Here is a 70,471-nt window from a genome sequence, read left to right on the forward strand (position 1 = left end):
ACTGCTCTGCATTGCTTAAAAACAAGAAAACAACAGCAGCATACGATATCTAACATTTGATATAACATTCAAATTAAATCTAATAGCCTTCAAAATTAATATGGTTCAACTTAACATATCCAGGTTTCTTTTCCAATTGGTTTCAGGTCAAAACCACTTTTAATGAAGGAGTTATGTAACTTGGAAGTTGAGTAACTTTTTTCAGAATTCTGTTTTAAAAGTCAAGGAACATGTCATCTTCCAAGTCCCATAACTCACTCATTAAAACATGGACAGCCCTAAATTTTAAATCACATATGCTAAACATAACTAATTTTCACCTCCAATTGGTTGCATCTGAATATCCATCCATAATCAGAAGTTATAAACTCTCAAAGTTGTTGATCTAAGAAAACAGAATCTGACTTTTATTGCATAACACATCGTATTTCAAAAATTCATATATTTAAAATCACAAGTCCAACCATTCTGAAATTTTACGAAGTTAAATAATAGGACTAAAGATTTATTTAAAATTGATTTCATTTCAAAATTCATTTTGAAACATTCACAGCAGAGCCAACAAGTTACTAATGTTCTAAAAATTCTGCAGTAAAATCAGATTCCACGGCTACAATTTAAAAATTTACCATAAATCATATATTTAATGAAAAAATCCCAAATTCTTCAGTTCAGTTCCAAATATTCCGAAGTTTAACCAGGACTTAGTTCCACACAATTTCGATCATCACAGAATTAGTTACAACATATGCAATACCACCACAATACAACTCTACATCCTTCCATCATCCATCATACCTCAATTCTAAATAATTCTCATACATAATTCTACAACTATATCATGAAGACCTTCAACAATTCATCATCTATACACATTCAAATTTCCATTCTCAATATTAAACAAGAAATTCATACTCGACTTGGTTCATAGTTATCAACAAGGCACTAAGCAATTTACACCCTCATAAATTCATTCTTATCTTATGATCATCTAGCCTAAGTTTTCGCAGAACATTATATATTAAATATGCGAAACCTAAACCATACCTTGATCGATTTCCGCGTATTTTTAGAGACAACCCACTTACGCAAAGGCAAACCCTCAACACCAAAAATCAGCTCTATCACCAACCAAGATCTCAATCAAGCTTCCAATGGCTCCAAGGGAACTTCATATCATACATACATACACACCTAACATATATATAACACATATATACCCAAAATTCAATACCAAAAATACTTAATCAATGAATTAGTTAGGTTTCTAGGATTCTCACCTTACCAATGAAAAATTAGGACAAGACTCAACAAATCTACCAAGTTACACCGAAATTATATAAAATCTCAAAACCAAAGCGCAATAAATTCAGAACTGGAAATGAAGAAATTGAGGAAGAAAACATGGATTCCTTACCTTACAATATTATGGACTTTGTAGAGCTCGATGCCGCAATCACGTAGCCGCAAACGAATCGTCAATCAAAACTCGGAGCGAGAAGTTACGTGGATTTAATAATTTTGGTGAGGGTTTGGAGTCTCACCTTGGTTCTTCCCCCTTTTCCATTGTTTCCACCGTTTTTGCATGCTGCTAGGGGAGAGAATGAACTTCAGCCCATTTAATTTGATTGTTAGTTGGGCCCACGAGTCTGGTTTGGATTCGATTCGACCAGTTCAATTCATTAAGTCTTATTTTGGATCAAATTTTTTAATATTGGTGTTAAAATTTTCGTTTTGAAGAGCTTTATTCTATTTTAATATTAGATTTACATTTTTAATTTTTCATATTAAAATTTAATTTATTAACTAATTATTCGCTATTTTTACGGAATTTACAGTTGCACCTTCAAAAGTCCCTTTCAAATAATAAATAAGAGTTTAAGTAATATATATTTTAAAGTACATGATAAATCTACTATTAAAAAAATTAAAATTTTTTATTTAATAACATAAAATAAATATATTAAAAATTTAATATTTTATATTTCTAATAAAAAATTTAATATGTGTTCAAAGAGTCCAATAAATAATTATCGATTATATTAAATGTATATTAAAATTAATCACTAAAATTATCCATCATTATAAAATATGTGTTAAAATATAAATATATGTTAAAAAAATTAAACCACGTATCGATAAATAAATTGATAGTTAATTTTAATCAACAAATAAAATTTTTGAATAATTACAAAAAAAATTTACTGGAATAGTAATTACAAGGATGGGACGATGAGGGTACAGAAGAAGGGGCAGCAGCAGCAACCAAGGGAGAGGAAAGAGGGTGGGAGTCTGGTGTTAGAGAAGATGTGAGGTCGGAGCAAGCAGAGAAGAGTGTATCTGTGCCCTCGATCTATGGCTATAAACTTGTTTGATAATGATAACATGAGCAATTTAGCATTTCTTTTGGTCCATCCAATTTCTCTTTTTAGGCCCCACACAGTATGTGAAGTGCGATGCTTTCTCTTGCTCTTGTTCAGTAAGCAGCTCCAACTGCAGGTATGGCGACCCTTTTACCCACCGTGCTTCTGAGGCCACCGTCTCTCTCAGTCGCCCCCAGGTCAAACCATCTTCTTGCTCCCAATGGCCTCCAGAAAGGCTCCTTTTCGCACAATACAGTCATCAAGGGAAAAGGCCAACGCCTCCGCCTCCTCCAAAGGCAAATGGGTGCCTCTCATGGTGATGGAATTCGCAAAAGCCGAGAAATTTCAGCAAAATCAGCTAGCACTGAATCTGGCGGCACTTCCTCTTCCACACTTACCCAAAGTGTCAGTCAGCTTCTCATTTTTATTTGAACCACTACAAACAGGAAAGAGGCAATCATTCCTTATTTTGTTGTTGATCAATGATCAGGTAGTTGGGCTCTTCCATTTGATTGTGTCCCTGGGGCTTATTCTTGCAATGGACAAGTATTTGAAGAAAGCGTTTGTAGCTGCTGCCATTAAGTTCCCCAGCGCATTGTTCGGGATGTTCTGTATATTCTCGCTTCTGATTGTTCTTGACTCCACCCTGCCTTCTGCGGCTACTGCCTTGATGAACTTCTTTGAGCCTGCCTTCATGTTCATACAGAGATATCTCCCTTTGTTCTATGTTCCTTCTTTGGTTGTCCTGCCTCTTTCTGTCAGAGATATTCCGCCTGCTTCTGGCATCAAAATTTGCCTCATTATAGGTCCCTTTTTTCTCTCAACAACTGCTCATCATTCATATTTCTTTATGCACCTTGTTGACTCTCATTTGCAGTTGGAGGATGGCTAGCTACGGTTTGTGTTGCCGGTTTCACGGCTATAGCAGTGAGAAAAGCAGTGAAGACACAAATGGTAGATGCCGAGCCTATGGGAAAAACCTCCCCATTTTCTACCTTTGAAGTGTGGATATGGACTGGGGTTCTCCTTGCTTCGTTCCTCGGTGCATTGTTCTACCCAACAGCATTGGGGACAGCTGCCAGAACTTCCCTTCCATTCTTGCTTGCTGCAACTGTCTTAGGCTACATGGTTGGCTCTGGGTAAATAAACCAAAGCTTGCACACTTGCACTTTCTCTTTTCACTACAACTACTCTTATTCTTGTTTATTTATTTTTTACAGGTTACCATCGACTGTGAAGATGGTCTTCCATCCAATAATTTGCTGTGCACTATCAGCTGATCTCGTAGCATATGCTTTTGGCTATCTATCCAAGTCTGGGTTTGAACCTGTTCTTGGTACAACTTCGAGACAGTCTTTTGATTGCTATAGAACTGTTTAATTACTATGTTCTACAACTCTGTCTATCTTTGGCTTCTAACTTCAATGAGGAAAATAGATTCAGTGCAAAGTTACTAACATGCGTACGGGCCTTAAATCGCATAACAAGCCTCAAGTTCATAACAAATCTATGTTCTAGAGTTTTGTAACTCACATCCAAAGAGTTTGCTAATCATTACTAATCTTTCCAGCAGAGTTGAAATGCTTTTTCATAAATCAAAAGGTACCGGTAAAATTTAGGACATAGTTGGTCTGATAGTAAAATTCTAAGGGTTTGATGATGGAAGGCATTGATTTCGATGAACTATATGTTTTTGACAGAACAGAAAGAAAATTGGAACCATGGAAATGTTTATACTTCAGAATAATCCCCATATTGGTATCATCACACAAGTATTATATTAGACGCTTCATGGACTCCCATTTATGATTTATCCTTCTGATTGCTTTTTTGAAAAAAAAAAAAAATTTGCTTTCAAGCTCATAAATCTATTAAAGACTGTTTGCGAGTCCAGTTTGGTTATTGAGGAAGGATCTTACGGTAACTCAGGTGAGAAATTGTTGCTAGGAAAACAATTTTAAATTACCTATTTTTCTTTGGCTCTCTCATCCACAGCATGGTTTTTCTCTCTGTCAATTCCTTAACTTATGCTGTTCTTTTTATTAATGGCATTTCAATATCAATATTTTTTTTGTGTTTTTTTTTCTCTCCTTATGTTGTTTACAGGGCATTACCTTACAAAGGCAGCCTCTGATCCTGGAGCTGGTGATATTTTAATGGGATTTTTAGGATCTGTTATTCTCTCGTTCGCTTTCTCTATGTTCAAACAAAGAAAGGTATCCATCTTGGTTTCTTAGTTCATTTGTACTATAATGCTGCAATATAAATTATATAGTAAACCAGATGGATACAATATCTTGTTATTACTGTTACTTCAATGGCTTTCCTATCTAGCGGGACAGGCATAGTTGTTGTTTTAGTGCTCGCAATTGGGTTGGATTTTCTTTCACTGTTGGGCAGGTTGTGGTCTACCTTTTATCTGGGCAATATTTCATATGTTGTTATTCAGTTCTGAATAATTAAGAGATGTTAAAGAGCAGTTCAAGAAGTGAAGTATAATTATAATTGTGTAGTAATTCATTGTTTGATTATATACACTTAAAACTGTAGGTTGCGAATCATAAGCAAGATATATGGGCAACTGTATAACATGCTTTGTAACTTTTTCTGAAATCTAATAATGGCTAAACCGTTAAATAATTAACTAATGATTTGTGTACCATATTCAGCTTGTGAAAAGGCATGCAGCTGAGATTTTCACCTCTGTCATAATCTCAACAGTGTTCTCACTGTATTCTACTGCCCTTGTTGGACGTCTCGTTGGATTAGAACAATCTCTAACCGTGTCCATTCTACCCAGATGTATAACAGTGGCACTGGCACTCAGCATTGTATCTTTGTTTGAAGGTAAATGTTATATCTGCACTGCAATAGTTTATCACGTAATTAAATCTTCCTGTACTAGAACACAATGAAAGTTAATTGAGCAAATCAGAGATTAATGATTATCCAGCAAAACTTAGTTTAGATACTGTCACACGACCTATATGAACGCACAAAGAAGGGGAAGCTCTTAAACAATAATTTGCTTGCATAATTTAACACGAATGTTGGATAACCAAACATTTTTCCTTGCATTTGAGCCAACACCAACTGATTTCTCTTTTTTCTTTCCCTCTTAAAGTATTGGTCAGTATTTCTCGTAATTCCACCTCTGAAACTTCCTTTTATGCCTGCAGGTACCAATCCATCTCTTACGGCAGCTGTGGTTGTAGTAACTGGTCTGGTTGGAGCAAATTTTGTACAAGCAACACTTGATAAACTTGGTTTTCGTGATCCAATTGCCCGAGGAATAGCAACTGCATCTAGGTACATTTCCTGAACCATTCATTACTTGTTGTCTGTTGACCAAGAATTCATTTGCATTTTTTCAATGCACTCTTCTTTTAATTACTTGAATAGTTTAATGTGAAGTAATTTCGTTCGTAAATCACTGCACTACCCTTTTTTTTCTTTTTGGGTTTGCTTTTGGAAGGGTTCCTCTTATGATTCCCCGTTTTAGTTTACCAATATTAACACTAAATTATGTATATTAATATGCAACCTACAAGCACCCGAACTATTTTCTTCTTCACATGCTCTTGAATCAAATTTCAGTGCCCATGGGCTTGGAACAGCTGCATTGTCAGCAAAGGAACCGGAGGCTCTCCCATTTTGTGCCATTGCTTATGCTCTGAATGGTATATTTGGATCCATACTCTGCTCAATTCCTGCAGTAAGACAAAGCTTGCTTGCACTTGTGGGCTGAACCCGAACATGTCAACTTCCCTTGCACATCTTATGGCTGCACGAAAAGAATTTTATAGAGCAATGAATTATGTAATATTCTCTGATGGCGAGAATCTCTTCTTGGCTCGAGGGGAGGGTTGCGCTTTTTGAAGTTGTGCTTATTAGTTATTACAGCAAATGTTATTTATTTATTTTATTTATTTTCTTCCAATATATACAACTTGGAACGCCTGATAATGATATATCGTCACTCATTAGTCACTAGTACGTCGCTTGGGTGAATTGTCATATTGAATTTGTTATGGTGTCCTAGCTTAATGGATCTCCTGCCTAATTAAAATGGAATTAGACACAGCAATAATGCAATGTTTTGAACAGGAGATTTTTGTACTTTTTTTCTATAATTATAGATTTGGGAAATGAAAAATAAGAAGGAAAAAGAAAACCGACAAAATCGAATGCAACACTAGCATGACTATATTTATCTTGTGAATTTTAAGAAATGGGATGGGAAATTGAAGATTGTATAGATGCTAGGCGGAGAAACAGCATGCATTGGGTCAACTTTTAGAGCATATTTAGGATTGGGTGAGAGACATGTGGTAGTAAGGTGGGGAGGAAAGTTGTGGTGGAAAAATAATGACATATGTAGTTCCAACACGTGTTTGAATGTCATTTAGTTTAACAGAATGTGGGAGTTTAATGGGAAGGTTGGCATGAGTTGGATGCACAAGAAGGAGGACGCCATCCTGAGTTGTACGTTCCCTTCCTCCTTCATTGCCTTTACGGCAACCCCAATCCCAATCCCAACCCCAATCGTCTTATACCCTCTTCCTTCTTCCTCTCCTCTGCTCCTCCTTATTCATTCATTCCTCTCCCTCTTCCGCCTTCTTCAAGGTTTCATTCTCTTCTTCATTTCCTTCTTTATGCTTTCATTTTCATCGTCATATATTATATATATTGCTCATCTTCCCACCTCTTGATGAGCCATCAACGGATTGTCGAATTTACGTGAAAAAATGACAAACTCCATTTAAAATTTCATGTGTGTGTATACATATGTTTGTGTACCGCCATAAATGTGTGTAAATAGGTCTGCTTGACGTGGCACATTATTGCATGTAAACTAACCGCTTTCTGTGTGGAACCAGGTCCTGTGAGAAATTCGGAGGAGTCACCATCTTCAGAGTCTTCCAATAATGGAGCCACATCCAGAATCCCCAAGGGTAAAATGCTTAGCATATTTGATATTACTTGCCAAGAAAAATTATATTATTAATGGGTACTAATATTGGTAATGCGTGCTCACTGTCACAATCAGGGTTATGATGAATCTGCAACACTTGTTTCCTCTCATAACAAGAATTTCATTGATACGGCATCCCCTTTTGAATCTGTCAAAGATGCTGTATCCAAGTTTGGAGGAAGAGTTGATTGGAAGTCCCGCCGAACCCAGAGTTTGGAGGTAAACATATGTTTTCCTTTCCAGTCTCTGTTTCAGTTTCTCTCTCCCTTGCATGCTTTGGATGGATGTCATTAATTACTATTGGTTTTGTTGTGGCTGAACAGAGAAGCAAACTTGTAGGACAAGAAATTTCAAAGACGGAAACAGTAGAGGAATTGGAGAACACAAAGAAACTTATAGAAGAACTGAAGACTAACTTAGAGAGGATAGAAAAAGAAGAGCTTGAAGCAAAAGAAGAGGCAGATCTCTTGAGTGTTAAGATTGAGGAGATGGAGGAGGATATTGTGAGTGAAGCCAGTGTGGAAGCCAAGGCACAACTCGATGCTGAGAAGGCCAGGCATGCTGCCGCAGTTTCGGACTTGGAATTTGTCAAAAGGGAACTGGACTCACTCAATAAGGAGTACACTTGCATGGTGAGTGAAAGGGATGTGGCTGCCCGAAAGGCAGAAGATGCTGTTGCTGCATCCAAGGAGGCTGAAAAGGCCTTGGAGAATCTGACTAATGAGTTGATTGCAACAAAGGAGTCATTGAGTGCCACCCGAGCTGCACACCTGGAAGCAGAGGAAAAGAGGTCGGGCATCGCTGATGAAGAATTCCACAAGTGTAGGCTGGAACTAGAAGAGGCAGAGGAGGAGCTAGAGAAGCTCAACAAGCAAGTGTTGTCAGCACGGGTTCTGAAATCCAAATTGGATGCATCTTCCTCGTTGCTACTCGATTTGAAGGCTGAATTAGCAGCATATATGGGATCAAAGCTGAAAGAGCAAGGCAATCTAGAGCTGAAGAAGGAACTTGAGGAAGTCAAACTCAACATTGAGAAGGCAGCTGCTGAGGTTGACAGCTTGAGGGAGGCTTCCATGTCACTAAAATCGGAGCTGGAAGATGAGAAGTCGATCCTCTCCGGCCTCAGGCAGAGCGAGGAAATGGCAGCTACTGCAGTGACAACGCTCCAGGAGGAGCTGGAGAAGACTCGGTCCCTGATAGCTTTCCGGCGGATGAAGGAGCAAGAAGACAGAGAGATGATGATAGAGCTGCCCAAGAAGCTTCAGGAAGTGGAAAAAGAGGCTGAGGAGGCCAGAGCACTTCTTAAGGCCGCTCAGGCAGAGCTTATGGAAGCAGAACAGGAGGCTGAACAGGCCAAGGCCCTGGCAACTACATTGGAGAATAAGCTGCTGTCAACAGAGAAGGAGATAGAATCGGCCAAGGTCTCCGAGAAGTTTGCAAGAGATGCAATCAAGGCATTGGAAAAGACAGAAACCGGCAAAAGCGGGAATGAGAGCGACCCTTCCAAGGTGACCCTGACACTGGACGAATACCAGGAGCTGAGCAAGCGAACCTACAAAGCGGAGGAGCAAGCCAATGCTAGGATTGCAGCTGCTAATGCTCAAATTGAGAAGGCAAAGGAGTTGGAGTTGAGGAGCTTGGAGAAGCTGGAAGAACTTAACGAGGAGTTGTCTGTGAGAAGGGAGTCTCTCAAGATTGCCACCGAGAACGCTGATAGGGCCAAAGAAGGAAAGCTAGCTATCGAATATGAGTTGAGAACATGGATTACTGAACAGGAGGAGCAGCAGAGAAAGGCTGATGAACTTAGTCCCGATACTGATACCGAGGCTGAACCTAATGTTGATGCTGCAACTCCTCTTCCCGACCAACATTTGTCAAGCTCCAAGTGTAACGATGCCCCAGTCCTAACTGAATCAGCGCCAGGCACCGCCCCTGCCTCTGCCCCAGAAGCTCCAGAAGCTCCAGCCCCTGCCCCAGATACAAAGACCAAGAAGAAGAAGAAGCTCAAGTCACTATTCCCAACAAAAGTTGTCATGTTCTTTTCTAAGAGGAAGACGCACCCAGCCAAGTGATGAGTTTCTCATCCTTCCAGTCAAACTAGTGAGCTAAGCCTTAACCTAGTCCTTATTGATGAAGGGATTCTGTATTGCCTGCGATTCATTTCTGATCATTTGTATTCATTCTTTGGTTGCAACAACAAATTAATTATCATCATTTACTGTATTTGTATATAAGGTATGACTGTTTCAGGCAACTAGCAGTTATGATCATAACTCATACTGTAACGAAGCATACATAACCTATACCTGCCTCATGCTAACTAGTAACTACTTCCCATTTCCCATATCCATTTGATTTTAAAATGAATTAATTTTTATGTACGAAAAAAATCTAATAAAAAATCTTCAAATTAATATTAAATTTGATTTTTTTTTAAGTTATTTGAAAAAGTTGTATTCAATTAGAATTATTTGTATATATTATTAATTAACAGAAATATTTGGTAAATAATGAAAAATAAGCTCAAATGAATTTATAATTATTTTATTTAATATTTATTATTATTTTTAAAATAAATACATAATATTAAATATAATAAATATATAATTTTAGATGTGATATATATAATTATTATAGATATTAAGTTAAATAAGATAATTTTATATTATTCTTTTTTTAGTATTAAATTAAATAAGATAATTATTATTTATAAGATATTAAATTATTATAAGATATGATATATATAATCAGTGGCGGAGCTTAGTTCAGACAAGGGGGGCCATGACCCCCCAAACTTTTTATAAAAAAATTAGTAGTACCTTTTCAAAAGATAAAAAATAATTTAATTAGTTTAAATACTTTACTATGACTTAAAGTACCCAATAAATTTAATAAGTAACACTCTCTCTACCTTTAAGTTTAAATCTAAAAAATTAGATATTTTTTATTTATTTAATTTAATATTATTTTATATTTTACTATTTATTTAATTTAATTTTTTATATGATAAAAAATAATAAAATATTCAATAAGTATTAATATTATTGTATTTGTATAAATTGATAAAAAATTTAATAAATATTATAAATTTTAATATTTGTCCTTCTAACTTTTTCTTTACATATTCTACAAGATATATATTCAAATTTTTATATAAAATAATAATGAAAAATCAAAGAATTGATGCATTTTTTAAGAGGAAGGCTAATATTTAAGAAGGAGAACATATAATTTTTACAATATTAACACATGTAGATAGTTTTTCTACTTTAATGAATGGCGAAAAAAGTGAGATACAACTTTCAAAAATTCAAAAAGTTACATCTGATGAGTTTGACCTTAATTTTTTGGAACAAGACCCTAAAAAATGGTTTTAAATTTGGCAATATCACCAAAATCAGAAAGATGGGATTAGACGAGCTTATCTTAAATGAGGTCTATATAAAAAATATTTTGACAATTATCTTCTATGTGACCCTCCCAAAATTTTATTTCAAGTTCCGCCACTGTATATAATTATTACAGATATTAAATTAAATAAGATAATTATTATTTATAAGACCTCTCTTTGTTGTTACCGAAAAAATATACATGACATATTCTTCAAAAAGACCTTTAATAATAGTCTGAAAATGATCATTTTCTGGCACTTTATATTCCATAGCAAATAGCAACAATTTTTTTAATTTTGGACAAATAATCAGCAGTGAAACATGTTTTCTTGCACAATTTCAATTAGTTCTTGAAACTTTGAATATGAGCAGTGCGTGAAAGTAATAATTAATATTCGCCATCCTTCAGAAAATTTTGAGAGGTGAATCACTTTGCTCTTAAAAGAATTAGTCACGGAAGCAACTTGTGAGGGTTCTATCTTCCTGGCACTAGATTTTGTATTCTTCAGATTTTGTAACTGTTTTTTTAGTAACATCAGTTGTAAATTGTTTAGAAATTTTGGAAGGGTTAAGATGACTTTTAAAATCAAGATTTTCAATAGTAAGAATTGCAAGATAGTTCCATGTAGAGTAGTTATTTTCATTTAATTTTTCAACAATTGAGGAGACACTTTTTTATTTTTAATATTGGGGGAGAAGTGGTGTATAACAACGATATGGGGCTGCATGGTGCATAACCGGAGTGTGACGGTCAAGATCGAAGAAATCGGACGGTCCGTTTTGAGGAGCTGAAATCGGATGGTCTGATTTTAGGCTGGGCAGGTACGCAAATCGGACCGTCCGATTTGCGCCCCCAGCCACGTGTCGCGCATGCACGTTGGTCCAGCAAAGATGATCAAATCCCAACCACCCGAGCTCCGTTAAGCCAGTTTCACTTTCCCTTTCCCATTTCACTTTCACTTTGTTCCATTTCTCTTCTCCCATATACCCCACCCCCAAGTCACGGTAGTTCATTCCATTGTTGAAGGTTTGAGTTCAAAAAAATTGGACCACACAGAAAGTATGCCTAAAAGAAGAAAAGTAAAAGATGTGAATCGTCCAGAATTCCATATTGCTAATTATCTTGATCATCCTAATTATGTAAGTTTTTAATCCAAAATTTTTTATTTTAGTTAAAATAATAATTATAATGTTAGAGATTAGTAATAGTTTATTATAATGATAATGTTAGGAATTAGTGGAGTAATAATATTTAGATATTTGAGTTCAATTAAAATGATATTAGAGATTATTGGGTATTAATATTGTTCAGATATTACATTATAATAATAAATTAATTATTGTTATTAATAGAATAATTGCAATAATAATATTGTTAATAATAATACGGTTATTATAAAATTTTGGATGTATGATAAATAAATATAATAAGTAATATTAATATTAATTGTTATAACGCTTATTGTAATAATAATAATTATTACTGCTAGTAGCGTTTAATTTAACTATCAGTAGAATAGAATACATATAGTAGTGCTAATGTGCTGTACATGTGAATATAAATAAGTTAAGTAGTTTTAATTGTTAGTAATAAATAATTTTTTTGTAGTTACTTAATATTGTATTAGTAGTCGTTCGTAAATAAATATTATGAATTAAAAATTGTTGAATTAATTATTTATGTTATAAGTTTAATATAAATAATTAATGAAGGGTTAGTGATTGATTTATTATTGTATGTTTGCTGTTAGAATAGAATAAAATAGAGTAGTTAGTTATTTGAGTATTAGTAGATAATATAATAGTTATTTGTATAAAGTATTGTATTGTATTGTTGTTATTAATATATTTATTGATTCTTATGTGTGGCTGATTATTTGATAATGAAAATTCGATTCTTTTAAGTTTAATTTGTTAATTTATTAATATTATTGTTTTTGTTTAGGGATCTAGAATGTTGTAATGTGACCACTACATGCCGCCGGATCGGTACAATCCAATAGTGGAGGGGTTTTTACGGGACACCGGCTTTTATTATGTTTTACAGATTGGAGTTGTCCAATGTCAGGCGGCATTGGTTAATGCTCTGATTGAGAGATGGCGCCCCGAGACTCACAGCTTCTATTTTCCGGTTGGTGAGTGTGCTGTGACACTGGAGGATGTGGCGTTAATTTATGGTCTTCCGACGAATGGTTTGCCAGTTACGGGACCGACACTGAGTAGTTATGAGGCGTTAGAGGCTGAATGCTTGGATCAGTTTGGTGTTGCACCTAGGCAGGCAGACTGTAGGGGAAGTTTCATCAAGTTGACGTGGTTTCGAGCATTGAAGGATCGGTTAGTGTTGGTTGATGATATCCAGATTCAGAGGTACATGAAGTGCCACATAATGTTATTGTTTGGAACCGTTATGTTTGGAGATAAGTCTGGAGCAGGGGTGCACTAGAAGTTTCTCCCATTACTCTGTAACTTTGCCGGGATAATACAGTTCAGTTGGGGTTCGGCATGCCTGGCACACCTGTACAGAGCTTTGTGTAGGGCAACTCGTGTCGACTGTAAGGAGATTGATGGTCCGTTGACACTCTTGCTTGCCTGGGCTTGGATCCGCCTACCGTTCCTTGCGCCGATTCCTAGCAATCCTCGAATCTTTCCGATTGCAAATAGGTAAATTTAATTACTAAACGCTTTATAATAGTGTATCTTAAATTGAGTTGATAAATGTATATTAACGAATTGCATGATGTTAGGTGGCATAACTGGGAACGTGAGAATTGGCCTTACAGATTGAGGGAACTTGAGCACCTTAGGGGAAACCTGGATGCTCTGCAAGAAGGACAGGTCTGTTGTAATAAATATGTAGTTGTTTTCAATTAGCCGTGTTATTATTCATTGTGTAATCCTCAGTTACTTGCATAATGCGTGCAGTTTGTATGGGAGCCTTATGCAATAGGTCGGACCGATCCAGACGTGATTCCTGCTAACATCCATCAGCATTCGGCTATTTGGAATGCCACAGTTCCGCTTATATCTTTTGAATGTATTGAGTGACATGCATCTGATAGGCTGAGGAGGCAATTTGGCTTGACTCAAGGCGTTCCTCAACAAGAGCGTGACCTAGGTGAAGCACACGGCCAAGTTCTAACAGGTCCGAAGAATCAAGATTGGTCTGGAACCCACTCAGTCTGGGTTATGCATTGGATGAACCGGTATAGTCATGTTCTTGTTGAAGACACGGTGCCATCACATCATCAGTCAGATATCTACTTGCATTGGTACCGACGTACATATGGTGACCACTTGCATCTGTCACAGCTCGGACCGGAAGAGAATCAGCATGGTGATCCTATGATTAACCAGGAGAATCAACAAGAACAACCACTGCCACCACCACCGCCCCCCTCACAGACACATGCACAACAAGAGCCTGAGCAGTTCAGTCCATACATCCCTGATATGCATTCTGCGGATTACTTGAGTATTCCAGTTCACCAGCAGTACTGGAATGTCCCGCACCAAGAATCAGGTGAACATGGTTCATTTAGCCAGTTGCTTGGATTCATGGCTCCTGTGTCAGGTTACTCATACCTAGCATACGGAAACATTCCCACCGACCAGATGGCCCAACCGAGTGGGATTGCTCCAGGTAGATTTTCATTGGATGCGAGACCTCGACAGATCACTTCGTCTGGTACTTCCGGAGGTAGAATTTCTGTTGACTCAAGTATGAGTGATGATGCCATGAAGGGGATCATACAGAGTGGAAATTCACACCGTGTTCCGATGAATCTCATTCTAGAAAGCTACCAACCAGTTGATGAGGACAATGATGACTATCTGGTTGACCATCCAGATGGGGATGAGGATGAGGATGAGGATGATGATGAGGACGACGATGAAGATGAGGAGGATGGTGAGGATGAAGATGATGGGGGTGATGGTCTGGATGATGGTTCAGCGCCTACGGCAGGTAAAAGAATTTGTTACCTGATGAGCGGATAATTTATACGCTTTTTGGCATTGTTTTTAGTATGTTTTAGTTAGTTTTTAGTATATTTTTATTAGTTTTAGTTAAAATTCACTTTTCTGGACTTTACTATGATTTTGTGTATTTTTCTATGATTTCAGATATTTTCTGGCTGAAATTGAGGGATCTGAGCAAAAATCTGATTCAGAGGCTGAAAAGGACTGCAGATGCTGTTGGATTCTGACCTCCCTGCACTCAAAGTGGATTTTCTGGAGCTACAGAAGCCCAATTAGCACGCTCTCAATGGAGTTGGAAAGTAGACATTCTGGGCTTTCCAGCAATATATAATAGTCCATACTTTGCCCGAGATTTGATGGCCCAAACCGGCATTCCAAATCAGCTCAAGAATGCCCGATGTTAAACGCCGGAACTGGCACAAGAATGGGAGTTAAACGCCCAAACTGGCACAAAAGCTGGCGTTTAACTCCAAGAAAAGTCTCTACACAAAAATACTTTAATGCTCAGCCCAAGCACACACCAAGTGGGCCCGGAAGTGGATTTTTATGTCATTTACTCATTTCTGTAGACCCTAGGCTACTAGTTCTCTACAAATAGGACTTTTTGCTATTGTATTCTGATCTTTGGACGTCTAGTTCTTAGATTATCTTGGTTCTTCTGGTTCCCTCTCTGGGGCCGAAGCTAATGATCACTATTATCACTTATGTATTTTCAACGGTGGAGTTTCTACACACCATAGATTAAGGTGTGGAGCTCTGCTGTACCTCGAGTATTAATGCAGTTACTATTGTTCTTCTATTCAATTCAGCTTGTTCTTATTCCAAGATATTCATTCGCACTCAAGAACTTGATGAATGTGATGATTATGTGACGCTCATCATCATTCTCAACTATGAACGCGTGCTTGACAACCACTCCCGTTCTACAAGCAAACAAGGCTTGAATGTTTATCTCTTGGATCCCTTAATCAGAATCTTCGTGGTATAAGCTAGAACTGATGGCGGCATTCAAGAGAATCCGGAAGGTCTAAACCTTGTCTGTGGTATTCTGAGTAGGATTCAATGATTGAATAACTATGACGAGCTTCAAACTCCTGAAGGCTGGGTGTTAGTGACAGACGCAAAAGAATCACTGGATTCTATTCCAACCTGATTGAGAACCGACAGATGATTAGCCGTGCCGTGACAGGGTGCGTTGAATATTTTCACTGAGAGGATGGGAGGTAGCCACTGATAACGGTGAAACCCTACATACAGCTTGCCATGGAAAGGAGTAAGAAGGATTGGATGAAGACAGTAGGAAAGCAGAGAGACGGAAGGGACAAAGCATCTCCATACGCTTATCTGAAATTCTTACCAATGAATTACATAAGTATCTCTATCTTTATCTTTATGTTTTATATATCATCCATAACCATTTGAATCTGCCTAACTAAGATTTACAAGATGACCATAGCTTGCTTCATACCAACAATCTCCGTGGGATCGACCCTTACTCGCGTAAGGTTTATTACTTGGACGACCCAGTGCACTTGCTGGTTAGTTGTGCGAAGTTGTGATAAAGAATTGAGATTGCAATTGAGCGTACCATGTTGATGGCGCCATTGATGATCACAGTTTCGTGCACCATTACCTGATTGGATTTGGTTATTGATTATATGAGTTGATTAGTTGACTTGATTAGTTGGTGGTCGAATTTATTGATTTGATTAGTTGTTTATCGGATTAGTTGTATATTGATTATTTGAGTTGATTAGTTGACTTGGTTATTTGGTGGTCGAATTTATTGATTTGATTAGTTGTTACTTTGTATATTGATTAATTGAGTTGGTTAGGTACACCCACTGGTGAAAAAGGAAAAGGATACAACCTTAGAGCTGACCCCCCTCATCGGAGCGCCAATCGGTATACCCCATCCGCTTTTAAAAAGGTTGCAAAGAAATGCAAGAAATTAGTCAAAGATGTAAAATGGACAATGAGAAAATGATGTTGGAGTTATTCACATCTTGGATTTAGTTATTTGTATCGTATGACTTATGTATTTATCAGGTGTTGGACTTATGCATTTAGTGGACTTGTTTAAGTACAATGTGTTGGACTCATTTATGGTTCATGTCTTGGATTTAGTTATTTGTATCGTATTTATTATGTATCTATCAGGTGTTGGACTTGTGCATTTAGTGGACTTGTTTAAGTAGAATGTGTTGGACTCATTTATGGTTCATGTCTTGGATTTTGTTATTTGTATCGTATTTATTATGTATCTATCAGGTGTTGGACTTGTGCATTTAGTGGACTTGTTTAAGTAGAATGTGTTGGACTCGTTTATGGTTCATGTCTTGGATTTAGTTATTTGTATTGTATGACTTATTTATGTTTTAGGTGTTCGACTCACATTAAGGTCACATATGAAAGTCATACAATAAGGTCACATATGAAAGTCATACAATAAAGTCACATATGAAATTCATACCATACATAAAATATTGAAAGTCACACTATAACTGGAGCCCTATTGGGTTGTCGCATCCGGATTACCTGCACCACCACGTTGACGACATCTACTACGACTGTGGCCCTCGGCCCCGTACTGCTTACATCGCCTAGGAGCACGCAACATTCGAGTGTCCATCTCATTTAAGAAACGGGTCATCCTTAGCCGACCTTTAGACACCTGTCTAAGGAATGGATTACCTACGAATCGAGGTCCATGATAAACAGGCCATGTTGTGGGATTCCCGAGGGGCCTAAACCTAACACTATACACTCGTCGAACCTGGTCCATCTTGTAGACATCATGCACATACAGTTGCCAATCCAGCCATTAGTTTGCACAACAAGCAAACACATGTTGACACGGAACCCGGTCCACTTGGAATTCACCACAGTCACACCGTTGACGACGGAGGTCCACTGCATACTCCACACCACTGGGACACTCACGCACTTCGAATACCTCGTTCTGTCGGTCAAAGCAACTAACATGGATGTTAACCGCTGCCCGCTGATTCACATGCAATTTGGAGGTTACAAGCTCAAAGAACACATGTCCTGCGTTAATTCGAGCCTCGGCCTCAGCTCTTTTCCGGGTGAACAACTCATTAAGCCTGTAAAACGTTGCCTTAACAAGTGCCGTGACTGGAAGATTGCGAGCCCCTTTCAGAACCGAGTTGATGCATTCCACTAGATTGGTTGTCATGTGACCCCATCGATATCCCCCATCAAACGCTAACGCATACTGCTCAGGCGGAATCCGATCCAACCAGTTGGTATAAGCCTCACCCCGCTCGCGTAAACGCTGATAACGTGTCTCGTACTCACGAACTGTTCGCGAGTATCCTGTCAAATAAAAAAGACCCACGTTTAAAAAAAGATCATCATAATAACTGAGTTCAGGAGTAAATGTAATCATAACTATCATACCGATGTTGACGATTAGTTTCTGTAGATACGGAGCCTTGAATTTCCTAAGAAAGTTGGACTCTATGTGTCTGATACAGAACATGTGGAACGCTCTTGGAGGAGACCAAGCTCCATTGCTACAAGCAATAGCAGCTCTAATGGAATCGTGCCGATCGGAGATAAGGCCGACACCATCACGTGTCACAACATGCTGTCTCAGGTTACTCAGATAAAAGTGCCAAGCCTCAGATGTCTCTCCCTCAACTATCGCAAATGCAATCGGCACGATGTTGTTGTTGCCATCCTGTGAGACTGCAACCAACAAACAACCCTTATACTTTCCATACAAATGAGTTCCGTCTACTTGCACTATTGGCTTGCAATGTCTGAATGCTCTAATACAAGGGTAATAACTCCAGAAGACTCGGTGTAGTACACGAATATTAGGAACCAAGTCATCTCCCTGATACGCAGGCATCGTTTCAAAATGAACGACCGCGGATGGATCCTTGTGACACATAGCCTCAAACCATATCGGCAAGGCTTCGTACGAAGCTTCCCACCCACCGAAAATTGACCCCACTGCCTTCTGTTTTGCCAACCATGCTTTGCGATAACTTATGGTATAGTTAAACTTTGCCTGGACTTCCGCAATCACTGATTTCACCCTTATAGACGGGTCAACTTCTACCAATGGCTTTATTGCTTCTGCAACTGTGTTGGAATCCAGCTTCGAATGATTTTGAGAAATGGTGGCCCTAGTACAGGTGTGACTTCCATTGTACCTCCTTATCTCCAGCAGAACTTTCTGGACATTTTGGTCACCCTGATCAGCCAATCACATCCTGCACCATACTGGGTGCATTTAGCATAGAATGTCGTTGGTTCTGACTCATACACCCGATAATCTACACCTCTGCGGATTGTATAATCTTTCATCGCCTTAATTACTGCCTCCCTAGAACTGAACTCCATTCCCACAGTAAATTCGCCATCTAGCATAAGGGGAAGCTCTGCTACAATCACATCACAAATTTTAGAGTTGTTAGAAGTAATAATCTAATAAATTAATAATCACAGAGTGATGTCGTTGGTCCGGTTGAACCGGTCGGCCCAGCTGAACCGGTCGGCCCGGCTGAACCGATCGACCCGGCTGAACCCGTTGTTCCGGCTGAACCCGTCGGTCCGGCTGAACTGGTCGGTTATCCTGAACAGGTTGGTCCGGCTGAACCGGTAGGTCCGACTGAACCGCCAGGTCCGGCTGACTTACTAAACAGAAGACTAACTTATTACATGCTATATTTGGCCTATTTACCATTGTCTCTATTGTTTCTCATAAACTCAAACCTCATGCTCAAATCATACTATAACAAATCTTAATTTAAATTGATGGCTCACCTGCATTTGCATATTGAGGAAACTCCGGCTCATGCATAGCCTCCAAATCCAACGACCGCATGAAACTCGGCTCCACAAAAGGCTGCTGGTTTGCTAGTGCATTTGCCACATCCGCCACATCTGCCACCATAGCCTCGTCAGCTTGATCTTCGTCTACACTCGGATCAACAACCTCGTAGTTACTTTCGAACTCTTCTTCACTATCACTGTTGTAATCTTCCAATTCAATGTCTCGGTCCACTGCAGATTGCTCGAACTCGACATACAGTTCGATGAACGATATTTGCGACCGACTTTCAAGATACACTGAAAACATTTCTTGCATACTCGCTTCGTCGGTCACGTATTTCATTTGAAATTGCACGAACCCACCAAAGACAGGTATAGGATATCTGTACAGAACACACGACACTCTGCTAGATATTTGAGAATCTATCTTCTAAAAAATGACACCTTTTAATTCTTCAAATGAAAGTGTGAACGGAATAATAATATCCAACAGATTTTCACATACAAACTTTACTCCTTCTGATGTTTGTAATAAAATTTGGCCATGGTAATACACTTTTAATCTTACTCTATCATCCATGATAATAGAGAAGAGCAGATATACAAACTAAAAGAAGAGATCCGGAGATAAGAAGTTTAGATACTTGTAACACCGGAGAAGAAGAAAATAAAATGAGCTGCTCAGCTGCTTAGCCTGAGAAAGAACATATATATATATATCACATTCAAATCGGACCATCTGACCGCTTGCATCCTCTTTCGAAATTTTTTGATCAAGAAAATCGGACAGTCCGATTAGTAAGAAGCCCGCCCAAAAATTTTGAAACCCAGAAATCGCTGGGTCCGATTTGGTGCTTTTTTTGAATGAGGCCTAAAATCGGTCGGTCCGATTTCCTTGGGCCAAAAAAACTAAAATCTCCCCACGCATGAAATCGCACGGTCAGATTACCATGCACGCGACCTCACCACGCACAAATCGAACGGTCCAATTTGTGTCCCCTGACCCCTGATCGAAATCGAACCGTCCGATTTCAGTCCGTCAACTAACCGCCGTCATAACTCTGCTAAACACCTCCCATGTCCATAACCGGGCGTTACACCAAACGCTGCATCATATGTTAAAAAATCAGCCTTGAGGAGAAGGTCTTTTTTGTTGAATAAAAAAAATTATTTCTATTGTGGAGCTGAAACTAAGTAATAAGTTCTTATACCATCAAAGATTCAGAAAAAGTAAAAAATAACAGTAAGCTTAATTCTGTAAAAAAGAACAATGATAGATTTGAATGGAATGAAAAAATTAAAAGAAAAACAAAGACTTGTAATAAGAGTAATCAAATATTATTTTATTTTAGAATTACATATTTTTATTAAGCCAAATTTGCTATATATATAGTGATGATTGAAGTTCAAGACTTATAAAAAAAACCACTAATAATTAATAAAGAAAAACAGCAATACAATTTTGTACACTACTATTGGATACTATTTCTCTCTATTCTTAATAGCTAAGTCCTTAAACGGTTAAGGAAATATAATTAGTTAGATTGATATTATTAATATTTGTTGTTCATATATATATATTTGAAAAAGAAATAAAATTCTACTTATAATGCAACCATTGCATACTGTCACCAAATTGCATGAAGGTTGTGCAATATCCGACAAACTGATTTTCTAGATACAAATACAGTTTTCTCGCTGCAAGCTAAGCCTGCAAGCATAGCAGTTGTACACATCACAACTAGGGTATCCGTAGAAATATTTGAAGATAGGAAATGAATAAAAATTGATATTTCCTAACATGAATAAAGATCTCCTAACATGAATTTGGAGTGGGGATGACAATTGATATTTCCTATTTTAAAAGTTTTATATACATACTAAAAATTAACTATTAAATTAATTATTACGTATTTATTTGATATATATATATATATGTTATTTAATTTATTTTTAATATATATTTATATTTTAATATATATTTTAAATCGATTACTAATTTAATAGTTAATATTTAATGTACACATCACATAATTATTTTTATTTTGTAAGAATTTTTTTCAAAGAAAATTATACATACATAAAATAATCAATTTGAATAATATTAGTATTTAATATTAATATATAATTTTCATACGATGTTTGTTTTATTTTTAAAATTTTAATATTTAGAGATATATTTGTATTGTGTTATTATCTTAGATAATTCGTTTCTTAATTACATAAATTCTTTTAGAGTAATGCTAGGAAATCAAAAGGATATTAGCCAAAAATCAGTCAAATAGAATTTAAAATTTCTACGAGTTAATATATATGGATATTTCTTCTGTTAAGTATTAGAATATTTTTTTGTGACCATTAGAATGTTTCTTTTCATACTAAATAGATGTTCTTTTATATATTTTTCGAATATTTTTGTATTACAAATGTAAATATCTCTATTTTTTAAGAATTTTATAAATTTTTTAAATTTTATAGATATTTAATTATTTTTACTAAAATATAACCGTATATTTTCTTTGTTAAATATTAGGATATTTTTTTATATTTTTATAATTGTTCAAGACTCCTTTCACTATCTACGGGTAGCAAACAATGGCCTCTGACCTCCTCACTACCCTCGCCGAGTACCCTCCAAGCTTCCAATTCTTTTCGGAAGATGCATCATCGTCTGATGAACTTGAACAAAACGATGACCAAGATGAAAGTCCCCTTCATTTCCAAGCAGCTCCAAAGCCGCACCAAGATTTTGCTCTTTCAGCCTCTCCTTCATAATCTGCACAAGGTCTTCCGGAGGTCCACCACAATCAATATAGGCCATCAAGTCCCCAGCTGAGAGTGTGGCCAGCGCCGGTGCAACGGCTTCGTCACAACAATTGAGCATGAATGGTGAGATTTCTCTGACGAATTTGCCTTCCGGATCAACAATCGCAATAGAGCTTTGGTGGATTAGGAACAACGAAAGGAGGTTTAAAGCAGACGATGCAGGGTCATCATAATTGACGGCAAAGAGATTTTGATGGTCAATAATGTTTAGAGTGTTGATTGGGCTAGCCCGCGTAAGAAAAAACGCTGCCATTGCATTGAGAGAGGTTGTTGGAGGTGAGTAGGTTAATATGAGAGAAAAGATGAAGATTTTTATAAGTTTTAATTAGGTTTACTTAATCAATTTTAAATTTTTTAAATTTTGAATTTAAAAAATTTAAAATTAATTAATTATTAATATAAATTAATGTGATTTTGTTTAGTTTTTAGGTAATAACTCTTGGTTCCATATACTTTTCCATATTTTTATCGAAAAATCACTATACTCCCCTGAGTTACCATCCCTAGTATATAATGCTCGCAGACCTGCAGTTAAAATTTAAGACCATGGCCATGGATATAGGTGACAATCTTAATATAGGAGAGCAGGGACGGAGACGATTCTCCATTTCTCATCTCACTCTCTGAAATTTCTTCCTCGCCCCTATTCTACAGAGTAATTTTTTGCCCAATCTCCATTACTATCTTTGATTGATACTCACACTTACAGAATCCCATTGTCATCCTGTCATCCAAGACACAAGTTGCAGAGTAATAGTCTATGCATATATAAGAGCATGCATATCAACATAGGTCATAGTCTAAAATTAATGTAGTTTTGCTTTTATTTATATAGTCGAAAATTGATGTTTGGTTCAACGTTTAATTGACTATGATTAACATTTCTTCAATTTCCTTTGTTTTAAGAATACATAATAATGCAATCACTATGCTAAATATGATGTAATAATTATATGTTAGAAGCAAAATGATACATTTAGTTGAGGAGCACGCACCAAAGATGCATTTCTGATCTCGTGGGAAAATTAAAGTAGTTGTCTAACTAGGTGTATCCTTGCCTGTATCTGCGGAAGAGTTGGTCAGTTTTTGCGTTCCGAAAGGCAAAGAAGGCAGCGAGGTAGAGTGCAACGAGAGGAAGCAAAGTAATGAGGAGTATGAGATTGGCCGCTCTCCATTCTTTTCTGACGGCGGCCAAGACACCGGCCTTACAGGAGTCACAGTTGTAGCAGAGCTGCATCTGGTCGTTGCTCCAGCGTGTGCAGTCGGCATCTGCTGCCGTGCTGATGGGGCTTATCCAGTACGTTGGATTCACAAAGGTGTAACCGCATTCTGTTGGTGGCTTACAGCACCCTGACTGCATGGGTGTCAGATGCGCATTAAAGAAGTCCTGAGGCATTCGGTAACTTTGGTTCAAGCGAGCGCACACATTGGTTTTGGAAAGGCAGGTTCTGATACGAGAGCTTCTAACCCTTCGACGAAGCCAAAGCGAGAAGTCATCCAAGTGGTATTCCAAGTATGAGCGGTTGGGTTGAACGTTGCCGTGGCCTCTAAGGGTGACCGTGTACACCAACACCACCAGGCACAGCAGCAACACGATTAGCACCAGCATGGCTACCAGGTAGAATATCATCACCCTCACCTGCTGGACTCTCCACAATAATGCTCCCGCCAATCCCGCCAGACCCACCACCATCATCACAATCCCCAACATAAGCACCGCCCATTCTAGAACCTTCACACACGATTCCGCTACCTCTGTGCTCAGCCATATCCCGGTCCCAATTATTGGAATCGACAGCAGCACCGCCCCTAAGTTGATGCCTCCTATCACATTGTTGCTCAGTGCCATATCCGCAACAGCTCAACGTACTTGATTGCTGATGGATACCAGATAGATGATTACTTGATGGTCTGATCGCCTGCTAATTAAATTAAACCAAAAGGAATAATGAGGCCACGCACAGGTCTCTTTTCTTCAAATTTGTTCCTAACCTTCAATACCCAAAAGCTAGCCACCAGCTAGTTAGAATAATGAAGAATGAGTTTGTTAAAGTTGGTTTCGAATATATTATATAGGAAAAGTTTAGGGGGCAGCAGTTTGTTTGAATTTTGGCCAGCATATAACCAACAGAGGAAGGTGAACCATTGGATGAAATCTCATACCAATCTCACACCATCAAATCATCATTGATGGCTAGTTGATGACTAACAATCACAAAAATTGCTGACCCCTAGCATTGCTCTTTAAATTATAAATTTTTAATTCTAGATTGTAAATATTATAATTCAAAAAAATAATTAATTAATAAAAATTGATTTTCTGTACTTTCTTATCCTTTATTTAGGACGCGTTACTTTTGAGGCTTACTTTTTTGAAAGCAAAGAATACCTTGCGTTGTATGTGCACGTCATGGACAAATTAAAATCAGAAGGAAGAATCCATGCGTCCATGTGTGTCTTTCAAACCTCCTTTGAGGTTTTGACGCACTTGTATATTTTTCCTTTTCGAGTTTTGATATAATCATCAGCTTTGAGCTCTATATTAAAAAGGCAAATTAGAATTCGCTGTTATATCAACTCAGAGAGAAGTAAGAAAAAATAATAGATTTTATGGAGTAAAAAATTGCACACTCTCCAGTTATGCTTATCAATTATCATATCTTCCAAATCAATAATATTCTTCTGATGGTATCGTTTTTTAGATCATAATTTTTAATTCCTTTTTTATTTAGTTTAGAATCTCCACAAAATTTTATAAAAACTGTTATTATCTTCAATATTCTTATAAAAAAAATTATTCCAAATCTTTCATTATTTAAAATGAATTGAATTACACCTGAAATTATTAAAAAAAACATAGAATCTATACCAATTCAAATTATGAATAGTGCTGCACATACAAGTTATTTGGGTTTATAAGTCATCGAAGTTGGGCCAACTACAGGCGTTACTCAACGGTTTTCATAGTGTGCTTCACGTTGCTCCTCCTCTTCTTCCTTCTTCTTCTCATTCTTCTTTGTGTTTTTCTTCTTTTTTTCGCGTGTTTCATCTTCATCATTGTTTTTTATTACTGTTGTTGTTGCATTTTTTCCCTCTTTCTCTTTCTATTGATTTTGCAATATTATGTGTTTTTTCTTCTTTATTTGATTTTTTCTCCCAGGAAGAATTATAAGAAAACGAAATAAGAAAACGAGGAAGAAGAAGGAGTAAAAGATGAGGAGGATGAAGAGGAAGAGTTTTGAATTATACAGAACTTATCAGACCAAAAAATTCTTAAAATACACCAAAATATCTTCGTGTTATACCCAAATTTACTGCAAATACAGAAAAATACTTTTTTCAATGTAGAACTTTTACATTATATTAAATTTAAACCATAAACGATGAAATATTATTCAGAATCATAAACTACTAACGAAAATATTAACTAAAAAAAATTCCAATGAAAAAAGAAAGAGAAAGAAAAGGAGGAGGAAGTGGTGGTATTGATGACAACAATAACAAAAGAGAAGAAGAAGAGGAGGAGGAAGAAGAACGTGCAGCAAGAAGAAGACGGCTCGAAGCGCGTGAATATAAATGACTTGTAAAGACTTGTATGAAAAAACACTTATACGTAGAGAATTATTCTTAAATTATATATTAGAGTGAGACTTGTGCGATGTGCGGAGAGATAAATTAATTGTACTATATAGTATATTCTAATGTTAAATTTAAATGATTTTATGTTAAAAATATTTTGTAGAATATTTATTTGATAATTTATATATAATTTCATATAATTATTCAACTAAAATATAATATAAATTAAAATATAATTTATTATTTTTAAAAATTAAATTTATTTATTTTTAAAAAAGACATAAATCTTTTATATTAGAATGAAATTACATATTTATTTGTTAATTTTATTTTTATATTTATTTTAGTTATCATACAAATTGATTATATTATTATGCTTTATTATTCATTAATTAGGACATACTTACCATGAATAATACAAGTATTAGGTGTGTATTATAAAGTGTGATTGGGTGGTTTTTGATTGCAATGTTGAATGGGTGGACTAATTTAAAGTGTGAACTGTGAAATGTAGTGGTGGTATGATGTTCCTTAATTTGCAATGGTAATGTACTAATAATGTACTATTTTCTTCGTCAACTCAAGATTATATCTCTCGTTTTCTTTTACCCGGCCATTTTAGATTATTGAAGTCATTCTTCATCCGGAAAATAAAGTGTAAAATCAAAGAAAAATCCAAATGCATGATAATAATGATAAACAATAATCTACACTAGAAGAGTAGAGAAAACCTAGCTAGTATGTTCCTTCTTTAAATCAATGAAGAACAAAAGGGGGAGAGAGATAGTAATTGGATAATGATTAAGATGCTTCAAGAAATTTGGATATGAGCGAGAGAGGTGGAGCAGCTAGATACAGATTCAACAAAGCCGCAATTACTACAAGGCCTAGTCGAAGTCGTCATCTGCATCTCTTGAAAACTTGTACAACTCTTAGAATAGTGGTGCCGCCCTCTTATAATGTGTCGAGGCAGCCTCAAGGTATATTTATCATCTTTTTCTTCTTCTTCTCCTCTAAAAACTATGGAATGGCCCGTTGAGTGTGACCTTGCAAACTTGTGTTCTTGCTGCACCCCATTATTATTATGATCATGTTCGTCATTACACGAATGATCCTCTCCTCCTGTACCCTGATGACCCCCACTACCTTGGGTGGCCATGTCTGTTATTATGTCAATGCGTATGTCAGCACCACCACTGCTACCACTGATTTCTCCTTCTCCTGATTTATGCTCCTCGAGGTTTGTGCGGCAAACAGGGCAAGTCTTGTGGGAATAAAGCCAAAGGTCAATGCATTCTTGGTGGAAAACATGGCAGCAAATAGTCAAGAGGCGAATCAAGCTGTCGTCCTGGAATTCGAGCAAGCAAATGGCACATTCTAGGCTGCGGAGGTCCTTTACGGAGGAATACACAAAGGTTGGGAACGTTTGAAGCATGGAAGGATCAAGGCCTATTGAGGAAGACCTATTTGTTGATGAAGGACGAAGCAATGAACCAGAGAAACTCTGGTGGAAGGCCCAAGAGTGGAGGACGCTTACAAAGCAGTACTTGCACAAGTACACAACGCTGAAGGCCATGAAGCATAACACTAGGACGGCTAACGTGAATGCTATTAACGCCGGGGGGGTATTGTATTCTCCGTCGGGCGTTTTGTAGCCCGCCTCCGATGATGACATTGGCAAGATGATGACACACCAATCAACACGGCAAATGTGGCGGCCGGAGACTCGCTTATTCCGGACCTTCCATTCTTATAAATTCTTCTTTGCATCGATGAGAGGACTTCGATCCCGCGCAAACATACATACAAGGTGATGATTTTTGTTTCTTTCTTAATTTTATTTTATTTTCCAGCCTTCTTTTTATTCTTTGGCTAGAGGTGGGATTGGTGAGAAGAAAAATGTATAGCGAGAATCAAGGAGACATGTCATGGTGTACGTTATATGAGTAATATAGCTAAGCTAGATGGTGGGTTAATATCAGAGAGATGATGCTGTATGTTGAGGGATTGGTTTTTCGTCCTCAATAAGAAGGATTGGTTTCTATGGAGTCCTAAATTCCTAATGAGTAGGAGGCCGGAGGGATTATATTTGGGGAGCTTCTATGGTGGCCAAGAAGTTATGGTGGCCAAGGTGACCATATGATGTGTACTGTAATTTTTGATGACACGTGCATTTGGAAATTGTGATTGACTTTACTATGACCAAATGAATTTTTCAATTACAGTAAAAATAATAATAGTTGATAACATTAATGAAGGGTAAAATCATAAATTTGAAATTTATTTTTGAGAAAAAAATTTATTAGATAAAATAAAAGAAATTTGAGAGCCAAAGTTAGGGTTCCAAATTCAAACAGGGAATGAATGGTGTAGTAAGTCTATCATTGTTGAAGGTTGCTGGCCTCTCTTTGTAGCTGGCGGTTGTCTGCAGAGGTAAAATTCATTGTGGGTTGTTGTCGCGGCACCTATTAGAAATTGATCGGAGAAGGTGATTTGTGTGGATTATTCTATCAAGGTGTCGGAGGCGGAGATATATCATGAACAGCGTTGAAGGGCGCTAGTTGGAGGTGAAAGCGGGGAAAAAGCATGGTGGGTTATTCGCGTGGTATATGGTAGGCGCGGATTGGAGAAGGCTGTGTGGGTGGAATTAAACATCAAGGTGTCGGAAGCGGCTTGGTACAACGGGTATATCTTCGATGGCATTATGTTATCATCATTTTTTCGTTTTTGTCTGCAGTCATTGTTGAGTATTTTGTTTTTGTTCTTAGTATGCCGAATGAGTATGGCTCCTGGAACCATATTAAATGGTCATGTTTGGATTATTATTGAAACTTCAATAAAAATACCTTACTTCTGTTGGTATCCAATATAAATGAATTCAATAAAGTACTAAAACATGCCATTTGAGTGTACAAAAAATTTAACAATAATGTGTGTACATGTTTCACTATTCATGAATCAAATTTTTTTCTCATTTTCTTCTTATCTTTAGAAAGTATTATTGATTTAGTTGCTGAGAGATGTATGTGTCAGACCATTTATGTATATTTAGCTTATTCACATTGATGGTATAAAGAGAGTCATTAGCTATAAAAAGTGTTTGTGTTAGAAATTTTTGTGGGAAGGATTGAAAGAAATTTGAGTACTTCTCCATAAATCTCACTGCAAGTTATGATCTTACTTATCTATTTGAGTGATCTGTATTTTATTTTATTTTGATTTTGAATTGTTTTTGCGCAAAATAAATCTTTTACGTATAGTTATGCTTTAGTTCCTATTTATTCTCTCGAATGTTCTGGTTTCAAATAAACTCTCCTGTTTATCTTCTTTTTCTCATTCTTTCGTTGAAAGGGTTAAAGGAGAATTGAATACTTCTCCATAAATGTCACTGGAAGTTATATTTGAATTTTCTTTATGTTATTGTATTTCAATTTCCGAAATTTTTCGCATAAAATAAACCTATTATGTTTGAGTTATGCTTTTGTTCTACTAGTACTCTTTTTTGTCCGATATCCTCTGTTAAAATAAACCACATGTTTATCTTCTTTCTTTTTTTTTATATTTGGAAGGATTGAAGGAGATTTGAGTACTTCTTCATAAATGCCACTACAAGTTATGATCGAATGTATCTATTTAAGATTTTCTTATTTTATTTTATTTTGATTTTCAATTTTTCGTACAAAATTAAATCTTTTACTTTTGAGTTTTGCTTTAGTTGTACTAGTACTCTTTCTTGTCTGATATCCTTGATTCAAAATAAGAAATTGTTTATCTTTTTTGTCTCCTTTTGTTGGAAGGGTTGAAGGAGATTTTAATACTTTTCTTCAAATTCCACTATAAGCTATGATCTAATGTATGTATGTATTTGAGTTTTTCTTGTTTTATTTGATTTTGATTTTCAATTTCTGTTCTGCATAAAATTAAGGTGTTACTCTTGAGTTATGCTTTAGTTCTACTACTATTTTCTCTCCAATATCTAAGTTTAAATGAATTCTCTTATGTATCTTCTTTCTCCCATTTTTTTTATAAGGGTTGGATTACCAGAATCACAAGGATTGATGACATAAATAAAATAAACTTGTTTCTTTCTTTGATATGAAATTATTCTTTTATATATAAAGTTGTTGCTTTTATTTAATTAGCTTAAGGCTTTAAAATATCTTCAAAGCATTAGGAAAGCCAGGTAGCACTCTATTCTTCGTATGATTTAACTTGAAGGGAATTGGAATTCTCAAGAGAATTGAAAATTATACTTTTCTTGAATTGTGATAAATGTTGTGAATCAAATGTTAGAATTTTATGTTATCTTCGGTGTTGCCAGTGTGTTTAAATTTGAATTGTATAATGCAGATACTTAATAACGCCTTGGAATGGATAGTGGCAGCGAAGGAAACTCGGACTTTTCGGGTCAATGGACCGATGGATGGAGTAGTGAGTCCGAAGAGGAAGAGGAAGAGGTGTCTAAGGGGTTAGAGTCACCGTCACGAGTGGGCAAGGATAGTGAGCCGGTAGAGAGAGTTGATGTATTTGGTGAAAGGGACGTTGGTGGCAGAATGCCTTCATCAGAGTCACCACGTGGTTCAGGCGATCAAATGAGTGATGATGTGGACACTTCGATGCTTTCAACCGCGGCTGCGTTGGCCAATGCCGAATTTCATGGGGTTGAAGAGGCTTATGCAAGATATGTGGAGTATGCAAAGGCAGCTGGATTTGCTGTTCGAAAAGGGGATTCCATTAAAGATGATGAAGGCAATGTTGTGAGGAAATTTTTCTATTGCAATCGACAGGGCTTGCGGGAGAAGAAGCATTATGAGAGGGCGGATAGGAAGAGGGCGCATAAGGCAGAGACTAGGACCAACTGTAGTGCGAAGTTCGTTGTATTTTTAGACAAACAGAGTGGCAAGTGGAGGACGAAGACATTTGTTCAAGATCACAATCATGATTTGACTTTGCCTGCTTTCACTAACGTGATGGCAGCCCACCGCAATATCAACGAAGGTGATAAAGCCCACATTCATAGTATGCACGAAGCAGGATTCCAAACCAATCAGATCATGGGGTTCTTTTCATATTTGTCTGGGGGTTATCGAAACTTGCACTTCATAAAGAAGGATGTTTACAACTATATCGACGATGTACGTCGCTCTCGGATTGTTCAGGGCGATGCGGCAGCAGCAATAAGTTATCTGAAGGGAAAAACCGAGATGGATCCATTAGCTGTTGTGATGTACACATATTGTCCCGAAAACTACCTTGGTCATCTGTTTTGGTCCGACGGAGCAATGCAGTATGACTATGAGTGCTTTGGTGACGTGTTGGCATTTGATTCGACATATAGGAAGAATCTATACAATCGGCCTTTAGTAATATTTTCTGGCACTAATCACCACCGACAGACAATAATTTTTGGTTTCGGGTTGCTGGAGGACGAAAAAATTCCATCTTATAAGTGGCTGCTAGGCACTTTCCTTGAGGTCATGCATCAAAAACAGCCCAAAGTTGTGGTTACAGATGGAGACGAGTCAATGAAGGAGGCTATTAGGACAGAATTCCCTAATGCCACGCATCGACTTTGCACCTGGCACTTAGCGCGGAATGCTGTTTCAAACATCAAGGATAATGATTTTTGTGCTGCTTTTAAGACTGCTGTGTATGGTCATTTTGAGGTAGAGGAGTTTGATCAATATTGGGCAGACATGGTTGCTGCATTCGGGTTACAGGAGAACGAATGGATTTGGGCAACATACGAGAAGAGGGAACATTGGGCAAATGCGTATTTGTGTGATACGTTTTGTGCTGGGTTGAGAACGACGTCAAGATGCGAGGGCATTAATGCATCGCTTAAAAGATTTATCAAGTCCTCGAATTGTTTGTTGGAGTTGGTCGAGAATCTTGAACGTGTGGTTAAGGACTACAGGAATAATGAGTTTATCGCGGATTACAAATCTCTATATTCAGAACCAGTCATAACCACTGGGTTGGAATCAATTGAGAGGGCCATGTCACAAATCTACACTAGAGAGATATTCTTCGAGGTTAAAAAACAGATTGAAGGGGTGGCTGCGTTGATAGTTCTTCACAGGGAGAGTTATGGTAGCACAGAGAAGTTCATGTTTAGAAAGTTTCGTAAGCCCCGTCGGGTTTACTCTGTACTGTATGAAAGCAACTCTGAAAGGTATGAGTGTTCTTGCAAGCTTTGGAACAGCATAGGAATTCCATGCAGCCATATCATCGGTGTTTTGAAAGAGCTGGAGAAGGATGCCTTGCCAATGTGGTTGGTGCTGAAAAGGTGGTGCAAAGATGCTAAGTCTGGATCATTCCACGACTCGGACGGAGGTTTGGATAGTAATAGAGCATTTCGGGGGCGGTATGGTTCGTTGTGGACTTCTTGCCTCCCTATGTGTTTGTTAGCGGCTCAACGGCCTGCCACGTACAAGTACGCTGCTGCCAAGATAGCACAGCTATTAAAAGAGATTGAAGCGGAAGTTTCGAAGGGTAACCGTTCAACTTTCGTGCATGATACTGTAGATGGTGCAGATATTTTAGATCCAAAGATTATCAAGTCAAAAGGTGCACCGCGGTCAACCGGCAACGGCAAAATGGCTAGGCGATGCAGGCGCTGCCACGGTTTTGGACATGATCGGCGAAATTGCACAGCAAACAAGGAGGACATGTTAGATGAGGTTAGGGTTAAATTTAAAGTCGTCATTGGTAGTGTTACCGTATGATAATTTACTATTTCATTTTTTCAATACTAAGTATGGAAAAATACTGTAAATCAACTTATTGTCCAGTCATTAGGGTCCGATTTGAGACAAAGTCAGCATGGTGGAAAAAGATCTTGCCGTGCCAAGAATTGTGGGGTCAGCCAAGACACGATTTCTGCATGAGCAAGGAGCTTCAACCATTAACACCTAAAGAAAGGGGGTATTTACTGGCTTCAAAAGTTCAGCATGGGTAGTCAAAGTTTTTAAAAAAACACCGGTACTAAATTTAGATATCCATAAGATCATTTTGTCAAAGGTTAATGAGTGAATACATGTACATGGTTTCATTAGTCTGATGTTAAAGAAACTGTTGGTCTTTATGATAGTTTTTATTTTGATGTTAAAAGAAATTGTTGGTCTTTTGATAGTTATGTCGTATGTGTAACTTTCAGTTGATTCGAATTAAACTGTGCTAAACAAACTTTTATTTCAAACAAATGAAAACAAAAAATTAAAAATAATATTGGTGTTCAATTTTATGTACTCTTTATGTACTCCTACTATAATTAATTATCATCAACAAAGAAACTAATATAAAAATAATTTACGTAACGAATAATTTAAATATTTTTATATTTTTAATTTACATAACTATTAATATTATAATGGATTAATTTAAATTTTAAAAAAATTATTCATGTAGTACAATACAGTACAAATAAAGTGAATTCTAAATCTATAAACACGGATTTTGTGTGTAAATCAAATAGGATGAGTCCTATTACATTTGGCTAGTAGTTTATATGCGAAAACGTACTCCCATAGAATTCTAAATTCGATGGATTTATATAGTAACATAAATGGGTGATCGAAATTATATTTGCATGGTTTTGGTTAATTGTGTTACTTTAATTTAAATTGTGACTTACTATTTAAATGAAGTTAATTTATTAGCTTCATGAGTGTAACAGTTTATACAGCTGAGTCAATTTTGAAATTTAAATCCAACCATATGGTAACCTCATCCAATATCTTAGATTTGATTACCTCACAATTGGGTAAGCCATATCACAAACAACGACCTAGTAATTTATACTATACATTTTTTGTCCAAAAGGCGTTATAGTATATAAGACTCAAAAGTTTATGTTAATTTATGCCCTATAAACATCTTCTGTAGTCGAAAGAGTGTAACATCATTTGTGTGTACTAGAAACATGGCAAGGAGCCCTTGTCTAATGTGGATATAGCATTTTTCAGCAAACAGATAAGTCTACAAACAACATTCAGTGCATCATGTAAGAAAACATAAAGTGTGCCTACAATTGTTTAACACCTTACATCAAGTAGCAGCTCAAGTAAAATAGGTCCGAAATAAAGTTGCAAAACACAAATCTACCCATAGCTTTGTCGTCTTTTCCACTAGGGAAAGCTATTTCTAGGGATAAGAGTAGGACAATGAACTATGCACCAGCATTTCTGGATTAATGCAGGAGATGCTGCTCCACTATCCAACAATGCAACTCCTAGGTTAAATCTTTCAACATGGTTACCTGTTATCAACCGCCTCAATGGTCAGCATGAAGGAAACAAAAGGGTGAATGAGAACCTCAATAAAATAAGAAATAACCACGTCTTGCACCTAAGATGGAGGAGGCAAATCGTGTCCGTCGGAATTGTTAGACCATAATGTTAGAAGTACCTTCATGTGCATGGGATCTAAACCTCAGAAAAAGCTTTTGCATCATATATCTTCATGTCTTTGTGTGAGGGCTCATCCATCGTAGGGGATTGAACTTCAAAATTAAGTACTTCCAAAATGGATTCATTTCTTCGGCCTTGAATTATCGTAGCTGCTCCCAAAAAGAGTTAAATCGACGACTGCAAGTTCATTTCGTAGTTGGAGGATCCCTGGTGAAGGTCCTCCAATACTCTATCGCCGATTCTATCACTGGCAGACGGTTCTCGTTGTGGTACTTAAGAACCATGTCGATGCCAAGTCTCATCCTACTATAGTAGCTCACCTTCTGCATCACAGTTAGCATTTTATCAGCGCATTCCACATTAAATTTGATACATTGTTCAATGGTATGAAATTAGGTAAAACAGTTTATGCAATAACATCGCTGACCGCAACTTCATAAGAGCTCCAAAGGTGGTACAATATCATCCACTGAGCTACATACATTCCACAGTCATTGCTGTAACATGGAGATTTTAAGGTTAATATGTAAAACAAACATAAAGTCTCGTGTATCCACTTAAATAAATTCATTGTGATTGTGATGAATAAATGAAATCTCCTTATGTCATACCTTCGATCGTCTTGTTCGACAACTTTTGGCTCATAAAGCTTGTAGTCACTTATCAGTAACCTCTCATCAGTTGGCTTTTCGTACCATGAGTCATCATCAAGCAATTCTTCTAAGAAAATTGCCTGAACACGTGGTAGGACATAAGTAGAGTCGTTATTACGTTCAGAATACACGCAATTTATAAAGAACAAATAAGCCACATAGAGGATGCATACGGAGTACATTTCGTACCACTTTCTTAATCTGCCTAATCCTTTTGGCCCTAAATCGGGCAGCAGATTTCAGTGAATCCAGATACACTAGCTCCTTCCCAACAATGTCCACAACCAGCAGGAACCAGTGGTTATCGGACCAAATGGGGGCAAAAATCTGTAAATACTAACTTCGTAAACAACGCATTCAGGGAAACATCTGTTCATTGTCCCTCATAGTAAAAAAATAGAATCATAAAGAAATTCTCACAGACACAATAACACATACACTGACATATACTAATGAATACTCTAGTTCAGCTGAAACATAGTAAAAACCTATTTAAAATCACAGTTCAAGTCTTCCTCATCTACGAATCCCATGAATCTGATGTTACTTAAAAAAAATACAATCAGCTGCAATTTATAGCTCCAATTTCATATCTCTGCCCATTCAAACAACAAAGGACATGCTTCACAAACATAATATACTTGCAACTTGATATATAAAATTAAGAAGGAGAAATCTAGGTGAGTAGCTGCCTCAGTGAACAAGAGAGAAAGAGAAGGGTAATGTCAGCATGAAGATTTGTTTGTTTTCAAAAATAAAGAAGGTAAATTATGTTTAAATTTAAATTTGCCTTATTTAATTTAGCAACGTAATATAACCAACCCAAGCACCAGGAGCATGCGTACTCCAGATAATTTAAAAATTACATACCTTGCACACGTTGTTAGCCATCCCCATGAAATCTTTGCGTATAGCCTCCACAGTAGCCCATGGTATCTGTCCGCGACCCGTAGCAATTTGCTGTAGAATACAAAATTTTGGTTAATACATTTCATAATTATTAGACATTGCTAGTATAAGTAAATATCTATTTTTTTATTTATAGTTATCTAGATCTTGATTTTATGTTCTAATTTGTGGTACGTAAATAATTTTTTTCCAGATTATGATTCGTAGGATAAGCGAATTTGATTAAATCATGATGACTTTAACACTGAAAATCTAAGTACGAAATAATAAATAAACTATAAAATAGATGATTAAATGGGAGGAAGCATTGAACATTATCCTACACAAGTACAGAGAGAGACAAAGTACTAAACTGACCGTGAGGGTTGTTGGCAAAAACCATTGAACTCTGCTAGAGTTTTGAGTAAGCATTGAGGCCAGCAGTATCAGAACCTATTAGGCAGCACCATATTCTTAATGGATTGGACAACAAAGTGATATCAATGATACATGGTTATATGGAAATAGAGACTTACGTCGTCCACAATGGGCTTTCCAGGCTCAAGGGTCCTCAATGCCCCACGTGTGACAGCACAGTGAGGGTTAGGAACAAGCAGCTCGCTACAAATTAAATTGGTTATTAGGTTGTGGCCAGTTAAGGTGGAAACACCACACGAATTGGAACACCTTGAGGTTGGAATGCTCACATGAATGCCAACATTTAATAGAATTAGAAATCCTGATAGATATATGTAAATTGCTTGTCGAAAACACAAGAAAATGAAATTGAATCATAACCACTAGTTTTGTTATCATCTCAAGTTGATGCTATCCATATAGACTCTAAAAGAAACCAACACTATTCGTCATGTGCAAGGAGAACCCCATGAGAGAAAAGTAAGATAGAATTATCAAGGTTAAACTTACTCTTGGTCCAGGACGTTGTTGAAGATATATGCAGCAGCTGCCAAGTCAAGCCCAACGACTTGCATGTCTTCGGTCGGGAAAAAAGTCATGGGCATGCCCTGCACATCGTAATTATCTCTTTGTTGACAATTAACTTGTTTTAATGGTAATTAAAATTTAACGATGGTTTATAATAAAAGAAGCATTCTTTTGCAACAATGAGGTGTTCGTAGATTAGATCATATCCATATAAATCCACTTTGATCTGTAATTTGAGGATATGATCTAATCTATAAGATGATCGGATTGGATCGAATCGGATCCACACTCTAATCAGATAGAAGTAAATATGTTTAAAAAAGTAAACAAAAAAATATTGACTTTTTTTATAAAAATAAATTATTTTAATATTTTTTATTTCATGGATATATTTGATATTTGATCCAAACATAAAAAGTGCGAATATCGAATTTGTTCTAATGAGTTTAGTGCGGAATGGATCGAAATTTCAGCCATATCCTATCTGTAAACACCCCTAGCAATAATAACTAAAAAATTATAATGATTATATTTTTAACTAAGAGGAAGTGCCAAAAAAAAAAAGTACTAAATACAAGAACATTTAATCAAATATTAAAAACAAATTTTACTTTAAAACAGTTAGACTTTTTTTTTTCTCATATATATATATATATATATATATATATATAATATAATAATAATAATAATATGATAATTGTTTTATATATCACACAAATATAAATATTTTTTTCTATGATCTTAAGAAAGGTTTTGTAAGTCCCTAACATTGTTATCGATTTTTGTAGTGTTAGCCCTTATATTATCAATTTGATTCATATATAATTCGAATGATAAATTATTTGGTGACGGACTTCCTTTTTTACTGTGATATACTTGTTTATTATTATTATTATTATGTACATTAAAAAATAACAGGTCAAATTATTTCCATAACATAATAGAAGTATGGAAGTTTATCACTCTTCTCTAATGGAGGAAACAAAATTCTTTTCAATATTTTATTTAATTTTTAGTAGAATAAAAATAAATTTTATTAGAATAAATTTTAGTACGAATTTAATTTTTTATTCATCATAAAATATTAATAGAATTACTCGTAGATAAATTTTGGAAAAAAGAAAAAAACCATGATTTTTAATTTTATTTTTAAATAAAATTTATTTTTAATAATAAAATAGTTTTTATTTTTATTTTTTAATAATATTAATTTTTTACCGTATATAATTATTCAATTATTTTTTAATAACATATAAATAAATTACTCTTAATAAGACTTTTTTGTGTTATTCAATTATCTTTTTTAAAAGATAATTAATTATTAAAATAATTAAATTTTTCACAACAAAAATAATAAAAAAATTTGTGAACGAAAAAATTAACCATCCTGATAATTTTTTGTATTTTTATTCATATTTTAATTATAAACATAAATATAATTTAATTATATTATCTACGAAATGTGACTATCGATGTAGATAAAATTTAGTTATATTACTTATATATAATTTTATTGTATTGTATTGTTTATAAATTTAGATTATAATTATGACAATAGAATTGTTCTTGTATTTTTATATGTGTGACTAATTGGTGGTGTTAACACATTACTCTTAATTATAAATAAGGTTTATAATTTAAAAAATCAAAGACTCAATTAAAAAGATACGAAAAAAATGATGTTAAAATAGTCTAACTCTTTAAAATAAAAATATTCAAAATTCAATTAAAAATTATTTAAAATTTAAACTCAATAAAAATTTATATTCAATGTGTTTTGTATTAAATATATTTAATAACCTATTATATCATGTTGGTTGAAATTAGTTTTTATAATGTTCATTTTTTAATAACGCTTTATTAGAAAAAAACCATCTTTTCAGAATTTTTTAAAAACTAATTAATATTATATATATTTTGTTACATTACATATTGTTATAAAAACATTATTTATTTCTAATGCTTATATTAAAAACAAAAACAAAATTTAAATTAGTAAATATTAATCTATGATATAATAATATAGTAATTGTTTTATATATTATACGAATAAAAATTAATTATTTTTTTATTTATAAAAATTTTAAGAGCTTGTTATATATATATATATATATATATATATATATATATATATTGATGAATATGATATATTTTTTTATGTAAATAATCTTTTAAAAAAAATCTAATAGTTAATCTATTATTTTTTTGTTTTAGTCCAAATTAAATGTTTTTTATTGTTTTTGGAAAGAAAATCTTTTGAGAAATTTAATATAATATGTGATGAAGAACACCGAATAAATTATATAGAAGCCAATTAAAATACAACATGAAAACATCTTTAAAAAAAGACGTTTTACGCGTCTTTATCTGAGTGGCCTTAACTAATTTAATATCATACACTTAAGTTTCTGTACTTATCAAATTAGTTTTTATATATTCACCTCTATATCTATTTTTAAGAAAATTTATTTGTTCTTTTAATAATAACATGTTTAACATTTATATTATTATATAAAATATTAGTAATGAATTACAAAATTATGTTCTAGTAATTATATTGTGTATCGTAAATGTTATTTTCTTGTAAAAAAAATACTGAATTTTCATTTAATTTTACATTTTCAAAAGAAAAAATCTACCTAACTTTTTTTTTATCTTAACTTATTTAATTTCATCTATCATTTTATTTTAATAATGTTTGTATTTTATATTTCATAAGAGTGTTATGCCTTTCAAGTATTTAATACTTTATTATTTGTTTTCAAGTAATTTATAATTAATAATTTTTTAACTAAATACATTATAAATTTTTCGTACATTATAATTTTATAATATATTATTGATATCACTGTATCTTCTATGTAATTGTCATATAAAAAATGATATAACAAAAAAAATTATAAGACTTATTCTTTGTATTTTGATAAACCAATTTAACAACTATATATTATTCCTAAATTACTTTTATGTAATAAAAAATCTAAAATAGAATATAAAATTTTTGTCTTCAATTCGACTTCTTCATATTCAACTTTTTAGATCTGTTCCTGATAATATAAATACAAAAATATTTTATAAATTAGTATGATTAAAATATCATTTACCGTAATTTTACATAAATTTCTTAAAAAGCTCTTTTTATTTTATATTGTCACGTTTTGTACTTGTCAATGCCTATTTTTTTTTTAATTTTAAAATTTATATTATGAAATTAACAAATAATATATATAATCATCGCTATACAAATTAAAAAACAATAAATTTTTAGTTAAATAAAAATTAAAAAATTAATATCTTAAAAAAGCATAAATGTTGATAAAACTAACAAATTTATTTTACAAGTCGTTGTGGTTTTTGTAATTTTTATATATGGTTTAGGGGATGAGGGTGGCACAATATCTTCATCGGACTCATCAAGTAGTTCAGGCGAGTAAGTGATAATGTTGAGACTTCCATGCTTTTAAAAGCGGCTCTACTGGCAGATGCCAAATATAAAAAAAAAAGTGCATGATACATATAAAATAAACTATATATTATAACCTTTTGCTTTGAATATACCAAAATTTTCTAATATTTAATTTAATTAAATTTTATTTTTAACTTTAAAATAATATTTACTTTGATCTTGCAATAATATATATTTTTACAGTACATAATTATTCGATTATTTTTTTTATTGTATCCAAATAAATTACACTTAATCTTGTTACTCTAATTCTAAATATATATTTTTTTAAATTTTATTCATAATTACATTACTTTCTTTTTAAGTAAATTTAAATTCGAATAAGAATAAAAAAAAATTCAATAATTATCCATAGTAAAACAATTAACCATATTTAAGGATAAAAAAAATATAAATATTGAGAGGACAAAATTATGATGCTTCCATTTTTAATACAATCTGGTATTATTGATTTTTAACTAGTTTATTTAAATAAATTATCCTAGGTATAACATTGTGAATTTAAGATTTGCAGATACTAGCTTTAGTAAATTCAAAAAGTGAAAAGATAAATATTATTAATAGAACCTATTATGAAGATTTTTAATAAAAGTAATACTACATGGCCAATAAGTATTATCATTTTTGATCCATACTTAACTAGTAATAATTTGTACTCATATATTACATAGATTTTATACACAATAAGTATCTAATTTACACCTATATTTATTATTTTCACTCAAATTTTTCAAAATTTATACACATGAATTAATAAAATTTATCTGTTAAATACAATTTAATATTTATGTTGCTCAAAAAATGACCAAAAATACTAAAAATTGTTAATTCCAATAATATTTCTTTTAATAATAATAATAATAATAATTATAATAATAATAATAATAATAATAATAATAATGTTTAATAGTTATTTTTATTAAAATAATATTTTGTTATAAAATTTAAACACTTTACAAATTTATTCTCCCATATAATCCATGTTACAAATACATTAATAGCAAGAATTTATATAAGTGTCCCATGATTTTGTTTCTTTTTTTTCTCAGATTACCGTTATTTATTAATAATTCAGGAGGTTTTGTTGATCCATCATTATAATGGATTTTAGTTTTGGGTATTACTCACTCAAAAATGATTAATAGGACTTTTTTTTGACATAAAAGGCCCATATAATATACACATATTTTTGGTCATGGCATTTCCTTTTTTGTCCTGCAATAATTACTAGTATTTATAACAATCAATCCCACTAAAAATCTGAATGCTCCTTTCCATATGTCATCTGTTTATAGGACAGTCAAATCTTGGTCATTTTTAGTCATTACAACCTTGGCCACCAGAGAATTTCCCTTATATTTGAGTGCACCACAATGTAGCCTTTTGTATGCGCTCGTGTGTACATATCAAAATGTTTGGGAGCCATAATTTGAAAACTAAATACTAAATAGTCATAACTCATAATTTCCTCTTTTTTTTTTCTTTTATATATATAAAAAAGAATTATATATATTAAGTTAAATAAAATGTCTTCCTATATTATTCGTGTATATGACTATGTATAATCGAAAAAGTGACCATACATAGAATCACTCGCAATTAAAACATAATAATTTAATATTCATTAATATAGTTGCATAAATCGTTTTAGCGTTAAATTTGACAACAAAAAAAAAAAAAAGAAAAAATTATCTTGAATCTAAGTTATAAGTAAAAAAATAACTTGAACAACTAGAATTATACATCACAACTTAGGGAAAGAAGTAGCTTACAATTGTAAATTGACCAGAGTGCTACTACGACCGTTAGAAGTTAATATAATCAAATATATTATCATATTATGGATAGGACAAATGACTAGTTTTGTTGCTCATGTAAATGTTGATGTTGTTGTTGAAGGCTAACTAATTTATAATATGCTCCACTCTTGTTCTGTATCAGACTCGAATGAGTCCCTTGCTCAACTATTTTTCCATCGTCGACAACAGAGATTTGATATGCATTTCTTATTGTGGATAGCCTATGAGCCACCACAATTGTTGTTCTGTTGTTCATCAATTTGTCTAGAGCTTGTTGTACTACACGTTCTGACTCCACATCTAGTGCGCTCGTGGCTTCATCCAGCAACAAGATTGCAGGATTCTTCAATATGGCCCTCGCAATAGCTATCCTTTGTCTCTGACCACCAGATAGTTGAGCTCCTCTTTCCCCTACTTTGGTGGAGTATCCCTCAGGAAGACCACTTATGAAGTTATGAGCATTTGCAAGCTTAGCTGCTTCAACTACTTCTGAATTGGACGCTTCTTCCTTTCCATAAAGAATATTCTCATAAATAGATGTTGCAAAAAGTACCGGTTCTTGTTGCACAAAACCAATGTGTTTCCTAACAGATTTTAAATTAAGATTCCTTATGTCTTTTCCTGCAAGATAGATAATGAATCATCATTGTAGGAACTTAGGACAATGATTTCACTAACAATTATGATAAGTAACCACCAGCAGCAGCAAGGCTACTGATGAGACATTAAATTTTGTATATATCTTAATTACCATCAATCATCACCCTTCCAGATGTTGGATCATAAAATCTGAGTATAAGAGAGATGACGGAGCTTTTCCCGGAACCACTGTGCCCCACCAAGGCAACAGTCTTCCCTGAAGGAACTCTCATATTGAAATCATTAAAAACAACCACATCTGGCCTTGAAGGGTATCGGAAATGGATATTTTTTAGCTCAATTGTTCCTTCCACTGTATGCAACTCTTCTCCCACATCTCCCTTTATTCCTGTCCTTCTATCCATCACTTCAAATACTGATGCAGCCATTTGATTTCCTTTTAGCATATCTGGTGCCAATGCCAAAGTCTCCCCCATGGCCAGTGCGGTTACGATCAAAACCATGAACGACTTCATAACTGATTTAAAGCTAGAAAGCTCCTTCTGCATCAAAACTGATCCGTACCTGTGAAAGGTATACAATGCAAATGTCAGCATAAATCCCGCTTTTAACATACTACATGTAACATAACATCGAAGATATTTAAATAATGTACCATAAGGCAAGGCCATAAGAAGAGAAAATAAAGAACTGGGATATGCCATAGAATATGCCAGCAATTTGGCCTCGTTTGAATGAACGCTTGGATGGTTCAACAAGCTCTTGAGCATAAAGGTGGATGACTTTTTCTTCACAACAAAATGCTGCAACAGTACGGATATTACTCACAGCCTCCCCCGCCAACATGTTGGCTTTTAGATATGCTTTGCTCAGGTTTCCACCAAAGCCTTTCATAAAAAGTTTCTGAAATCATAGAAGAAATTATGGAGATCCAAGAAATGAACCAAAATCTTAATAATGTCAAAAAACATGGAACAAGATTAACAAACCTCACTGATGTGACCACTGACGATCAAAGGATATGTAGCCAAGACAACAAGCGTAACCCTCCAGTTCAAAATGAAGGCAATAATAAATGAAGTAACAATCAGACCAACATTCTGAAAGAGAATTGTAGATCGATCAACAACAATAGTTCTTAATAAAGTCGCATCAGCCTCTAAACGTGATGAAAGCATAGAACTTGTGTTGCTAGTATCATCAAACCAGGCAATTTCATTTTTCAAAACAGCTGCAACCAGATGAGTGAGGGAAGTTAAATGAAGTTTTAACCAATGATTGCTAAATAATATGGTTCATCTTTGCATACCTCAAGAGGAAAAATGTGTAGGACTTGTATAAAGTAAAGTGATTGCAATGCATGGTTTTAACTTAAAAAATTCAACAGTTAAAGTAAACTCATAAATCTACATTTCAGCGATAAACTTGAATGACAAGAAGAAGTTGATCACAAGTACCAGAAAACATTGTTTCTCTGACACGAAGGGTAAGCCGCTCGCCCATGATTCCGAAAGACAGATGTTCGATGGTATAAGCAGTAACGGCTAAAATTGCTGCCCCGCAGAAGAGGAAAGCTATTTTCCTAATTTCACGACGCGTTGCATTCCAGTCCATGTAGTATGCTACAAGTGCATGAGTTATTCCGAGAGCAAAAAGTGGCATCAGGGCACCAGCAATAAATGCACCCAAGGTTCCAAAAACTCCATAATACCAGTCAGGACCAACCATGGAATATAGTCTCCTTATCGAGACATGGCTTGAGTTGTTTCTAATACTGCTTTCTCCTTCATTAGAACCAAAATAGGCAACAGATTCTTTATCCGAATGAAAACTACCACCAAAGCTTGTTGTACGGGAAACGCTATAAACAATAAATAATCAACTTTAGTAGGTGCTTATCCTGGTGGACAGTGGAATATAGAAAAGAGTTGCATTATCTTTGATTACAATGACTAAATACTATCTGGCGTAGCGGGTTTTTAAGGTTTAATTACCTAAATTCTTATAACTGCTATGAATTACGTAGGTACCTGGATGTTTGTCCCATGCTAGAATCCACACGAGGGTGGTGTTGCAAAGAGGCTGACTCCTGGATTTCAACAAGAGATGCATATACACCATTTGGGTTAGAAATGAGCTCCTCGTGGTTGCCAGTTTCCACAATCTTTCCTTGCTGAACAACCGCGATAATATCTGCATTCTTAATGGTAGAAAGCCTATGTGCCACTATCACGGTTGTTCTACCAACCATCACTCGATCAAGTGCCTCCTGTACACTCTTCTCTGACTCCGCATCCAGAGCGCTCGTTGCTTCATCTAATAAAAGTATTGATGGATTCTTGACAATAGCTCGAGATATTGCAATCCTTTGCTTCTGTCCACCTGATAGTTGAATCCCTCTTTCACCAACCTGCAAGATTAATTTCATTATTATATTAGAAACGTCCTACTCTTAGCTTCCTCCAGCCTCTAGCCAGGTCTACATGCATGCATATTACCTTTGTATCTAATCCATCCGGAAGATTGTTAATGAAAGTCTGAGCATCTGATAGCGTCACCGCATGATTTATTTCAGCAAGCGTTGCATCATCTTTTCCATACAGTATGTTATCCTTGATGCTTGTAGCAAATAGTGCAGGTTCTTGATTAACTAGCCCAATTTGCTGTCTAAGCCATCTGAGATCAAGTCCCCTAATATCGTGCCCGTCTAGTAGTATTTGACCAGAAAGTGGTTCATAGAAGCGCTCAATCAACGATATTATAGTGCTCTTTCCGGAGCCACTTCCTCCCACAAGGGCTACAATTTTGCCAGAAGGAATCTCAAGACAGAGGTTGTTGAAGATGGGTACATCAGGACGAGAAGGATAACTGAAACATACATCCTTAAATTGGATGTTACCCTCCAATTTGCTCAATCTTTGACCAAACTTGGAGCTGGTCTTGTTCACTGTGTCTCTTTCTATCATCTCAAAGATGGGATAAGCAGCTGCCCTTGCTCGGACAAAAGCAGAAATATCTGGTGCTGCCTGCCCAAGTGATCTGAAAGAGCAAAACATACATAAAAATGATCTCGATCTACCAAGGAACAAAACAAAAAGGCTAGACTTAGGCTTACAGGCTAGAGATAACAACGTTGAGCATCGTAGTGAAAGAGACGCCGCCATTGGCAATATTCTTGTGAACAACGATGCTAGTGAACCAAACAAGCAGAGCCCAGGAGAGGAAAAGGACGCAATGCATGGAGCCTAGTCCCAGACCCTTTGCCAAACCTGCTTTATAGCCATTTCTATAGGTGTTGATGAGAGCCGCTCTGTATGATCTCACTGCCCTTTCTTCTCCTGAAAATGCTTGTACTGTTCTCACATTGGCTATCACCTCTTGAGCGATCCCACCAGCCTTTACATAGGCTTTGCGAACTCTGGCAACTAGCCCAAATGTGACATATGCATAAGCACCTCCAGCAAGTGCAATTAAGGGTACAATTCCAAGTGTCACTAAACTGATCTGCCACACTTTCACAAATCCAATGGCAAACCCCGCTGCAAATCTGCTTATGTAATGCATCAAATTTCCTACCTTCTCGGATAGTGCATCTTGGACAACAATAATGTCACTTGTAATGGCAGATATAACATCTCCGGTTGATGCATCTGTATCAAATAAAGTAATATCTTGATTCAGCATTGATCTTAAATAAGCCATCCTCATCTTCGCTGCCTGACGTTCGCCCGTGTGCATCCAACAAGCAACCTCTGCATATCTCTCAGAATTAAGCAAATAAGATTTATCTACGAGAATTGCACTTTACTTGGGTATTAATGAAGTCATGAAATAAGTTCATACCTGTCCAAGACGCAAACAGTATTACTATACTTAGATACACAAAATCCAATGAGTACTGCAAAACATCGCAGCAAACAAGTATTATTATTTTTATTTTGCATATACATACATTGATACATATAAGAAACAAGCATGTTTAGCACTAGCAAAAGACCAACAGACACTTCTAAGTGAAGTCTAACCGTTGTTTGACAAGGTCTGCTGAGTGATACCGACCAACTAACTAGCTAGCTAACCAATTCAAATGATGAAAAATTAAAGTAGATATTGAATGTAATGATGATGTATGTGATAAATTCTGCTTTGGCAATGCAGAATTTGAGGTTCAAGGGGAACTGAGAGAATTGCTAGTGAAGTTTGTGAATCTGAAAATGAGCATTGAAATCATGGAGGGCCTCAACTACAGAACCAGTTTTCAGCTGCTTATACCAACTAACTGCACATTAACTATAGCTAACCAACTACCTTCAACTCTGGTTAGCTTAAGTTACCTCAGCTTTTAACAAACTTTACCAGCTGGCATTGCTGAAATAACTAACTATTAATTTCGAAAAATGTAACTAACATAACTACCAGCTAACTTCTGACCTTCTATAGTAACTAACATGATGTCCAAAATAGAAAACGTGAATATACACAAGGATATATTATAGTTCAGCACAAACCTTGGCAACTCGATGGGAAGTTTCTTTGGGAGAAAGGTAAGCTAAGCCAGCCACATTGATCATCTTTCCAAAGAAAATAAAGAAGACAGGCACAGAGGCACCATGAACACATGCCCCAATGGATCCAATAGCCATCAAGACACAATCATAGAAGTCAGCAAACGAGAAGAGCTTGTGTAAAGGAACCCTCTGTTCCTTTCTACTCTTTCCTGCTTCCTTCTTTATCTCTTCATTTGCTGCCTCATCAATTGCCGAGGCACCAGAGAACGATTCCTCCTGCTCTGACATATAAATTGAGAGCTATAAACTCGTACAATTGCAAGAGGCTGCTGTGACAACAAATGTGACTATATCAGTTGTGCAGAAGGAGAAGATTTTCTTAAATTCATGCTACCAACGTATGTACTGAAAAAACTAATATGAGGATATCAATGGTAGTGTACAAATGCAAAATAAACTAAGCGAACTTAATCTGAAAAAAGGTTTGATGTTTGAGCGTGGTTACGGTGCCTTCGATCTCTGATCTTCTCTGGCGAACCACAAGACACGAGGCACAAGCTAAGAGGTTATGTTTGTGTATTTGTCTTGAGGATTAGTGATGACGAGCCATTATTATTGTTGTAGCGAGCAGATTTACACCATCTCCCTCTTGCATTGAGAAAAAGGAATGAATGGAATTCGCTTTAATAGCAGAGCATTTACATATATAAGAGAATGGATTAACCATAGCCGCTTAATTTGTCTGTACGTACTTAGTTATACTTAGTGAAGAAGAAAATCATATGGGTAAGAAAGATCGAAATTAAGTTTAGATGATTCATGCAACAGTTAAGTACCATTGTCGTTTTTTGCGCGTTCTTTCTTAAATTTTAAGCAATAATTTATGACTCTGGTTCAACTTATTGCTAACGCATAATAATCACATGTCATACATTATCTGATTATCATATATTGCCTCGAATCGTCTATCATATATATTAAACACAGCAGCCACATACCATCGGTATAGAGATCATCTGATCAAATGATTTCATCGTATTAAAATTTTTCTTATGAAAATAATATAAATTTTAAAAATAATGTGACGTTTGATTTTGCAAAAACAAGGACATGTAGTGAAAACAGTGATGTGGCATCTTCTCAAAATTCTAACTTGTTTAAAACATTTGTTGGCTTTTCAATAAAAATCATATTCATCTCTCCATGTTTACTTTGAAGAAAAAACAAGTAATACTTGTCTTTGTTTTTTCTGGATAGATCGAAAAAAACACGTAATTCTAACTTGTCTTTCACAAACTCATCCACACTACCCACTCATACACCCAATATTTTTAAAGATTTCTATTTACTACTTGGTTTTGCCAAAATTCAAACCCAAATGTAGCATTTTAAAAAATATGCTAATATACAGCTGCTTGTCTTGTTCAATTTATAGGTAAAAATGATAGCGATTAAATCAAATCTTTAAACTACATGAAATCGTAGTTAATAAAAAAGATTTTTGGTAGTGTGAAATATCATAAATCACAACAGCAGCTCATCAATTATTAGATTTTAGTTTATGAGCGCCACTAAGTGTTCATTTCTCTTTCGAATTACTTATAAAAATGAATTTCAGAAAAATAACAATCAATTTACTCCTTACGTCTCTATCTTATATTCAAATTTGATCTCTAAATTTTGAAATAAATTAATTTGGTCATATTAAATGTTTTACCATCCTGTTTTTTTTTACTAAGATAATATAATTCTTGACAAAAAAAAAGTCAATTTCAATCTTTGTCTTTGATCTGTGTGAGATAATTCAGTCTTTTAAACACTAAAGAAAGTTGCTGATCTGACACATTAAGCTAGTGAGGTGAACGTTAAGTATCAACACGGATGGTTAGAAAAGGATAGGTGTCGATTTGTTTCAAAACTCAAATTGGTCAGGTCTATTTCTTCCTATTTATTCGTACAAAACGACGTAATTTTAACACCAAATTGATCAGGAGTATATTTGTCTTAAAAAATTTTGATTCAATATTTTTAAAAATTTTTTATTGTTGTGATATTTAGAGCATTTTTAATAATGGAGAATTTTTAAAGTATCATTTTTAATAGTTTTAAGAAGTAAATTGATTTAAAATTGAAATCTGCATTGGAGTTATCACCTTAGTGATGCGGTGTCACCTTAACGAAGAACCAATAAAATTTTGTCACTCGTATAATTATGTTAATAAAATAATTAAAAAATATAAAATTCTAATTGAATTGAAACTAAGCATTAGAGAGACAAGCTTCACTACTTTTAATTTTAAATCACTATTTATGACAAATAATCTCACAAATATTTTAAATAAAATTGAAATTGAAACTAACATTGGAGATACTCTTATTATATTAGTAGTTTTTCAATAAATATTTTATTATATGATATGATGAATATAAACTAATTAATAATATTTAATATATTATTATAGATATTAAATAAGTAAAAAATAATTGAAAGGATTAAATAATAAACCTAATTATCTTTTTAATCTTATAAAATTGACATTAGTGAACTTTTTTATATTTCATAAATAGGTATTTTTCTCTCTTAATTATTAATTTTTATTTTCATTTTTACGCACTTATTTGATTTTATATTTTTTTTAATGTACAAATAATATTTTTGAAAAAAAAAAGCTTTTACAAGGATACGAGATTTAATGCCGAATAGGGATTGTTTCGAAGGTTACCTGAAACTGGGTTGCTTTTGGACTTGTAAGTGAGGCCCAAATCTTCAACGGAATGAGTTCCGACTTGTCCCACATCCAGTACTCGTCGTCCAAGTTGTTTGTGAGAAGGTGGGGGTGATACCTACAAAACACTTCAATGCTTAAGTCAGCAAGAGTTTTAGCAGGTTTAAGTGTATTGAAACTTGACTGTACCTGAATGTGTCAGGGTATTTGTCACGACCCAAAATGAGTCATGACCAGCGCTCAGAAAAATAATCCTATAGCAAGCCTAACATACTCAAATATAAGTTGAATAAGCAATTTACAAATATTTTACAAGTTTTAAAATAAATAATTATATATTTTTAACAAAAAAATAATAAAATAAAATAACTAAAAATAATTGGATCCTGCCTGTGACATATGGAGCATACACTTCTAGGAATTTGACAAAGAATAGGTACTCATTGCAGACCCTTACTCTTGGATAGAAAGTCTCACATAGTCAAATATTTGTTCCTGAAAATTATTTTTAGAAAATGGGGTGAGTTTTGCAACTCAGTGACTAGACAATATATCTATAATCGATATGAGACCATATAAATATTATTATCAAAGTAATATTAATTAGAAAGTAATAGTTGATAATAATAGGTGAATTAATAAGGGAGTTCTCACAAAGAAATCAAATCAAAAGTCCACACATGGGCGGCTCCACCTCTATGGGTAGCCCTTTCTTCTTGTGTGTCCTAACAGAATAACAAATCTAACGTGTGGCCTATACGTTAGGCTAGCAACACCCTTGCTAGCTAGAGTATGAGTCAGATGCATCTAAGTTAACATCATAACCGCCGTTAACTACAGTTTTCTAATACGAGCCTCCCAAACCAATTCAAAACATATAATTTCAAATACAATAAATCTTTAATCTCTCAAATATATAAGGTATCGAATCAAATCAATCAGATAATACTTTCTTATCAGAAATCTTTTCAAATCATATTTTCTCAATTATAAAAACATATTTCATAATTTCAAAGTGAGTGCCAACAAATACTTTAATATTTCAAAAGTATATATTCAAATAAAATTAATATTCTAAAATAATATAAAGCTTTATCAAACATATATATAGTCTCATATAAAATTTCTAAAGTATGAATTTCATAAAATAATTATTCAACTATAATAAATCAATTATTCTAATCAAACCAAAGTTCTTCAATAATAGTTTTATAAATATAATTAAAAACTCATGATAGCATAAACCAAAAGCTTAACGGTTATAAATGTAAAGCCTACTCACAGCATGGTCCTAACGGACCGAAGAGACCAAACTCGGAGGGTCGAATTCAAGATAAGGAGGATTGAAGTAGAATAAAATGAATGAGCACAGAATTTGGACCGGAGTAGCGACAAAATGGAGCTGGTGGTAGTCCCGGGAATCTAAAACAGGCAAAACTAAAATCGAATTAAAATAAGGACAAGGCAGATTAAATGGTGGCATAATAGGACATGAAAGCTAGAGCAGAATAAAGGAAAAAGGATTGACCGGGATAATGACAGGAACAGTTCAGGTCCGGTGGCAATGACGACTTGGTTCAGGTACATCCGAACGGCGACAGAAACAACGCAGCAGCGGACAGTCCCTCCTTGACGTTTCTTGGTGGCAGAGGCGCGGCGGCCATAGTAGTAGCAGCAGTAGAGTTCCAACGGCGGCGGAACCTCCCTACGACCACTTCTCTCTCCACGCGCATTCTGTTTCTCTCCCAACGACAGATCTGGCGGCGTGAACCGGAGGCACGAACGGCGGCGATGGTGGCTGGGCTTGACGGCGACGACCCTTCCTGTGGCAGCTCTGGGTAGAACGGCGCGTCTTCCCTCGGTTTGCAAACCTCCATGGACACCGACACGGGACAGTGACGCCTCCTACTCCTTGCGCGGCTCTCTCTCCCTCGATTCTGGCCTTCTTCGCGACGACATGATAGTGGCGACGGTGGCAGTGATGCCCACCGGCACCACCTCCCTTCCTTCCTCTTCTCTTTCCTCTCCAGTTCTCCCCCTCTTCTCTTTTCCCTTTCTGTTCTTTTGTTTTGCTGTTAGAAGGGGTAAGGGTGGCTAAGGTTTTGGTGAGTGTGTGAGGGAGTGTGTTATGTCAAAATTAAGGTTAGAATTTTGGTTTCAAAAAAAAAAGAGAAGGGTATTATAGGGACTTTACAGTATTTATAGGAGATGAGCCAATAACCACCGCTGAAGTAGTTCCATTTCTTATGGTGAATAACCGCCCCCTTTATCTTAAGATTGTTGAGATTTCTCTTCTAGAAGTGGGTGAGAGATTCGGGGAAGTAGTTACTTTCGTGGGTAAGCATGAGCTGCCCGTTTTTGTTGAATCTGCCCTCCATAGGAGGTCGGGTGAGTGTTAGGGGGCCATCCTTGTAGTTAGGCCTTTCAACCTTATTGAGCTTGACTTATGTTTTGGGTCAGGGTATGAACAGTGCCCCTACTTGAGTCCGGCCTCTTCGCTGTGAGTCAGATTCAAGTATAGAGTAAGTCGGAGATGTTCAGGTTGGTATCTTCCTTCAAGTCAGAAACCGACGTGATTTCGAAGTAAAAACCGATGTGATTTTAGGTTGCCAACCGTCATGTCCGTTGGCTTTTCAAATTAACATGTGGGGGCAGTTACATTGGTAACAGCACACTCTTTAAATGAGTGGAACTTTTTACGATTTTATCCCTAGTGCCTTATAAATACTTTTCTCCTTTTTCTCTTTCTTCTTTTTTGTCTTCCTCTGTGAACTTTCTTTCTCTCTTTCGTGCTTTCTTTGTCTTCCTCCAGCATTTGGTGCCTCAAGGCGTTCGCTTCTCCTTTGTTAAAAACTCTCCTCCCTTCGTTCTTCTCCAAAGAAAGGTTAGTTTCTTACTGCTATACTTTTTATAGTGTTTCCACTGTTTTCATGATCTCTGCTTGATGGACTAGGTGTTTGTTAAGAGATTCTATGTAGTTTTTATGTATCTTTATTGTTGTTTCAGTGCTGTATGTATTAGGGACCTTCGCTTTTTCTTCAAAAGATTATTTCTTTGTGGTTGTGGGTTGCTCTTTTAAAGAAACTGTCTCTGTTTCGAACTTGTTTGTAATGACTCTTTTTCTTTTTGTGTAATGTAGGTATACAATCTATACGTCTCGTCCCTCTTTTTCCAAAATGTCTTTTGAGGGTTCCTGAGGATTTGTTGACATGGGTAGATGCCTTAGTTCGTTGCGAAATTCATTTAGTAGATAGTATTTTTGTGGATGAGTTTCGAAAGCACCATAGGCTCTATAGTTCTAGGGAGGACGAGGTGAAGTACGAGTTAGTTACCCCTGACCCAGAGGACCGAGTCTGCTTTGGCAAAGTTGTAGATTTTGAGTCCCCCTTCATTTTTATGTATGATTGTCTTTTCACCTGACTTAGGGTGACGATTCTTTTTTCTGATTTTGAAACCGAAGTCCTTTCTTACTGTACAGTTTCTCCTTCCAAACAACACCCAAATTCTTGGGGGTTCATGAAAATCTACCAGCTTATCAGTCACGAGCTTGGTTTTCTAATTTCTTTACGGGGTATTTTTCTTTCTGTTTCATCTTACCAAGCCTTTCAGCACTGCTTCTAATAAAAATAAGCAACAATGGGTTTCCTTCCGAGCCATTCAACGTCGGAAAGTCTTTTCTAGTTTTGACAAATCCTTCCATGATTTTAAGAATTTTTTTTTCAAAGTTCGAGCCGTAGAGGGTCACCATCCATTTTTTCTAAACGAGAATGATGATGAGCCTCGCTTCCCACTATACTGTGTAGAGGGAGCCTCTGTTGAAAAATATAATTTGGTAGATTTGGATGAAGTCAAAGAGGCTGTAGCCAAATTCTTCCAAGAGGCTTGCGGATAGTCTCTAAACCTCGACACCAAAAAATTTCTTATCAGGACCCTGAGCTATGTCCGTACCGAGCTAGGTGGCCTCCCTTTTTTTAATTTGGTAGGTAATTATTTGTTTCTCTGACTTGTTTATTGATGTCCTTTCATTTTCTTTTGTAGAAAAAATGACAAGCGGGTCTAAAGCATACCAGAAGGTCCAGGAGGCAAAGAGAAATGCCCGTTCCCGAGCTACTCAACTGTAGGAGCGTAGCAAGTTGGATACACCCTCTCCAACTAAGTCTGATTCAGGGACATCCTCCTCTTAGAGCAAGTCAATAAACCCTCCTCTTCCTTCTCCTCTTCCATCTCCTTCTTTAGTTCTTACTCCTCTAGTCCCTCTCTTCTCAAAGCTGGCCTCTAAAAAGAGGAAGGCTTTGAAATCCAGCATCCTTAGTATTGATGATAATGGATTTGATGGGTTAAAATTTTGTGAGAGGCACATTCTTCCCTATAGTTTTATTGCTATGGATGACGCTTCTATCAAAAATCACCTTAAAGTCTTAATCTGGGAGGAATCCGGACTGCTGGAGTATGCTCTACCCTCTTTAAAGAGTTTGAGAAAGCTCCTATGAATACTACTAAGCATTCCTTGGAGGCCCTTAAGGCTGAGGTGGCCACTCTTAGGGAGGCTGAGAAAGGGTTGGAAGAGGAGAAAATAAGTTTGGAGGCCGAGCTCTTCAAAGCTCGGGATAGGGAAAGGGAGTCTGCTGCTTCCTGTGCTTTGGCTGAAGGGTTACTGAAAAAGGCTCAAGAGAATCATCCTAGGGTCTTTAGGGAGAATCTGGAGCTGAAGAGGCAAATAGAGCAGCTCAGGGAGAGTTATATAGATTTGGAGGAGTCGGTTGCTAAAGGGATGAAGGAGGAGTTTGAGGTGTTGAAGAATCAGGTTCGGGTTCTTGCTCCCGACCTTGACTTGTCTCCCCTTCACCCTGACAAAATTGTGGTTAAGGGGGAGATCGTCTTTCCTCCTCAGTCTCCTACTGACTCGGAGCTAAAAATTGCTGGGCAACGTCCGGTGGAATCTCCTCCCCGAGAAGTTACTACCTCGTTAGCCCGAGGGCATGCCCTCTAAAGAGATTCCTCCGACCCTTCAGACTTCCGCTGCTAATCCGACCTCCTCTCCAGCTGATGACCAGGATCCTCTTATTGGCCCTATTTAATATTTTTATTAAGGCCTGGCTTGTGGGACCTTTTTTATGAACAATTTTATGTATATTTTGAATATTTTTTTGGTATGTTTACTGCTGACATTGATCCTTTTTGAAAGGATTTTTTAACAACTATTATTTCATTTATTTATCTTTTTTAATAGGATTTATCCTTTGCTCTTAAGTGGTTGTTGGTAATTTTGAAAGGTTTTTGAGTTTTCCTTCAAAGATTTATTACGTGGTCTTGATTGTGCAGTGGTTATGGAGTTGATGAGGCTCTTTAATAGTATTTGATGAGGCTCCTTTGAAGCTCCTTAGCATTTTATCCTTTCTTTTTAGGATTTCATTAGGCTCGTCTTCGTAACAATGCTCATTTATTACTGCTTATGAGGCTTTGATGTAACCCTTCATTAAGTATCTTATATTTCTCAAGGTTTTTCTCTTCTGTTAGGCTCTTTGAGAGGCTTTCATGAAAGCTTTTGGATAGCCTTTACCTTGGATTTTTTCAAGGATTTTCCTTTTCTATTACTTAGTGTGAGCGCTCAACTTAATTTTATTATTGAGTTGTTTTCAAGAGTTAGGCTATTTTTGCGATATATTTTGTTTTGCTTGAGCGCTTACCGACTTATAAGTTGTTTACATCTGATTTTCATATGATCGTCTTTTATACCCTCTTTACACTGACTTGTACCTCATCGCTTCATCTTGCCGACCACATAGGTTGGGCAACAAATTTTTGCATTTTTTCGAGCTTAATTCAATGCGTGTCGTAGAAATAATAATGGAATTGAAAAAGGAAATATTGTTTTATTAAGAAACCTATGTTACAAGAAATGCTTTTGCTTCTAAGAGAATTCAGTTCTTGCCCTTAGCCCCCGCTTTGATGCCTCATTAAAACCCTCTTCAGGAAAACCCTTCTCGGAAAAAATCATGAAGTCGGAAAAAAGAGTACATCATGAAATGGAGTACGCTTCTAGCTATAATATCTCTTTAAGTTGCAAGCATGCCACGACCTGGGAAGCTCGGCTCCACTCAAGTCGGATGCCTTGTAGTAACCTTTTCCCAAGACTTCAGTTACCTTGAAAGGGCCTTTCCCGTTTACAGCAAGCTTTCCTTCGCCCGACTTGTTTTCTCCGATGTCATTTCGTATCAGGACTAGGTCATTTGTGGTGAAGCTTCTTCAAATGACATTTTGATTGTATTTACTTGCCACCCTTTGCTTGAACGTCGCTTGTCTTATCTGTGCTTGTTCTCGGACTTCTGGAAGCAATTCGAGTTCTTCTTTTTGGGCTTGGACGTTGCCGACTTCATCATAAACTTTCACCCTTGGACTTTGATCATTGATCTCTACTGGGATCATATGGCTTCTATTCCATATGCAAGTCGGAAGGGTGTTTCTCCAGTCGTGGAGTGAAGTGTTGTTCTATAAGCCCATATAACTTTATTGGCAACTTCAGCCTGCCCATTGGCTTGAGGATGCTCAACTGATGTGAATTGATGCTTGATTTCCATACTGGTAACTAGATTTCTGAATGTTGCATGGGTGAACTATGTACCATTATCTGTGGTAATGGAGTGAGAGACTCCAAATCGGGTAATAATATTCTTTTACAGGAACCTCCAACTTCTTTGAGCTGTGATAGTGGCCAGTGACTCTACTTCTATCCACTTGGTGAAGTAATCCACTCCCACAATTGGGTATTTGACCTGTCCAGGAGCTTGGAGAAAGGATTCGAGTAGGTCCAATCCATATTTTGCGGAGGCCAGGGAGAGGTTACACTAATGAGCTCTTCGAGAGGAACGAAGTGGAAGTTCTCATGCATCTGATAGGGTTGGCACTTTTTAATGAAGTCGGTGGTGTCCTTTTGTAAGGTCGACCAAAAGAACCCAGCTCGAATCACCTTCCTGGCTAAAGACCTTGCTCCGAGGTGATTCCCACAAATGCCATTGTGCACTTCTTCCAAGACTTCCTCTATCTTAGAGGTCGGGACACACTTTAACAATGATGTAGATACCCTTCTTTTATAAAGGACATTTTGTACCAAAGTGTAGTTCTGCACTTCCTTCCGAATTTCTTGGCTTCTGTTCCTCGAGAAGAACGTCGAATTTTAGATATTCAACTAAAGGGGTCATCCATCCGAGGTATAAGCCCGAAATAGGAAAGACATCCTGTTTGTTATCTGTCTTCGTGACTGAGGGCTCCTGGAGAGTCTCTTGTATCAAACTTCTATTATTTCCTCCAGGCTTGATACTTGCTAACTTAGAGAGAGCATCAGCTCTACTATTGAGTTCCCGAGTTATGTGCCTGACCTCGGTTTCAAGAAATTACCTAAGATGCTCAAGTGTTTTTTCTAGGTACATTTTCATATTAGGATATTTTGTCTGGTATTCTCCATTGATTTGGGAAGTTACTACTTAGGAGCCACTGAAGACTATTACTTTGGTCGCACCAACTTCTTTAGCAAGTTTCAAACCTGCTATTAAAGCTTCATATTCGGCCTGGTTGTTGTAAGTAGGAAATTCAAACTTCAGGGAGACCTCTATTTGAGACCCCTCTTCACTCACTAAGACGATGCCAGTGCCACTTCTAACTTTATTAAAGGATCCATCTACATAAAGACTCCAGGTAGTAGAGGCTTTATTTTTGTCGCCTGTGTATTCTGCCAGGAAGTCTGTAAGGAATTGGGCATTAATTATTGTCCGAGTTTCGTATCTCAAGTTGAACTCGGATAACTCTATAGCCCATTGAACCATTCGACCTGCATTGTCTGTTTTCTAAAGAATTTTCTTCATGGGCTAGTTTGTTCGGACTCTTATGGTGTGAGCCTGAAAGTAAGGTCGAAGTCTCCTGGATGCCAGAATTAAGGCATATGTAAATTTTTATATTTTTTAATACCTCAACTCGAGTCCTTGTAAGACTTTACTAGTGAAATAAACTGGATGCTGTCCGACTTCATCTTCTCGAACTAGTGCTGATGTTATTGCTTTCTCAACGACAGTTAAGTATAGTACGAGGTCCTCTCTCGTTCTAGGCCGGGTAAGGACTGGTGGCTGACTCAAGAATTTCTTGAATTCTTGAAAAGCTTTTTTACACTCAGGGGTCCACTCACATTGGCACCCTTTTCTTAATAGAGAAAAAATGGCAACAATCTTAAGGCTGATCCCGCCAGAAATCTGGATAAAGCTGCAAGTCGGTCATTCAACTGCTGAACTTCTTTTTGGCAGGTCGAACTCCTCATTTCTAGGATTGCTCTACATTTGTCAGGGTTAGCCTCGATTCCCCTCTGTGTGAGCATAAATCCTAAAAATTTCCCTGCCTCTACTACAAATGTGCACTTTGCGAGATTTAATCTCATCCCATGACTTCTTATAGTTTTGAAGACCTGTGAGGGGTCGGTCAGGAGATTTGCATCCTCCTTAGTTTTTACCAACATGTGATCCACATATACTTTTATTGGGTTTCTAAGGTGAGGCCCAAACATATTATTCATCAACCTTTGATATGTGGCACGTATATTTTTTTACCCAAATGGCATGACCACGTAGTAATAGTTTGCTCTGGGTGTGATGAACGATGTCTTCTCCTGATCTAATTTATACATCAGAATTTGGTTGTATCCCGAGTAGGCATCCATGAATGATAGGTGCTGGTATCCCGAGTTGGAGTCCACCAAAGCAACTATATTGGGAAGTGGGTATGGGTCCTTTGGACATGCTTTGTTGAGGTTAGTGTAGTCAACACACATTCTTCACTTCCCGTTTTGCTTTTTTACCAACACTACGTTTGCTAGCCATGTTAAATATTTGACTTCCCTAATGAATCTGGCCTCTAACAAAGCTTGAACTTACTCTTCTACCACCTGAGCTCGTTCTAGTCTGAGCTTTTGTCTTCTTTTTTGGATAGGTCAGAACCTGGGATAGACCGCCAACTTGTGTGTCATGAGTTCGGGGTCTATTTCGGTCATGTCGGCAGCCTTCCCAGCAAAGAGATCGGAATTCTCCTTTAGGAGTTGTTCATACCCTGGGTCAAGATGACCGACCCGGGATGTTCGACAGACAAAGCGACCGATCTCTTCAGGTCAGGACAACTCAACCTCTTCCCAAAGATCTCGGTCAAGTCCCTACGTAAGCCCAAGGAAGAGCCCAAATAGAGGAACACGTCCCAAATCCTAAAGCGGCCCAAGCCTACAGCGAGAAGGGCGGTTCCCTTAAAGATAAGATGACCTCACTTAAAGATAAAAGATAAGATAAGATAACTAACTTATCTTATCCACAGAAGGCCATATCTCACCATTATAAATACACTGGAGCACCCAGGTATAACTCATACTCTGATTCTACTCAATACCTGCTTAATCCCCTTGCTAACTTAAGCATCAGAGTCCCCTGCAGGTACCCCCCACTCTTCGGCGGCAAAGGATCAGCAGCACATTCAGTCCAACAAGTCGGACGCACCAGCTCCGGCTGTTATTCACCAGCCGGACACATCAGTTCCGACCGGCACAGAAGATCTCGTCCGAGGTCGACCTACAATTTCAGGTAACCCTCGGAACATTGGCACCGTTGCCGGGGAACCTGGAAGTCATCCTATCACCATGGCGAACGACCATGACAACGGCCACGATTCAGGTTTGGAGGATCGGACACCGCACAAAAACGCGGATGTCACACTACAAAACACTCTGGAAACCAACAAAGACAAAGACTCACCAAATTCAAGGGCAATAGAAGGCTCCTGGATCGCCTAAAACAACTGGAAAAAGAAACCCAACAACAACGGGAAATTGGAAGAGATCTCCAAAAAGAGGTGCGGCGACGTCGAGAGTTGGAAGAAAAACTACAACAATTGGAAGCCGATCTCAAATTAAAAGCCCCCCGGACTAATCTCGAGGAAAATTTACGCAAAGACCAAGACCCGTGCACCAGGGAAATCATGAAAACCAAAATTCCAAAAGACTTCAAACTCCCAGATATGACCCTGTATGATGGCACCACGGATCCCAACCACCACCTCAGCAACTTCAGAAGTAGAATGTACCTCACTGACGCCCCAGATGCTGTTCACTGTAAGGCTTTTCCAACAACTCTCACAAAGACAGCAATCCGATGGTTCGACAACCTACCCCCGAAGTCCATCTCAAGCTTTGATGAGTTAGCTAAAAAATTCCTAGCTAGATTCTCCATTCAGAAAGATAAAGCCAAGCACGCCCCCAGTTTACTAGAGATCAAACAAGGAGATCGGGAGAGCCTCCACAACTACATGGAGAGATTCAACAAAATATGCATGGACATACAAAGCTTACCAACGGAGGCCGCCATCATGGGACTCATCAATGGCCTACGAGAGGGACCTTTCAGCCAATCTATATCAAAAAAGTACCCGACCTCCTTAGACAAAGTGCAGGAGCGGGCAGAAAAGTATATCAACATGGAGGAAAACGCTCGGTTAGGAGAAACCTCAAAATCGGGGGCTTCCTACCGAGACAAAGACAAGGAACCCAAAAGAAAAGGAGATCGACAAGGGGAGAAAATAAAAAAATACCATAACTACACCCCTCTCAGGGCATCCCTGGTCGAGATATACAAAGAAGTCTGCCATACGGAAAAAATCCCCCCAGCACGACCGCTCAAAGGCAAAAGGGGAGGAGGAAACCGAAAGGAATATTGTGAATACCATCAAGTCCGAGGACACTCCACAAACGAATGCTTCGACTTAAAAAATATCATAGAAAAATTGGTGAGAGAAGGAAAATTAGATCGATTCCTGGCCACCCGAGATGATAAAAGAAAGAGACGAAGGGATGAAGATACCGAACGAACAGAACAATCACCTCGGACACCAAAAAAACATGTTCACATGATACACGGTGGATTCACAGCAGGTGGGATCTCCAAATCCTCTCGCAAAAGATGTCTCAAAGAAGTATATCATGTCAAAGAAGAAGAGAAAGCACTCAACATTCCGGCAATAACATTCACTAAAGAGGACGCATCCGGCATCATCACTGAACACGATGATCCCATGGTTATCACCATTATATTGCCAAACGCCAACCTACACCGCACATTAATAGACCAAGGGAGTTCTGCCGACATCTTATTCAAAACAGCCCTTGATAAACTCGGCTTGGAAGAAAAAGAACTTAAAGCATATCCAAACAGCCTGTTTGGGCTAGGAGATACCCCGGTTCGACCACTCGGATACATACCACTACACACAACCTTCAGAAAAGGGAACCAATCCAGGACCCTCAAAATAGACTACATCGTAGTCGATGTAAGTTCAGCTTACAACGCTCTCATAGGATAGACAACACTCAATCAACTCGGCGCAATAGTCTCAACCCCACACCTATATATGAAGTTCCCAACCCCAAAAGGGATAGCCACGATAAAAGCATACCAGAAGACGGCACGTCGCTGTTATAACGAAAGCCTAAACCTCAGAGGCAAAGGAGAAGAGTTCCACACAATCGAGCTGGGCGGAGTTCACCGACGAGAAGAACTTCGTCCCCAGCCAGAAGGCGAGATAGAAAAGATTCAGATCGGGGATACCTCGAAAAAAACAACCAATATCGGCACAATCCTAAAAGGATATTTAAAAGAATTACTAATACAATTCTTGCGAGATAACGCCGATCTCTTTGCATGGAAAGCCGCAGACATGCCAGGCATAGACCCTAAGCTAATGTGTCATAAGTTGGCAGTTTATCCAGGATCTCGACCGGTGCAACAGAGACGAAGAAAACTTGGGCCAGAGCGATCCCAAGCTGTGGACGAGCAAGTACAGGCACTACTGGAAGCCGGATTCATAAGAGAAGTCAAATACCCGCTATGGCTAGCCAACGTTGTCTTGGTGAAAAAATCAAATGGGAAGTGGCGAATGTGCACCGATTACACCGATCTCAACAAGGCTTGTCCAAAAGATTCATACCCACTCCCAAGTATTGACGTTTTAGTAGATGCTTCCTCCGGATACAAATATCTCTCGTTTATGGACGCATACTCGGGATACAATCAAATCCCCATGTATCCACCAGATCAAGAAAAGACCTCGTTCGTAACACCGAAAGCAAACTACTGCTACATCGTGATGCCTTTCGGTCTTAAGAACGCAGGAGCTACTTATCAAAGGCTAATGAATAAAGTCTTCTCAGATCACATTGGAAAAATCATGGAAGTTTATGTGGACGACATGTTGATAAAGACACAAAGCGAAGATACATTATTATCCGACCTGACTCAAGTGTTTTACACTATAAGGAAGCACAACATGCGGCTCAATCCCGCAAAATGCACCTTCGCAGTAGAAACAGGAAAATTCTTAGGCTTCATGCTCACACAAAAGGGAATTGAAGCAAATCCAGACAAATGTCAAGCCATACTCAACATGAAGAGCCCAACCTGTGTCAAAGAAGTACAACAACTCAATGGGAGGTTGGCCGCCCTATCCCGATTCTTAGCAGGAGCTGCGATAAGATCTCTCCCCTTCTATGCTACTTTAAGAAAGGAAAAACAGTTCGAATGGACGACAGAATGTGAACAAGCCTTCCAAGACTTCAAGGAGTTCTTAGGACGGCCACCTATCCTATCTCGACCATAAGAAAGAGAACCGCTCATATTATATCTCGCAGTAGGGAGCCGGGCAATAGCCTCAGCACTAGTCAGAGAAGACGAAAATGGGCAAAAACCCGTCTACTTCATTAACAAAGCACTACAAGGATCCGAGCTGAACTACCAGAAAATAGAAAAATTTGCCTATACCCTCATCCTAACATCTCGACGACTCCGCCCGTACTTCCAGGCTCACACCATTAAGGTTCGAACTAACCAAACCATAAAAGGAATATTGCAGAAAACATATCTGGCAGGCAGAATTCTACAATGGGCAGTCGAGTTGTCAGAATTTGACCTCCAATATGAAGCTCGGACGACCATCAAATCACAGTATTTGGCCGACTTTATCGCAGAATTCACAGATGCCCTAGAAACCCCCACAGAATGGAATCTTTACGTGGATGGTTCTTCAAATAAAACTGGAAGTGGCGCAGGCGTGATAATAGAAAGCGACCAAGGAACCCAAGTTGAGCTCTCCCTCAAGTTCGGGTTCCCGACCTTAAACAACTAGGCAGAATATGAAGCATTACTAGCCGGTTTGAAGCTAGCTAAAGAGGTTGGAGCTCAAAAACTCAACATTTACAGCGATTCACAAGTGGTCACATCACAAATAACAGGGAGCTACCAACCCAAAGATCCCACCATGAAAAAATATTTGGATAAAACCAAAGAACAGCTCGGACAAATCGGGGAGTATAAAATCTGCCACATACCCTGCGAACAAAACGCCCGAGCTGATGCACTCTCAAAACTAGCCAGCACCAAACCAGGGGGCAACAATAGGAGCCTCATCCAGGAAATGTTACAAAACCCGTCAATCTCGGAAGAAGAAAAAGTCCTGACTATAACAAGTCAGGACCAAGGATGGATGACCCCATAATCAACTACCTCAAAACAGGAACGCTCCCCACAGAAGAAAAGGAGGCAAAGAGGTTAAAAAGGGAGGCACAGTACTACACCATCATAAACAACATCCTGTACAAAAGAGGAATATCAACATCTTTACTAAAATGCGTGCCGACCTCCAACACAAGGGAAGTGCTAGAAGAAATACACGGCGATATTTGTGGCAATCATCTCAGAGCACGAGCTCTCGCCAAAAAAGTACTCCGGGCGGGATTTTATTGGCCAACTCTACAGAAAGAAGCTGCAGAATTTGTAAAGACATGTCCACCATGTCAGAAACATGCCAACTTTCACATCGCCCCGCCAGAAGAGCTCATTAGCGTGACCTCGCCTTGGCCATTTGCAAAATGGGGACTCGATCTTCTCGGCCCCTTCCTACAGGGATCAGGACAAGTTAAATTCCTCATAGTAGGGGTAGATTACTTTACAAAGTGGATCGAGGCAGAGCCCCTAGCCAATGCCACCGCTCAGAGAAGCCGGAAATTCTTATATAGAAACATTGTCACAAGGTTCAGGGTTCCAGATTCTATAACCACAGACAATGGCACCCAATTCACAGACGCATGCTTCAGAAAATTAGTAGCCGACTTGAATATAAAGCACCAGTACACCTCTGTCGAACATCTACAAGCCAATGGACGGGCCGAAGCCGCCAACAAAGTCATATTGGCAAGGTTAAAACGAAGACTGCAAGATGCAAAGGGAGCCTGGGCAGAGGAGCTTCCACAGGTTCTATGGGCATATCGAACGATGTCACATTCCACCAAAAAGGAATCCCCTTTTCGATTAGCATACGGAATGGAGGCAATGATTCCAGTAGAAATTGAAGAAGGATCGCATAGAGTAGTCCATTATAATGAGGGAGCAAACTTCCAACTTCAGAGGGAAGAACTCGACCTATTACCTGAAATTCAGAAAAGAGCTCGGATTAGAGAAGAAGCTCTAAAACGTCGAATGGCTTCTAGATATAATCAAAGGGTAGTGCCAAGAAGTTTCGCTGAGAACGATCTCATCTTAATCCGAAACGACATTGGAACAACTCGGCCCGGAGAAGGAAAGCTGGCAGCAAACTGGAAGGGACCCTACCGAGTCATAGAAGTGCTTGGGAAGGGCTACTACCGACTGTCCGAACTCGAGGGACGAGAGCTTCCCAGATCATGGCACGCCTGCAACCTAAGAATGTACTACAGCTAGAAAAGGCAACGGATCTCATTAGTGGATGTGCTCTTTTTCCTGAAAAGGTTTTTTAATGAGGCACCATGTTGAGATCCAGGTCATGCCCGACTTAAAGGGATAAGAAAATTCCCACATATATATATTTGCATTTTTTCTTTGAATAAAGTTTATTTAGATATTCTACAAAGAATCCAAGACGCATTAATCTGAAGTATTCACCGTCCGGTTATAAAGCGACAGGTCGGCAGAAAGTGAAAAACAATTTTACTGCACACCACGATAAAGATAAATCGTCCGATAAAGGTGAAAACGTGATTCACCCAAAGGACGATATAAAAATGCCATCCACTTTCTACAAATCGGCAAAGGTGAACACAGAATAATGTAAGAAGTTATCGAAAACAATCCAAAAAAGAACCTGACGAGGTCTTACGGATAGCTAAAATAATAACTTAAAGGCTGGCCGACGCTCACAAGTCAGACCAAGTCAACCCAAGTTATAAGTAAACCCTGGAAAGAGGTCTGGCCAACCCTATTAAAGAGGATTACTTTAACTTAGAAGGGCCTGACATAACAAAGTCAGCCCAAAACAAAAAGTTATACAAGTAGTCCCTGAAAGAGATCTGACAAAGATCCAAGAAAGAGGACTACAAAAAATAACTTAAAGGAGACCGACATAACCAAGTCGGACTCCTACCACTAAAAAGTTATACAAGTAGTCCTAGAAAGAGATCTGACAAAGATCAAAGAAAGAGGACTACAAAAAATAACTTAAAGGAGACCGACATAGCCAAGTCGGACTCCTACCACTAAAAAGTTATCAAAGTAATCCCTGAAAGAGACCTGACAAAGGTCCAAAAAAGAGGATTACAGAAATAACCTAAAAAGAGATCGACCTAACGAAATCGATCTCCTACAAATAATAAAAGTAATCCCCGAAAGAGACCTGACAAAGGTCAAAGAAAGAGGATTACAGAAATAACTTAAAGGGGGACCAGCGCAAAAGATCCACCAAGAAACAAGTTGGACCCATAAGTCACAACCTCAAAGGATCCAAGTTACAAACAATAAAACAAAGCAATCCGAGGAGGTCGAGATACAAGATTTCAAACATCAGTAGAAAACTGAAAAGATGCCAAGTAAAAAAAAAAAACTACCTCTATTACTCCACAAAAGCTATAAGGCCCCGGAAGGCCACCAAAACCTACCGTGAAGGGATAGCAAGCTACCTTTTATTTTTCAAAATAAAAAGTTGCTAAACGAGCAACTAGAAAATGTCAGCAATTAAAAAAGTTTTAAAAAGCCCACAAGCCGGGCCAACTACACATCCAGAAAGAGATCAACAAAAATCAGGAGCCTTCTTGGCAGCATCAGGACAAGGAGAAGGAGGATGAGTCTGAAGGGGCACAGCATCTACGGTTCCATCATTCCGGTTCAGAATCTGGCAATCCGGATCAGATGTAACGGGAGGAACAGAGGAGGTCGACACCTTAAGAGATGGCACTAGGGGAGGATCAGTCTCATCATCATCTTGGTCATCAGGGACAATCTTACCATCCCTCACGACATTGTCTAGGCTGATGAGAGTCAAGTCGGCATCAGGAGCAACAACCCAGAACTGCTCCATCAGGTTCTCGGAGGCTGCAGTTACGCTACCTACAAGGTGACCCTGAAGCTCACCATAATTAACCCGAGCGGTTTCCAAATCCTCCCGAAGATGCATCAATTCCCTATAAGCCGAGACATAGCTATCCTTATGTTTCAATGCCATGTCCTCGGCCAGCTTCAAAGATGCAGCCAAGGCAATAGAACTGGCCTTTTCACCCTCCAACTCCTTCTCCACTTTCGCCAACTTCACCTCCAACTCCTCCTTCAGACCCTTGATTCGATCAAATTCCGACTTGGCCTCTTCCATGAAGGATTTAGTGGCATGAATCGGAATCCCCTGAACTATTCGAAATATAGCCGCACCCATATGAGCCATCTTCACACTACTTTTTGTGATAAAATCCAGATGCTGAAGAAGAGAAACGTCGTCCATGGAAAGCCCACCATAAGGGGCAATTTGCTGGTCAACAAACTCGATAGCATCAAAATCTGGGGCATCTAGGTTAAAGGACTCGGATGTTTTTTGCTTCTTATTAGGAGGGGCACCAGGAGCTGCAGCAGAAGATTGTGGAGGATCGACCAGATGAACCCGAGGAATAGGAATTGCTTTCCTCGGCCCGGGAGAACTAGGTACAGAAGGTTTAACTAGAACCTGGGAAGATCCCTCTCCGGTCGCCTTGGTCGAAATGTTTAAAGCAGCAGTCGCCTTCTTCGCCTTCTTGAAGGCCTTCATAGAATCATTATTCTTCGACATCTCTGAAAAAAACAAAAAATCAACCACAAAAGACAAGTTACAACATAGGAGAAGAAAAAGCTCGGAAGCAAGTTTAAAAATAAAGCAGACAGTACCCAAAGCAGCCCGAACCAAAGATGGATCACTCAAAAATCTCTTCATATACAGATGGGGAGGCTTTCCCCACAAATCTTCAAGAACAACTGGCCCGCTCAACCTCACTAAACATTTCCCATGTGTAACGTGGCACTCTTACATTCTTTTGCCACTCTAGAGGAAAAGCAGGCTCGTCATTTTCATCAAGAAAAAAGGGGCGGGCCCCCTCAACAGCTCAAACTTTAAAGAAGTAGTTCTTGAAGTCCTTAAAGGACTCATCATACATCGCAAACACTTTATAGCCCTGGGCGGACTGGAAAGAAACCCAAGAAGCTTTCTTTTTTGAATAACCGCCAGGCTTGGCGGAAACAAACAAGTAAAGAAAAAGAGTCTGGGAAGGTGTTACATCTAGTTCACGACAGAGAAGTTGGAAAATTTTAATAAAACCCCAGGAATTCGGGTGAAGCTGGGATGGAGCAATGTTACACGACCACAACAGGTCGGTTTCAAAAACAATAAAAGGAAAAGAAACATTCAACTGAATAAAAAAGTATTCGTAAGCATAAAAGAAGGGACGCTATCCCTCAATAGAAGTCGGAAAGCAAACTCTCTCGTCAGAATCAGGGACAACAAGCTCGTAATCCTCCTCATGGGCATTGTTACCACAAATCCTATGGCGTTTCCTCAGTTCTGTGCAAAACTCAGCATCCACAACAGAAACACACAACAAAACAAGGGAGTCCAACCAATCGGACATCCCCTCGGGAACTCTGGACGACATCTCTACAATATTATTGCGAGAAGACATGAGGCCAACTAGTCCTACAAGTAAGAAAAGAAAATGAGGTTACTACAAATATCTCGGACAAAGGAGAAAACAACTCGGTTAAATACTTCTCAGGCAATGAAAAGCAAGAAAAGGAAAATCCCAAGACTCAAGCCAAAGTCCTGGGACATCCTTTGGAGGCAGTAACATGGCAAGGTTCCCAGAAAAATAGTGTGAAGTCAACATCCCAGCATTTCTCAAAAAAGAATCCAAAACAGCAACACTTTTCAGCAAAAAGCACGCCAAGCAGAGACCATTAAAAGATGCAACCTTATTAAAGAGCAGACAAAAGCAACCTTCAAATAAACAAGGAACAGACACAGACAAGCAATACCAAGAACAGAAACAACGAAAACATGCAAAGCCCTAGAGGCACCCAACAAAGGCGAAAAGAATCATGCAGAAAATAGAGAAACTCTCAGAAAGCACACTTCAACAAATCTAGGGCTTAAAGAAAACAGAAAGATCCAAACATTGCCAAAAAGAGAGGATCAAAACCGAAACTTCTTCACAAAACCACAATAAAAGAGAAAGCATGAAAAGGGACTAACCTGGAGACGCAAGAAACTTTGAAAAAAGGGGCAGAAACGAAAGTTGCCTAGGAAACCACCGAGCGACGCTACTAACGCCAGAAAGCAGAAACGCAAGCGAAAGATGGAGAGTGAAGAGAGAAGCAGAAAAAGTTACGAAGAGGTTACAAAGAAAATAAAAGGAGAGAAACCGTTTTCTTGGTTTTTCAAAATCAAAGTAAAGAGCCCAGGGAAAACGGGGCAATTAATGCTCAAAATTAAAGAAAGCATTAAACCCTCGCACGTTCCCAAAAAAGCGCCGATATAAAAGCGTGCGTCTTTTAGAGGAAACGTTCTACATTCAAAAGCAACTACAAAGGAATCGACAAAATGCTTGAGTTTGGCTTCACCAAAGAAGGACCGAAGTCAAAGACTCGACCTCAAAAAAGAAGACCGAGCTCAAGCAGGAGCACTGTTCATACCCTGGGTCAAGATGACCGACCCGGGATGTTCGACAGACAAAGCGACCGACCTCTTCAGGTCAAGACAACCCGACCTCTTCCCAAAGATCTCGGTCAAGTCCCTACGAAAGCCCAAGGAAGGGCCCAAATAGAGGAACACGTCCTAAATCCTAAAGCGACCCAAGCCTACAGCGAGAAGGGCGGTTCCCTTAAAGATAAGATGACCTCACTTAAAGATAAAAGATAAGATAAGATAACTAACTTATCTTATCCACAGAAGGCCACATCTCACCATTATAAATACACCGGAGCACCCAGGTATAACTCATACTCTGATTCTACTCAATACCTGCTTAATCCCCTTGCTAACTTAAGCATCGGAGTCCCCTGCAGGTACCCCCCACCCTTCGGTGGCAAAGAATCAGCAGCACATTCAGTCCAATAAGTCGGACGCACCAACTCCGGCCACTATTCACCAGCCGGACACATCAGTTCCGACCAGCACAGAAGATCTCGTCCGAGATCGACCTACAATTTCAGGTAACCCTCGGAACATGAGTTTTATGAGGTCGTTTTTTAACTCTATTCTCATATTGGCTCCTATGCTGGTGTCTTTTTCGATCTCTTTTGCAATTTGGACTACCTCCGTGCTTCCTTCAAGCTGTGGCCGTAGTTCTTCCTTTACTCGGACTACTCCGAGTTTAATTATATTGACTAATTTGCCCTTTCCTCATAAATTCAAGCTTTCATTGTAACATTTTCTTGCCAGTTTTTGGTCTCCGTTAACGGTTGCAATTCTGTCATCTGTTGGAAATTTCATACAAAGGTGAAGAGTAAAGACCACGATTTCCAACCGATTTAGAATTGTTCTACCGATTAGAGCTTTGTATGCTGAAGCTACATCCACAACAATGTAGTCCACGCTTAGGGTTCTTGATCTCAGCCCTTTTCCAAAGGTGGTATGTACGGAAATGAACCCTAAGGTTTGATTGGAGCATCTCCTAGCCCGAAAAGTGTATCCGGGTAGGATTTCAGCTCTTTTTCTTCTAGCACTAATTTGTCAAATGCCAACTTGAAAAGTATGTGTTCATACCCTGGGTCAAGCTGTCCGACCCGGGATGTTGGACGACAAAACGACCGACCTCTTCAGGTCAGACTATCTGACCTCATCTCAAAGAGCTCGACCAAAATTGCCAGGAAAGCCCAGTAAATGGCCCAAATAGAGGAACACGACCCAAATCCACAGGCAGTCCAAGCCTATAGAGATAAAGGGCGGTTCCCTTGAAAGATAAGCTGACCTCACCCAAAGATAAGATAAGATAAGATAACTAACTTATCTTATCTAAAGAGGTCACTCCACACCTCTATAAATACACTTGAGCACCCATGTATAACTCATACTCTGATTCTACAAAAAAAACCTATTTAATACCCTTGCTAACTTAAGCATCGGAGTCCCTTGCAGGTACCACCACCCTCCGGTGATGAAGGATCAGCACCATCACCAAGTCCAACAGGTCAGACACAACAGCTCCGACCAGTACAGAAGATCTCG

The 70,471-nt window shown here is 37.2% G+C and overlaps 8 protein-coding genes and 1 pseudogene across 12 annotated transcripts; 3 read left to right on the forward strand and 6 right to left on the reverse strand.

The window, feature by feature from the left end:
- The first annotated feature begins 2,203 nt into the window (after window positions 1-2,203).
- On the forward strand, window positions 2,204-6,359 carry LOC112798116 (plastidal glycolate/glycerate translocator 1, chloroplastic). Its single transcript, XM_025841298.3, has 8 exons — window positions 2,204-2,768; window positions 2,854-3,169; window positions 3,241-3,502; window positions 3,584-3,699; window positions 4,470-4,579; window positions 5,033-5,210; window positions 5,543-5,672; window positions 5,961-6,359. The coding sequence occupies exons 1-8, from the start codon at window positions 2,502-2,504 to the stop codon at window positions 6,109-6,111; spliced, it is 1,530 nt and encodes a 509-aa protein (XP_025697083.1). The 5' UTR covers window positions 2,204-2,501; the 3' UTR covers window positions 6,112-6,359.
- A 144-nt stretch (window positions 6,360-6,503) lies between these two features.
- On the forward strand, window positions 6,504-9,592 carry LOC112798103 (protein WEAK CHLOROPLAST MOVEMENT UNDER BLUE LIGHT 1). 2 transcript variants are annotated; one of them, XM_025841279.3, is made up of 4 exons: window positions 6,504-6,989; window positions 7,244-7,318; window positions 7,414-7,557; window positions 7,662-9,592. In XM_025841279.3, exons 2-4 carry the CDS (start codon window positions 7,292-7,294, stop codon window positions 9,408-9,410), a joined length of 1,920 nt encoding a protein of 639 aa, XP_025697064.1. In that variant the 5' UTR covers window positions 6,504-6,989; window positions 7,244-7,291; the 3' UTR covers window positions 9,411-9,592. The 2 variants fall into 2 exon arrangements, with proteins under 2 accessions (XP_025697064.1, XP_025697071.1); XM_025841286.3 differs by having other exon boundaries at window positions 6,504-6,848.
- Window positions 9,593-17,532: 7,940 nt separating this feature from the next.
- On the reverse strand, window positions 17,533-19,860 carry LOC112695815 (uncharacterized). The gene is made up of 4 exons (XM_025748342.1): window positions 19,509-19,860; window positions 19,011-19,126; window positions 18,132-18,936; window positions 17,533-18,047 (listed from the first exon to the last, which is right to left on the reverse strand). Exons 1-4 carry the CDS (start codon window positions 19,858-19,860, stop codon window positions 17,533-17,535), a joined length of 1,788 nt encoding a protein of 595 aa, XP_025604127.1.
- Window positions 19,861-22,094: 2,234 nt separating this feature from the next.
- LOC112798134 (CBS domain-containing protein CBSX5-like) lies at window positions 22,095-22,596 on the reverse strand (annotated as a pseudogene).
- A 662-nt stretch (window positions 22,597-23,258) lies between these two features.
- Window positions 23,259-24,662, reverse strand: LOC112798124 (protein TORNADO 2). The gene has a single exon (XM_025841310.3). The coding sequence runs from the start codon at window positions 24,190-24,192 to the stop codon at window positions 23,386-23,388; it is 807 nt and encodes a 268-aa protein (XP_025697095.1). The 5' UTR covers window positions 24,193-24,662; the 3' UTR covers window positions 23,259-23,385.
- Window positions 24,663-26,733: 2,071 nt separating this feature from the next.
- Window positions 26,734-27,498, reverse strand: LOC112732715 (RING-H2 finger protein ATL30-like). Its single transcript, XM_025781782.2, has one exon. It carries the CDS (start codon window positions 27,496-27,498, stop codon window positions 26,734-26,736), a length of 765 nt encoding a protein of 254 aa, XP_025637567.2.
- A 769-nt stretch (window positions 27,499-28,267) lies between these two features.
- Window positions 28,268-33,147, forward strand: LOC112798143 (protein FAR1-RELATED SEQUENCE 5-like). Its single transcript, XM_025841333.3, has 3 exons — window positions 28,268-28,607; window positions 30,273-32,605; window positions 32,717-33,147. The coding sequence occupies exons 2-3, from the start codon at window positions 30,293-30,295 to the stop codon at window positions 32,810-32,812; spliced, it is 2,409 nt and encodes an 802-aa protein (XP_025697118.1). The 5' UTR covers window positions 28,268-28,607; window positions 30,273-30,292; the 3' UTR covers window positions 32,813-33,147.
- Window positions 33,148-33,834: 687 nt separating this feature from the next.
- LOC140183907 (uncharacterized) lies at window positions 33,835-36,587 on the reverse strand. Its single transcript, XM_072233694.1, has 5 exons — window positions 36,411-36,587; window positions 36,253-36,327; window positions 35,857-35,946; window positions 34,945-35,066; window positions 33,835-34,830 (listed from the first exon to the last, which is right to left on the reverse strand). The coding sequence occupies exons 2-5, from the start codon at window positions 36,304-36,306 to the stop codon at window positions 34,740-34,742; spliced, it is 357 nt and encodes a 118-aa protein (XP_072089795.1). The 5' UTR covers window positions 36,307-36,327; window positions 36,411-36,587; the 3' UTR covers window positions 33,835-34,739.
- A 5,297-nt stretch (window positions 36,588-41,884) lies between these two features.
- On the reverse strand, window positions 41,885-47,866 carry LOC112798150 (ABC transporter B family member 2). Of its 4 annotated transcripts, none has more exons than XM_025841352.3 (11): window positions 47,698-47,866; window positions 47,193-47,521; window positions 46,528-46,582; window positions 45,800-46,436; window positions 45,183-45,723; window positions 44,715-45,094; window positions 44,142-44,545; window positions 43,674-43,915; window positions 43,340-43,587; window positions 42,836-43,248; window positions 41,885-42,705 (listed from the first exon to the last, which is right to left on the reverse strand). In XM_025841352.3, exons 2-11 carry the CDS (start codon window positions 47,478-47,480, stop codon window positions 42,143-42,145), a joined length of 3,771 nt encoding a protein of 1,256 aa, XP_025697137.1. In that variant the 5' UTR covers window positions 47,481-47,521; window positions 47,698-47,866; the 3' UTR covers window positions 41,885-42,142. The 4 variants fall into 4 exon arrangements, with proteins under 4 accessions (XP_025697137.1, XP_072094066.1, XP_072094062.1 ...); XM_072237965.1 differs by having other exon boundaries at window positions 47,193-47,518; window positions 47,703-47,865; XM_072237961.1 differs by having other exon boundaries at window positions 47,660-47,865.
- Window positions 47,867-70,471: the final 22,605 nt, after the last annotated feature.

The sequence above is a fragment of the Arachis hypogaea genome, chromosome 1 (genome assembly GCF_003086295.3).
Source record: "Arachis hypogaea cultivar Tifrunner chromosome 1, arahy.Tifrunner.gnm2.J5K5, whole genome shotgun sequence".
Classification (NCBI taxonomy): domain Eukaryota; kingdom Viridiplantae; phylum Streptophyta; class Magnoliopsida; order Fabales; family Fabaceae; genus Arachis; species Arachis hypogaea.

Excerpts from the sequence above, each read along its gene's own strand:
- LOC112798116 (XM_025841298.3), top strand. The coding sequence starts at position 2,502 with ATGGCGACCCTTTTACCCACCGTGCTTCTGAGGCCACCGTCTCTCTCA. Across the intron at positions 2,769-2,853 it reads CTTCCACACTTACCCAAAGT|GTAGTTGGGCTCTTCCATTT; the intron begins GTCAGTCAGCTT and ends ATCAATGATCAG. Across the intron at positions 4,580-5,032 it reads CTATGTTCAAACAAAGAAAG|CTTGTGAAAAGGCATGCAGC; the intron begins GTATCCATCTTG and ends TACCATATTCAG.
- LOC112798103 (XM_025841279.3), top strand. The coding sequence starts at position 7,292 with ATGGAGCCACATCCAGAATCCCCAAGG. Across the intron at positions 7,319-7,413 it reads CACATCCAGAATCCCCAAGG|GGTTATGATGAATCTGCAAC; the intron begins GTAAAATGCTTA and ends TGTCACAATCAG. Across the intron at positions 7,558-7,661 it reads GCCGAACCCAGAGTTTGGAG|AGAAGCAAACTTGTAGGACA; the intron begins GTAAACATATGT and ends GTGGCTGAACAG.
- LOC112695815 (XM_025748342.1), bottom strand. The coding sequence starts at position 19,860 with ATGAAATACGTGACCGACGAAGCGAGTATGCAAGAAATGTTTTCAGTG. Across the intron at positions 19,127-19,508 it reads TCCTCAATATGCAAATGCAG|CAGAGCTTCCCCTTATGCTA; the intron begins GTGAGCCATCAA and ends ATGTGATTGTAG. Across the intron at positions 18,048-18,131 it reads GAAACTAATCGTCAACATCG|GATACTCGCGAACAGTTCGT; the intron begins GTATGATAGTTA and ends TTTATTTGACAG.
- LOC112798124 (XM_025841310.3), bottom strand. The coding sequence starts at position 24,192 with ATGGCACTGAGCAACAATGTGATAGGAGGCATCAACTTAGGGGCGGTG.
- LOC112732715 (XM_025781782.2), bottom strand. The coding sequence starts at position 27,498 with ATGGCCTTCAGCGTTGTGTACTTGTGCAAGTACTGCTTTGTAAGCGTC.
- LOC112798143 (XM_025841333.3), top strand. The coding sequence starts at position 30,293 with ATGGATAGTGGCAGCGAAGGAAACTCGGACTTTTCGGGTCAATGGACC. Across the intron at positions 32,606-32,716 it reads AGGAGGACATGTTAGATGAG|TCATTAGGGTCCGATTTGAG; the intron begins GTTAGGGTTAAA and ends CTTATTGTCCAG.
- LOC140183907 (XM_072233694.1), bottom strand. The coding sequence starts at position 36,306 with ATGCTTACTCAAAACTCTAGCAGAGTTCAATGGTTTTTGCCAACAACC. Across the intron at positions 35,947-36,252 it reads TTTTGCCAACAACCCTCACG|CAAATTGCTACGGGTCGCGG; the intron begins GTCAGTTTAGTA and ends TGTATTCTACAG. Across the intron at positions 34,831-34,944 it reads GTCGAACAAGACGATCGAAG|CAATGACTGTGGAATGTATG; the intron begins GTATGACATAAG and ends TCCATGTTACAG.
- LOC112798150 (XM_025841352.3), bottom strand. The coding sequence starts at position 47,480 with ATGTCAGAGCAGGAGGAATCGTTCTCTGGTGCCTCGGCAATTGATGAG. Across the intron at positions 46,583-47,192 it reads CTTCCCATCGAGTTGCCAAG|TACTCATTGGATTTTGTGTA; the intron begins GTTTGTGCTGAA and ends GATGTTTTGCAG. Across the intron at positions 45,095-45,182 it reads CGGATGGATTAGATACAAAG|GTTGGTGAAAGAGGGATTCA; the intron begins GTAATATGCATG and ends TTAATCTTGCAG.